The sequence below is a fragment of the Heterodontus francisci genome, chromosome 38, assembly GCF_036365525.1.
Source record: "Heterodontus francisci isolate sHetFra1 chromosome 38, sHetFra1.hap1, whole genome shotgun sequence".
In the NCBI taxonomy this organism is placed as follows: Eukaryota; Metazoa; Chordata; class Chondrichthyes; order Heterodontiformes; family Heterodontidae; genus Heterodontus; species Heterodontus francisci.
In genome coordinates, this window is record NC_090408.1 from 10,351,866 (window position 1) to 10,423,954 (window position 72,089).

Below are 72,089 nucleotides of genomic sequence, written 5' to 3' on the forward strand. Positions count from 1 at the left end.
CTTTGAGGTCCTGCTTGCTAATCTCTTTCCTAACTCCCTAAACTCAGCCTGCAGGACCTCATCCCTCTTCCTATATCGTTGGTACCAATGTGAACCATGACCTCTGGCTGTGCACCCTTGCCCTCCAGAATGCTCTGTAGCCGCTCGGTGATGTTCATGATCCTTGCACCAGAGAGGCAACATACCATCCTGGAATCACGTCTGCAACCACAGAAACGCCTGTCTGTTCCCCTAACTATAGAATCCCCTACTTCTATTGCTCTCTTGTCTTTTCTCTTCCTTCTGACTCAAAGTTGAGAATACTACCAACAGCATTGGCTGAAGACTGGCATCTGTGATAGAGTCATAGAGTCGTACAACTTAGAAACGGGCCCTTTGGCCCACTGCGTCCATGCCCACCATAATGCCTATCTATACTAATCCCACCTGCCTGCATTAATTCCATATCCCTCTATGCCTTGCTCATTCAAGTACCTGTCCAGATGCCTCTTAAGTGTCACTACTGTTCCTGCCTCCACCACCTCCTCAGGCAGCTCATTCCAGATACCCACTATTCTTTGTGTGATGCTGGGGACCTTCGGAGGAGGACGAGATGGATCATCCACTTGGCACTTCTGGCTGAAGATGGATGCAAATGCTTCAGCCTTATCTTTTGCACTGACAAGCGGGCTCCCCCATCGTTGAGGATGAGGATGTTTGTGGAGCCACCTCCTCTGGTTATTTGTTTAATTATCCATCACCATTCACGACTGGTGTTTGGACTGCAGAGCTTGGATCTGATCCATTGATTCCGGGATCGCTTAGCTCTGTCTACTAGCATGCTGCTTCTGCTGTTTAGTATGCATGTGTTGTAGCTTCACCATGTTGGCACCTGATTTTTAGGTATGCCTGGTACTGCACCAGGCATACGCCCCTATACTCCTCATTAACCAGGAATGGTCCCTTGGCTTGATAGTGATAATGGAATTTTTTTTCTTTATTCTTTCTTGGGATGTGGGCGTTGCTAGCAGGCCAGCATTTGTTGCCCATCTCTAATTGTCCTTGAAATGCATAGCTTGCTAGGCCATTGCAGAAGGCTGTTAAGAGTAAACCACATTGCTATGGGTCTGGAGTCACATGTAGGCCAGACCAGGTAAGGACAGCAGATTTCCTTCCCTAAAGGACATTAGTGAACCGGATGGGTTTTTACAACAATCAGTGCTAGTTTCATGGCACCATTAGTGAGACTAGCTTTCAATTCCAGATTTGAATTAATTGAATTTAAATTCCACCCACTGTCGAGGTGATATGTGAGGGATATGCTAAGTCATGATTGTCATACATTTTGTTGCTGTTGATGGTCCATCTTATGGATGCCCAGTTTTGAGCTGCTATATCTGTTCTACATCTATGTCGTTTGACATGGTGGTAGTGCTACACAACACAATGGAGGGTATGCCCACTGTGAAGACGAGACTTCATCTCCACAAGGACTGTGCGGTGGATAGGTGCATCTGTGACAGGTAGACTGGTGAGGATGAGATAAGTAAGTTTTTCCCTCTTGGTTCTCTCAACACCTGCCACAGGCCTTGTCTGGCAAATATGTTCTTCAGGGCTTAGCCAAATCCGTCAGTACAGGTGCTATCGTGCCACTCTTGGTGAAGTCCCTCACCCAGAGTACATTCTGTGCCTTTGCTACTCTAAGTGCTTCTTCCAAGTGATGTTCAACATGGAGGAGTACTGACTCATCAGTTGGGGGAGGGCGGTAGGTGGTGATCAGCAGGGGATTGTTTATTCAGTTCATTACAGATGATGCGTTTTGTTTTCTTTTCCAACGGTGTCCTTGCTACATGGAGCAGATGACTAACAACGTAGTTCAGGTTGACTGATGGGCGATCTAGTACAAGTGATTTTTGGGCTGCTCCAAGGCGGCGAATCAGGCTCCAGCACTTCCAACCAGAATGAGTGAAATTGAGACCTGCTGTCATTTCTTCCCATCTGGCACGGCGTACAGCATTGAGAGACTCAATGAGGTGCTTTGCTATATCAGGGTCACCAGATGATTCATGTTCCTTTAGGAGTGCTTGCACTCCCTGTGTCAAAACATGGGACATAGATGGGTTGGTAGCCATGAGGGATAGCTGTGCAAGCATCTTTGTGAATTGCATCACAAAAGCACTTATATAATTCTTCCACAGATATATTATAGAGAGAGACAATGATGCGGTCCATGGTCTCGCTGTATTTTCACCAATCTGCTTTACAGAAGTTCCATTGCATCTTCCTTGCACCATTTCACTCTAAAACCAGAGCTCCATTTTTAATAATGAACCTCAAGGCATATTTGGGTGGAGAGGTTATCACATTAGGGAGTGTTTGGGGATAAGGTGACTTGTAGTCATGTTTGTTACATCAATCAGCTCAGAAACATTCAAGTTTGTACTTGGAAGTGGCTGTTGATGTTTCAGTTAAGAGCAGAATCATTTTTAAGTTTACCTCAGTGAATTGGGAGGAGATGAAATCTCTATCAAGCACATTTTGAACTAGTTCTTGTTCTTAATGAATTATTTCAGAAATAAATGGACTACGTGGTTCAATTAAGCTCTGTCAGTGCCACAGACTTCTGAAAGGAGAGGCAGGTTATTGGTGAGTGTTTGGTGTTTATAAATAAATGTTTGGTTGTGTTGTTGACACTATTCATTATTTAAAGAACCCTGACCTCCTCACTCCCAATACGATTGCAGGTGACAATCATTATAGATCTTTCAGTCTACCATCCTGTTAGACACCTCCTCCACACTGCATCATGATGGTGCACAGAATCAGCTCTGCATCTGTTCCCAGGCCTTGTGATGATCTTAATAAATCTCAGCCTACGATGGACCAAGAGGAGGAATGACAGTGTAAATCAGATAGTGTGCTGCAGGATCTGGACCTCCCTGTGTGTGCTGATTTCCCAGGACTGGAATGTTATGGTAAGAAAGTGCCTTTAGAAATAGAGAGGGAAATGACTTAAGTATCAAATTTGGTTACTCCTGGACAGCTTTGAACAAGATCAAGCCTGAGCCAGGGTATCAGCCTCATGTCTGTTCAAGCCCCACTCCAGAGATTTGAGCAGGTAATCTAAGCTGATACACCATGGCATACCGAGGGAGTGCTGCACTGTGGGAGGTACCATCTTTCAGATGGATGTTAAACTGCCCTCTCAGGCCGAGGTAAAAGATCCCGTGGTACTATTGGATGAACAGTGGCATTCTGTTGGCCAATATTTTTCTCTCAACAAATATCTGGAAACAAATTATCTGGTCATGATCACATTGCTATTGCAGGAACTTGCAGTCATGAAAAGTACGATATAAATAAAGTTCTTGCCACCTTTAACGTGACACACACTATGAGACAGGAGATGGATTATTAAAACTAGTTCTGTTTATCACCTCAGTGATATATGGAAAGACTGATCAAAGCACCTAATTTGACACCAGAGTGAAGGCAATGTTTCAGTAGATGTTTCAGTAAGAACAGAGAAGATGGTAAAAGAGGGGGGGTGTGGCATTGTTAATCAAGGAGAGTATTACAGCGACAGAAAGGACATTTGAGGACTCGTCTACTGAGGTAGTATGGGCAGAGGTTAGAAACAGGAGAGGTGAGGTCACCCTGTTGGGAGTCTTTTATAGACCTCCAAATAGTTCCAGAGATGTAGAGGAAAGGATAGCGAAGATGATTCTTGACAGGGGCGAGAGTAACAGGGTAGTTGTTATGGGGGACTTTAACTTTCCAAATATCGACTGGAAATACTATAGTTCGAGTACTTTAGATGGGTCAGTTTTTGTCCAGTGTGTGCAGGAGGGTTTTCTGACACAGTATGTAGACAGGCCAACCAGGGGCGATGCCACATTAGATTTGGTACTGGGTAATGAACCCGGCCAGGTGTTAGATTTAGATGTAGGTGAGCACTTTGGTGATAGTGACCACAATTCGGTTAGGTTTACCTTAGCGATGGGCAGGGACAGGTATATACCGCAGGGCAAAAATTATAGCTGGGGGAAAGGAAATTATGATGCGATTAGGCAAGATTTAGGATGCGTAGGATGGGGAAGGAAACTGCAGGGGATGGGAACAATCGAAATGTGGAGCTTATTCAAGGAGCAGCTACTGCGTATCCTTGATAAGTATGTACCTGTGAGGCAGGGAGGAAGTTGTCAAGCGAGGGAGCCGTGGTTTACTAAAGAGGTTGAAGCGCTTGTCAAGAGGAAGAAGAAGGCTTATGTTAGGATGAGACGTGAAGGCTCAGTTAGGGCGCTTGAGAGTTACAAGCTAGCCAGGAAGGATCTAAAGGGAGAGCTAAGAAGAGCAAGGAGAGGACACGAGAAGTCATTGGCGGATAGGATCAGGGAAAACCCTAAGGCTTTCTATAGGTATATCAGGAATAAAAGAATGACAAGAGTTAGATTAGGGCCAGTCAAGGATAGTAGTGGGAAGTTGTGTGTGGAATCAGAGGAGGTAGGGGAAGTGTTAAATGAATATTTTGCGTCAGCATTTACAGTAGAGAAAGAAAATGTTGTCGGGGAGAATACTGAGATTCAGGCTACTAGGCTAGATGGGATTGAGGTTCACAAGGAGGAGGTGTTATCAATTTTGGAAAGTGTGAAAATAGATAAGTCCGCTGGGCCAGATGGGATTTATCCTAGGATTCTCTGGGAAGCTAGGGAGGAGATTGCAGAGCCTTTGTCCTTGATCTTTATGTCGTCATTGTCGACAGGAATAGTGCCGGAAGACTGGAGGATAGCAAATGTTGTCCCCTTGTTCAAGAAGGGGAGTAGAGACAGCCCTGGTAATTATAGACCTGTGAGCCTTACTTCGGTTGTGGGTAAAATGTTGGAAAAGGTTATAAGAGACAGGATTTTTAATCATCTTGAAAAGAATAAGTTCATTAGCGATAGTCAGCACGGTTTTGTGACGGGTAGGTCGTGCCTCACAAACCTTATTGAGTTTTTCGAGAAGGTGACCAAACAGGTGGATGAGGGTAAAGCAGTGGATGTGGTGTATATGGATTTCAGTAAGGCGTTTGATAAGGTTCTCCATGGTAGGCTATTGCAGAAAATACGGAAGTATGGGGTTGAAGGTGATTTAGAGCTGTGGATCAGAAATTGGCTAGCTGAAAGAAGACAGAGGGTGGTGGTTGATGGCAAATGTTCATCCTGGAGTTTAGTTACTAGTGGTGTACTGCAAGGATCTGTTTTGGGGCCACTGCTGTTTGTCATTTTTATAAATGACCTGGAAGAGGGTGTAGAAGGGTGGGTTAGTAAATTTGCGGATGACACGAAGGTAGGTAGAGTTGTGGATAGTGCCGAAGGATGTTGTAGGTTACAGAGGGACATAGATAGGCTGCAGAGCTGGGCTGAGAGATGGCAAATGGAGTTTAATGCGGAAAAGTGCAAGGTGATTCACTTTGGAAGGAGTAACAGGAATGCAGAGTACTGGGCTAATGGGAAGATTCTTGGTAGTGTAGATGAACAGAGAGATCTTGGTGTCCAGGTGCATAAATCCCTGAAGGTTGCTACCCAGGTTAACAGGGCTGTTAAGAAGGCATATGGTGTGTTAGCTTTTATTAGTAGGGGGATCGAGTTTCGGAGCCACGAGGTCATGCTGCAGCTGTACAAAACTATGGTGAGACTGCACCTGGAGTATTGCGTGCAGTTCTGGTCACCGCATTATAGGAAGGATGTGGAAGCTATGGAAAGGGTGCAGAGGAGATTTACTCGGATGTTGCCTGGTATGGAGGGAAGGTCTTACGAGGAAAGGCTGAGGGACTTGAGGTTGTTTTCGTTGGCGAGAAGGAGGAGGAGAGGTGACTTAATAGAGACATATAAGATAATCAGAGGGTTGGATAGGGTGGATAGTGAGAGTCTTTTTCCTCGGATGGTGATGGCAAACACGAGGGGACATAGCTTTAAGTTGAGGGGTGATAGATATAGGACAGATGTGAGAGGTAGTTTCTTTACTCAGAGAGTAGTAGGGGCGTGGAACGCCCTGCCTGCAACAGTAGTAGACTCGCCAACTTTAAGGGCATTTAAGTGGTCATTGGATAGACATATGGATGAAAATGGAATAGTGTAGGTCAGATGGTTTCACAGGTTGGCGCAACATCGAGGGCCGAAAGGCCTGTACTGCGCTGTAATGTTCTAATTCTAATTCTAATTCTAATTCTAATGTAGCACCAATTGTCTGACCTACACTCCCTTTGAGTACAGGTCCTTGCTAGGAGCCTAGCATCAGTGAATTTACTGTTTTACATCAAAGATTGAGCATTGCACTGAATGATTAAATGTGAGATGGAAAATCAATCTAGTTTATCAAAAAGGGACTTTAATTTATGTAGCACCTTTCACGTTGTCCTAAAGCGCTTTACTGCCAATGAAGTGCTTTTGAAGTGTAGTCACTGTTGTAATAGGGGAAACACAGCAGCCAATTTGCACACAGTAACTCCTATAAACAGCAACGAGATAATGACTATATAATCTGTTTCTTGTTGGTTGAAGGATAAATATTGGGGCCAGGACCCTGGGATAACTCCCCTGCTCTTTTTCAAAATAGCGCCATGAGATTTTTCACATCCACCTGAAAGGATGGACAGGACCCTGGTTTAATATCTCATCTGAAAGACTGTAACTCCAACAGTGCAGCACTGGAGCATCAGTCCAGATTTTTGTGCTCCTGGGGTGGGACATGAACCCACAACCTTCTGACTCAAAGTTGAGAATACTACCAACAGAATCATAGCTGGCATTTGGTCAACTGTGTCATCTGGTTCAGGTCATTTGGCCAACTCTTTACTAATTGTCCTCGTGTCTGATACAAATTTAAACGCGTTTCATTGACAGGTTTGTGTTACTTATGAGCTCAGGCATATTTAGACTCGTTGGGGGATTTGTGCTATTGTTTTTTTCACAATTTTTATTATGAGCTTTGTTTTCCTGTTTTATATTTCAAACTCTGTAATTTTAATGTGTTTAATGTCTCAAGCACAGAATTGCCTGTTTAAGATGACTGGGGAGTAATTATTGGATTGAAATTCCTATTAAATTGTATCCTTACCCAGGCACTGCAATCACATAAAATCCCATCGGGTGTGAAACTGCACTGATTAAATAAACCTCAAAAAGAACCACAACCGGAAATAGCTGCTGGACAAAATCAAAATCCTGCAGATGCTGGAAATTTGAAACAAAGATAATGAAAACGCTAGAAACATCAGCTTAGACAACATCTGGGAGAGAACAGAGGCATCAGCCTTTGTCAAAACTGGCAGACATTAATGATGAAGAGTGTTTAAAAAAAGTATAGAATGAGGCAATTGAAGAAGGAAAAACACGTGCGCACAGCCACAAAAATTAATAAAATGATCTGTAATGTGCTGAAATGGTTGGCCTTTTTCTCCTAACAGGCTCTTATCAGCTGCAGCCAGCTCCATTTTGCCAGGTTATTTACCCTCTCTACCTGCTTCAACCTCCATCCTTTTAGCTATTCACACACCGCGGACTGAATTTTTAGGTCGCGCTGGCGGTGGGCAGAGGATGAAAACATCCCGGTGCCAGCGAGTTTCACCAGGTCAGGGGGGCAGGACAGACCTCAAGAACCCACCTGATCCATTAATAACTGCAGATAAGGAAGTTAAAGAGTTCATTGAGAACCCAAAGCAAGCCATGTTCAGATTTTGGTGAGTCTAAGTACAGCTTCCTTTCCTATGATTCCCGAGGCTCTGCATCTATGCTCAGCTGAGCAGGGCTGTGTCTGCCCTCCATCCTCCGAGGGGGACTGATCTTGCCTCTGCCACCTTCTCCTGAAAATTTGTGACATGCTGATCACTCAGTGTCACCTGATCTATGTGCGCACAAGGACACATCAAGGTGACTGTATCTGTGCTGGTGGAGGGTGCACTTGTAAAGTGTGATGGTGCTTGTTCTGAGCTCTGCTGTGGCAGCACTTGGCCCAGTGATGGTGCGAGAATTGGTCTTTGCGCCTCGACGTCAGCACCTGTGGGAGACACAAGAAGAGATCATGAGAATTAGCCTTGACATGCAGAAGCCTCAGCAGTGCTGAGCAAATAACGTCATTTAGCCTCTTCCTGTGGGCCACACCCTGTCTGCTCACTGTCTCTGCCACCTCGATCCAGACCTGCGTGGTCTGGGAGAGCGGACTCCTCTTGTCACCCTCTGGGAAGCGGACCTCCCTCCTCTCCCTCATTGCCTCGAGGAGATTCTCCAGGTCAGCCTCCACAAAGTGAGGGGTAGCCCTGCCTCAGGTCCCGGCCCCCCTGCCTTTCCTGCTCCATCTGTATTACAGCAAGTAAATCTTTGAAACAGCAGCCCTGGTGAGTTTAAATCGGGCCCACTCTCTTTCAGTCCTATCTCCGTTTCCACTCCAGTTGCTAATTGGCCGCCTAACCCTCCCTCCGGCAAATTAACAGTCCGCCCTTGTGAAAATCGGGAGTGTGCCTGCATTCCCCCGGGGCAGTATCGGGATACAGAAACAGTCCCAACGTCCGTTTCCCAACCCTCGAAGGAAAATCAGGCCCTCTCTTTTTTGATTTCTCGCATTTGATTTGCTATTGCCACATGTAAATAACCATCTCCTGTTCTCTACTTCAGCACTTTTCAGGTTATTCTATTTCTTTTCATGTGTGAGGCTTTCCTTCCCTCCCATTTCCCTTTCTTCTGTTCTTTTTAAGTGCTGTTGGTTGGTGATACCTTCAATAAATAGCTGGAAAATAAATGTTCAACTGGTCTGTGGCAGTGAGAGAGGTTAAATTGCATTATGTTAGTTTATTTCCATCTTAAACAATATTTGAAAATTAAAAATAAATTTGGTCCAATTGAAAGAAATACTGGGGGACATTTCCGTTTGCTGAGATTAATGTTAATCCCATTCAGAACTTGTGTGCATGGTATAGTTTGGAGAGCTGAGAGAGCATTTGATGTACTTGTCAGCTGTGGCTCAGTGGAAGTATTTTTGTCTTTAAGTCAGGAGGCTGTGGGTTCAACTCTTACTCCAGGGAATTGAATATCTGCAAGCAGCTGCTCCAGTGCAGCACTGAGGGAGTGTTGTGATGGTGCTGCCTTTCAAGTGAGATGTTAAACCTAGGTTCTGTCTGCCCTCTCACATGGTTATGAAAACAGATTATCTTATTGTTACCACATTGCAGTTTGTGGGATCTTGCTGTGTACAAATTGACTGATGTGTTTCCTACATTACAACAGTGACTATACTTCATTAGCTGTAAATCACTTTGGGAAATCCTGAGGTCATGAAAGGCACGATATAAATGCAAGACTTTCTTTCCTTGGCCAATGAGAACACCCGACTCTCAGCCACAGGACCGGTCAGGATAAATCTTATTTTGTTGTCTCATTAAAAATTCTCATTTGGAGGAGTTGTTTAATACACAACATGAGGCAACAAGAAATTACAGCATCAATGACTGGAAGTTTTAAACTAATAAACTGTTTCTGCATCTTAAGATCAATTGATTTGCTGATTGCCTCGTATATGCTGGTCAGGCAGAAGCCAACAAAACGCAATTAACAGTGACGGAATCTAAAAAAACTTGCTGACATAAGCCTCTGATTTCAACATTCCTGATTGTAACCTTCACAGCACCAAAAGCTTCTCTTTTTTATAAATAATGGAATGCATAAATTTAATTTAAGAAAGAACTCGCATTTATGCAGGAACAGGAGGAGGCCATTCAGCCCCTCGAGCCTGTTCCACGATTCAATGAGATCATGTTTGATCTGCAAACTAACCTTTGCCGCATATCCCTTAATAAATTTGATTAACAAAAATCTATCAATCTCAGAATTAAAATTAACAATTAATCTAGCATCAATTCCCATTTGTGGAAGAGTGCCAAACTTCTTCTACCCTTTGTTTGTCGAAGTGCTAACTACTTTCATGCTCTGATTCTAATTTTTAGACTATGCCCCCAGTCCTACAGTCCCCAACCAGCAGAAATCATTTCTCTCTATCTACTACAATTTTGCCCCTTACTATCTTAATATCTTGAAAAATTTGATGAAATCGCCCTTCAACCATCTAAATTCCAGGAACTACAATCCTAGCTTGTGTAATCTCTCCTTGTAATTTTAACCCTTACAGTCCAGGTATTGTTGTGGTAAATCTACACTGCACACCCACTAAGGCCAATATGTCCTTCTTGAGATATGGGCTGCATTTTAAGACTCCACCACACGTAAATAAAATGTGGCCCGTGCGCAAGGGGACTCGCCGCGATTTCAAACGTGGCGGCTCATTTGTATGGCCGTGACGCCCAGCCCCACAATAACATGGGGCTGGCGCCAATTTTAAAGGGTTTACAGCCCTCAATGTGCATTTAAAATTTAAAGGGCCAGTTAATGTGATGTTTTGGAAAAATGAATGAGATGACCTTTCCATGCATTCTCCCACCCCCACCCCCAATGGCATATCACAACATTCCTGTCCTTCCACCCCCCCCCCACCCCCCCACTCCCCTACCCACACCCCGGAATTCCTATATTGAAAATTTGACCTTCCCCCAACCCCCACCAAAGTTCAGAACCTTTGTCCTTTACCCCTTCCCTTAACCCCGCCCCCGACCACTGCGAGGTGTTCTAATCCTGCTCCACCCCCCCTCCCACACAGAGAATAGAACCTCCTCCCTCCTCCCCACAGGTGTCGTGCCACCTTTCCCTGAATGGGGATTCGAAGGCACGGCATTGCCTTTGAGAATTCAGTCTGTTGCTACCTAATGCCCTGGGGTAATGGCGTACCATTGCTTTTGTATCAATGGAAGTCTGGTGACATTTACATTCTATTGAGTGAAGGGTTTTGTGCAGATCCCACTGAGCATAATTATTCTGGACAGCCAGCGAGTATAGAACATGCCGGAAACACTCAGCAAGTGTTGGAAAGGGTTGGCCCACTCAAGGACAGAGAAGGGAATCTATGTGTGGAGCCAGAGGAAATGGGCGAGGTGCTAAATGATTACTTTGCATCAGTATTCACCAAACAGAAGGACTTGGTGGATGATGAGCCTAGGGAAGGGAGTGCAGATAGTCTCAGTCATCTCATTATCAAAAAGAAGGAGGTGTTGGGTGTCCTGCAAAGCATTAAGGTAGATAAGTCCCCAGGGTCTGATGGCATCTACCCTAGAATACTGAGGGAGGCAAGGGAGGAAATTGCTGGGGCCTTGACAGAAATCTTTGCATCCTCATTGGCTACAGGTGAGGTCCCAGAGGACTGGAGAATAGCCAATGTTGTTCCTTTGTTTAAGAAGGGTAGCAAGGATAATCCAGGAAATTATAGGCCGGTGAGCCTTACGTCAGTGGTAGGGAAACTATTACAGAGGATTATTCGGGACAGGATTTACTCCCATTTGGAAACAAACAAACTTATTAGCAAGAGACAGCATGGTTTTGTGAAGGGGAGGTCGTGTCTTACTAATTTGATTGAGTTTTTTGAGGAAGTGACGAAGATGATTGATGAAGGAAGGCAGTGGATGTTATCTATATGGACTTCAGTAAAGCCTTTGACAAGGTCCCTCATGGCAGACTGGTACAAAAGGTGAAGTCACACGGGATCAGAGGTGAGCTGACAAGATGGATACAGAACTGGCTCAGTCATAGAAGACAGAGGGTATCAGTGGATGGGTGTTTTTCTAAATGGAGGGATGTGACTAGTGGTGTTCCACAGGGATCAGTGCTGGGACCTTTGCTGTTTGTAGTATATATAAATGATTTGGAGGAAAATGTAGCTGGTCTGATTAGTAAGTTTGCGGATGACACAAAGGTTGGTGGAGTTGCGGATAATGATGAGGATTGTCAGAGGATACAGCAGGACATAGATCGGTTGGAGACTTGGGCGGAGAAATGGCAGATGGAGTTTAATCCAGACAAATGTGAGGTAATGCATTTTGGAAGGTGTAATGCAGGTGGGAGGTATACAGTAAATGGCAGAACCCTTAGGAGTATTGACAGGCAGAGAGATCTGGGCGTACAGGTCCACAGGTCACTGAAAGTGGCAACGCAGGTGGATAAGGTAGTCAAGAAGGCATATGGCATGCTTGCCTTCATCGGTTGGGGCGTAGAGTATAAAAATTGGCAAGTCATGTTGCAGCTGTACAGAACCTTAGTTAGGCCACACTTAGAATATTGGTCGCCACACTACCAGAAGGACGTGGAGGCTTTGGAGAGGGTACAGAGGTTTACCAGGATGTTGCCTGGTCTTGAGGGCATTAGCTTTGAGGAGAGGTTGGAAAAACTCGGATTGTTTTCACTGGAACGATGGAGGTGGAGGGGCAACATAGCAGAGGTTTACAAAGTTATGAGCGGCATGGACAGAGTGGATAGTCAGAAGCTTTTTCCCAGGGTGGAAGAGTCAGTTACTAGGGGACATAGGTTTAAGGTGCGAGGGGCAAAGTTTAGAGGGGATGTGTGAGGCAAGTTTTTTACACAGAAGGTGGTGAGTGCCTGGAACCTGCTGCCAGGGGAGGTGGTGGAAGCAGATACGATAGCGACGTTTAAGAGACATCTTGACAAATACATGAATAGGAAGGGAATAGAGGGTTATGGGCCCCGGAAGTGCAGAAGGTGTTAGTTTAGGCAGGCATCAAGATCAGAGCAGGCTTAGAGGGCCGAATGGCCTGTTCCTGTGCTGTACTGTTCTTTGTTCTTTGTTCAAGTGAGGCACCGAATCTGTGGAGAGAAGCAACAAATTAACATTAAAGGTGTAAAAACCTTCCTCACAACTAAAAGATATTCCAGATGAAGGAGCCGGCTTTGCTCATTCTGTTCCTTCTGAATCTGAGGGCATTGAGATGATAAAGGAAGGTTGACAAAGTAGAAATACATTCAAGGGACCTCTTCGTGTTCTAAGATTTTTAACAATTAAAATATACCCAAAATTTCAGAAGTGACACCACAATCATTTTGAAAGTTACAGAAGATATTGTGTGTTAAAGTTATAAGTATACGAAGCATTGACCCCTTCATGACTGCCCATCTCCACACCACCTGTGACAACGTGCAGGGGGGTTTAACTCGGAGCAGGTTTCCAGTGCTGACCCGCTCTGGCAGCCTAATTTCCCGCCTGCCCTGTTTGTTTTAGGCAGGCAGTGGTGAACTGATGTCTGCTGGACACGTAAGGTTAAAACTGTCCCCTTAATGTTTGATTGTTGGTGGAATTTCATTACTGTCACTTCAAGATTAAACCAGGTTCACTTGAAGAAATAACCTTGTGTGGGAGCTGCATATCTCATTATGTCAGCATGTCAGATCCCAGAAACAGACCTATTCAGATGTGGCCAATTGACTTTGGTCTGTTAATAATCAATTCCAAAGCCATTAGCATTGTTCTTTCCCCATTCCCCCTCAACTCCCACTTGTCAGAACATTGCGACTGTGTAATCTCCACCCTTGGTGTCAGCCTATTTCATTTTGCCACCAAACACCCGGCCCACTAAAACCTGCTCTGATTTGCTACCATTTCAGCTTTCCCTTTCCCCCTGAGCTGTATCACATGAGCTCTTCCCACACTCTCTGTGTCTCACATGTGTCTTTGATTTCTCTCATTTTGCTTCTTGCTGTCTCACACTATTCACCTTGCTATTTCACTATCTTCCTGTTCTCCACTTTTCCTGGGTGTGTGGTCATTGTGCCACTTTTTTCTCCATCCCCTGTGCCTTGACCTGTTGCTTCTTAAATGTTGTTCATCTGTAATATCTACCAGCGCGAAGGAAAGGTCTGAACACTTGGAAACGTTGACTCTAGTTCTCTCCGTAGATGCTGCCTGATCTGCAAGGTTTTGTGTTGGTATCTGTTTGGTTTCGGCATTCCCTGATACCTGTCAGTGTCAAACTATGTAATCTGATTTGCATTTCAATTGGGTAGACATTAGCTGTGGAATCAGTCTGAAGCTCTTGAACCTTCCTATGAGTTTGTTGGTGTCAATATTTTGATTCCTTTTCTCCTGGGAACAAATAGAAAACTTGAACTCAAGAAATCCAGAGGAAATGGTCACGCAAGATAAAGGCCTGCTCGGGTATGCTATTAAAACCCAACCCGAGCCCAACAGCTAGTGAACCCGAACCTGACCTGGCCCGAGTCCTTTGATTTTTTTCCCGCGCTGACCTGACCTGATCACTGGAATGAAGTTGATTGTATCAAAGAGGCTGTGTTCTACCTTGGATGGAATCGCTCACTGCAGACTAATGCGAGTCTGGATGCAAGTTTCCCGCCTTGACATCCTGGCTGTTCAAATTTTGAGCTTTTCCCTCCCTGACCAAAAGGCAGCACTGTGTCCAAACTGGCCCAACCCGACCCGAGCCCGAATGCCGAACCTGGAAGAGAGACCTGACCTGACCCAAACCCAACACATGTCATTGGGTCTGGTCGTGTTTGGGTCGGGTAACCAGGCTTTAACGCAAGCTGTCTTTGAAAGGGAGGTTGGTGATTGACAGCTCCATTGCCAGGCAGAAGGATATCTTGGGGCAGCCCCCCCAACTCACCACCCCCGCCACTACCCACCCACCCACTCCCATCTCACTAGCTTTTCTCACAGCGCTGTCTGATCTATGGTATGTTGAAACTCTCTGGGCCTCAGGTAAATAGTTGTTGCATGGATGCCAATCCAGGTTTAGTCACATTTGATTATTATTTTCTATAGGTGAAGGACTGTCAGTTCTGGATCAAAGGAGGGAGGTGAGTTCATCATTTTGTAAAATAGTACAATTTGTAGTATTGCCATTCCCACTATTTATGTGTTACTATTAACAATCTAGAGCTGTGGTCTGGTAAAGGGTTTACTCAGTGCCCAGCCTAGGAGATCAAGAGGCTCCTGACCCATCAAGTCAACCAAATGCAGTGATAAGAGTTTCTCATTGCCTGTTCCAGTCACAGGAAGATCCTTGAGTCAAGTTTCATAGAAATATTCGGAACAGGAGTAGCCATTGAGTCCCTCTGGTTTTGTCCGCCATTCAATTACATCATGGCTGATCTGTACCTGCATGGTTTTCCCATTGCTTTTGGGTCAGTTGGTAACATGATTGCCTCTGAGTCAAGAAAGTTATAGGTTCACGTCCTACTCCTGTGCAGTGCTAGAGGAGTGCTACACTGCTGGAGGTGCCATCTTTTGGATGAAATCTTAAATCGTTCGCTCTCTCAGCTGGATGATTTTGAAGAAGAGCGCCACGATGTCCTGGCCAATGTTTATCCCTCAACCAACATGTGAAGCAGATTATCTCATTGCTGCTTGTGGGACCTTGCTGTGTATAAATTGGCTGCTGCATTTCCTATATTACAACAGTGAGTGTACACTGTTGGCTGTAAATCACTTTGGGACATCCTCTGATTGTGAAAGGCACTATATAAACGCAAGTTCTTTCTTTTGCTTGTCCATTTTGACCACATCAGCAAGAAACTGTAGCAATAAAACAAGCGTCTCAATGTCAACTTTTAAACAACTGCTGTTCCTGAATTGCTTCGAGTCAGTTCCGCTGTGTAAATGTGGCAGAGACCAGAGCTACAAGGGTGAGAGGGTTTACGTTATAATGAGCAGTAGGTTGGCAGTGTGAATTGCTGACTGACAGCCATCAAGAGAGGAAAGCCAGGCGGTCGCTATATATTGTTTTAATCTTGTTACTGACATTTTTCTGACTTTAGAAGGCAGTAGCGGAAAAACACATGGTTTTGATGAACTACCCATTTGTCTGTGGTGTTGGGCCCTTGCAAAACACAGGAGCAAAGCCAAGGAGGGACCTCACACATTCTCACAGCTCCTGAATGTTTCTGATTATCTATAAGCACCACAAAGATCCTCCCCATGAGAAATATTTGTCAGGTTGGGTTCTTTGATATAGCTACTGAACAATTGACTAACAAGAGCTGACTCCTCCACTTCTGGCCTTTGATGCTGTAATAAGGGAGGTAAATACTGACACAATCCAGGTTAAGGTCTGAACCTTTGGGCAACAGTTTATCCCCTGTGCCATTGAGGTTAGTGGCAAGAAGAGAAATCAACACAAATACTGTTGCGCACCTATTAAATACATTACAGGAACATAGGAACAGGACTGAGTCATTAACCTGTCAAACCTGTGATCATACAGCACAGAATTTGGTCCATTGTGCCTGTGCTAGCTTCGTGATTGATCTGTGTAATTAATCTCACACCAACCCTCTTTCCCCATCGCCTTGCAAATTCTTCCTTCTCAAGTATCTATCCAATTCTCTTTTGAAAGTTACTATTGAATCTGATTCCACCACCCTTTCAGGCAGTGCACTCCAGCTCACAACAACTTACTAAGTAAAAAAAATTCTCCTCATCTCGCCTCTGGGTTCTTTTGCAAATTATCCTAAATCTGTGTCCTCTGGTAAGTGACCATTCTGCCCTCATCCCTGGGATCATTCTTGTAAATCTTCTCTACACCTTTTCCAAGGCCTTGACATTCTTCCTAAAGTGCGGTTCCCAGAATTGGACACAGTACTGCAGCAGAGGTTGAACTAGTGATTTGTAAAGATTTAGCATAACTTCCTCACTTTGAGACTGTATGCCTCTATGCATTAACAGCCTGTTTTGTCCGCCTTTCAATTAGGTTATGGCTGTTATACACCTTAATTCCATTTACCCAGCTTTACTCCAAATGTTTTAATATCCTTAACTAACAAAAATGTGTCGATCTTAGTTTTGAATTTTTCAGTTGACCCCAACATCTGTAGCCTTTTGGGGAGAGAGTTCCAGATTTCCTTTATGTGAACATTGCTTCCTGATTTTACTTCTAAGTGACCTAGCTCTAGTTTTGAGATTGGACTCCCCATAAGAGGAAATAGTTTCTCTGTATCTATTCTATTGAGCAGGTGACTATCGATGATGCCTACATTGTATGGGACCTCAGCTGTTCACTATATATATATAAATGGCTTCAATGAAGGAATAGAGAATTGTATATCCAGATTTGCAAATGACAGTAAGCTGGGAGGCACAGTAAGTAGTGCAGATGGGAACAGTAAGTTACAAGGGGCATAGACAGGTGAAGTGAGAGGGAAATCTGTAACCAATGGAGTTCAAAGTGGGAAATGTGAGATCATCCACTTTGGATCTAAGAAAGACAAGTTGGATTATTTTCCAAATGGTGAGAAACTAGGAACTGTGAAGAATCAAAGAGATGTGAATATCCAGGTACATAAATCATGAAAACATTGTGGGCAGGTATTTAAAAATCAGAAATGTTGGCTTTTTTTTCATGGGCGCTGGAATACAAAGGAAGGAAGTTATGTTACACTTGTACAGAACCTTGGTCAGATCCCATCTGGAGAACTGTTTTCAGTTCAGGGCATTGTACCTCAACAACAATAACTTGTATTTATATAGCACCTTTAACACCATGGCATTTCACAAGATTTGTCACCAAGTCACATAAGGAGATATTAGGGCAGATGACCAAAAGTTTGGTTGAATAGGTATGTTTTAAACAGTGTCCTAAAGGAGTGCTCTCAAAGACAGAGCTCCCAAGTATGTTCGCATTAATCAAACAGAGGTGGCTTTGGTGGATCAGACAGTCTCATACCCAAGGACCTTCTATATGGTGAGGTAGCCGAGGCCAGGTGACCAGTGGGACACCCAAAGCTCCGCTTCAAGGATGCTTGCAAGCGTGACATGAAGGTCCTAAATGTCGACTATCATTAGCTGGTGAAAGAGGGAAATGGCGACACATCCTATGGACTGGTTGCACTACCATGACGACCAGTTGCTACAGCAGCTTGACAGCAGGCGCCAACGTCAAAAACAACAACTCACAGTGTCACTTGGCAGCTTCAAGTGCAGCATTTGTGGCAGAACCTGCCTCTCAAGGATTGACCTTCACAGCCATCAGTAAAGGTGCACCAAAAGAAGACACCCCACCTAAATGGAATGTTTGCTGCATGTCCATCATCTTCGTAGATGGAAGAATGTCAACCAACCTAAAGGAGGAAAGAGAAGTAGAGAGGCGGAGAGGTTTAGAGAGGGAATTCTTAGAGCCCAGGTAGATGAAGGCACAGCTACCAATGATATCTGGGATGCTCAAGAGTCCAGAAGTAGAGGAGTGCAGAGATCTCAGAGGGTTGTAGGGTTGGAGGATATTACAAAAATAGGGAGGGGTGAGGCCATGAAAGGATTTGAAAACAAGGATGAGAATTTTAAAATTGAGCATTGTTTAACTGGGAGCCAATTTAGGTCAGCAAGCACAGGGGTGATAGGTGATCGGAAACTGATGTGAGTTAGGATAGGAGCAGCATAAAATTATAGAATGGTTACAGCATAGAAGGAGGCCATTTGGTCCATCCTGTCTGTACTGACTTTCTGCAAGAGCAACTCACCTAGTCCCACTCCCCCATCTTTTCCCCATAGCCCTGCAATTTATGAGTTATAAAATTCTCTTTTAAAGGACTCAATTGAATCTGCCTCCACCACACTCTCAGGCAGTCCATTCCAGATCCTAACCATTCATTGCATAAAAAAAGTTATTCCTCATGTCGCCATTAGCAAAAGAAGCAATCCCCTTAATACAGTGTCCTCTGGTTCTGGATCCTTCAGCCAATGGGAATCGTATCTCTATCTACTCTGTCCAGATCCCTCATGATTTTGAATACTTCTGACAAACCTTATCTTAATCTTCTCTTCTCCAGAGTCCAACCCCAGCTTCTTCAACCTATCCATGGAACTGAAGTTCCTCATCCTTGGAACTATTCTCGTGAATCTTTTCTGCACCCTCTCTAATGCCGTCACATCCTTCTGTAAGTGTGGTGCCCAGAACTGGACATAATACTCCAGTTGAAGACAAACCATTGTTTTATATAAGTTTATCACAACTTCCTTGTTCTTGTACTCTATACCCCTATTTATAAAGACCAGGATCCCATATGTTTTATTAACCGTTTTCTCAACCTGCCCTGCCACCATCAATGACTTGTGCAGATATACCCCCATGTCCCTCTGCTCCTGCACCACTTTAGAATTGCATCCTTTAATTTATATTGCCTCTCCTCATTCTTTCTATCAAAATGAATCACTGCACACTTCTCTGCACTAAATGTTATCTGCCACTTGCCTGCTCATTCCACCAGCCTATCTATGTACCTTTGAAGTTTATCACAATCCTCCTCAACAGTTCACAATATTTCCAAATTTTGTCTCATTTGCACATTTTGAAATTGTATCCTGTACACCCAAGTCTAGGTCATAAATATATATCAAGAAAAGCAGGGCTTCCAACACCAACTCTTTGGAAACCCCACTATATACATTCCTCCGGCCGAAAAACAACCTTTCACAACTTCCGGCCCATTTCCCGCACCTCTACCCTCACCCCTTCGCCTCCCTCCCAGAACTGCAACAGGGTTTCCCTTGTCCTCACTTTCCACCCCACCAGCCTTCAGATCCATCTCTGAGGATAGGCTGTCTACTAATATTCATTATAAGCCCACCAACTCCCACAGCTACCTCGATTACACTTCTTCACACCCTACCTCCTGTGAGGACTCCATCCCATTCTCCCAGTTTCTCCGTCTCCGATGAATTTGCTCTGATGATGCAACCTTCCATGACTGTGCTTCTGATATGTCTTCCTTTTTCCTCAACCGAGGATTCCTCCCCACTGTGGTTGACAGGGCCCTCAACCGTGTCTGGCCCAATTCCCGCACCTCTACCCTCACCTCTTCCCCTCCCTCCCAGAACCGCGACAGGGTTCCCCTTGTCCTCACTTTCCACCCCACCATCCTCCAGATCCAAAATAATTCACTTTCACAACTACTCCCTGTTTTCTGTCACTCAGACAATTTCATATCCATGCAGTCACTGTGCCTTTTATTCTATGGTGTCACGGCCAGGTGAGGAGAGGGTCTCAGGCTCTCCTCTTGCCCCGTCCTCTTATTTGATCGCAACAGGGTTCATTCCTTTTAAACAGTTGTTGTGCTTACCACCTCTGTGAGTGTTTTACCTTTTACCTTTACTGTGATTGCGAAAGAACCAATCAGACAGGTTTTCTTGCGTTTACACAAGAAAGAAGTACATTTATTATACTTAACACTCTAACCTGATTTTAAAAACTAAAAAATATGCTGTACATTCACGTACACATTCACATGAGAATCCCACATGCACACAAATAGATCACAGGAGGAAAATAGATTTGGTGATTGGTTTAAAGTCCAGAATAAATGGAACTTAAATACAGTCTGTTAAGTGGATGATCCAGTAGTCCCCGGCTGAAGCTGTATTCTTGAAGTTCTTGGTTGGCCAAAGTGTATTTTGGCTGGCTTGCTGTGCTTTGGGTTTTCCTGAAGGCAGAATTTATAATTGGTTCTCTTCCCCTGGTTGTTGGCTGTAGTGGTCTGTAGGCTTTAAGGGTCCCCCAGTCATTTTCACTTGATATTTTCTGGAGAGCTTGAAAGAAGAGAGAGACTGCAAAGCAACAGCCTTTTCCAATGCTGTACACTCAGTTACTGCTTGTCTTCTTGTCTGTGTAACATCTCCCAGTTTCTTCCGAGATGGACAGTCACATGGTTTTCTCAATCCCCTTTGTTTTTAATGAGATACAAGGTTCAGAATTGGCTCCATAGGTTCCAGGATTCCAATTCACACTTGGAGGGGTTGGCTTTTTCAAAATAAGTGTGTAAGGTTGGCCTTGACTGCCATGCTAATGAAGCCATTTTAGGCAATTCAATCACCAAGAGAAAACCATTGTCCTGGCTGGGCTTCTTGTTCGACTTTTTGTCTCCAATTCAATCTCCTGGTATTTCAGATGTAAATGGCAGTGGCCAGCTTGGCTGCTAGTTTTTTAAATGTTACTGTGGGGTTTCCAAACAATGAAATTAATATTTCCCAGTTGGCATATAGGGTTTTCCTGACACATGGGTTCTAACTTTGTTGACAAGCCTGTTATGTGGCACTTAATCAAATGCCTTTAGGAAGTCCATGTATGCCACAGTAACTGCATGACCCTCATCAACCCTCCTGTTATCTCATCAAATATTCAGTCTGGTTCTCAATTGTATTATCCACCTGACATCTGCCATATGCACCCATATTCTGCTTCATCTTTTACTCTCTATCTTCTTCATCATTCAGGGAGCTCTGCATTTGTTTGCCCTACCTTTGCCCCTCGTGGGAATGTATCTTGACTGCACCCGAACTATCTTCTCTTTAAAGGCAAATCATTGTTCAGTGACAGTTTTGCTTTGTTTCCAATATACCTGGGCCAGATCTGTTCTCACCCCACTGAAGTCAGCCCTCCCTCAATTAATTAATTTTGCTCTGGATTGTTCCTTGTCCTTTTCCATAGCTGACCTAAAACTTGTGATACTATGATCACTGTCCCCTAAATGTTCCCTGACTGACACTTGTACCACTTTGACCCACCTTATTCCCCAGAACCAGATCCATCAAAGCCCCCTTGTTGGACTGGAAACATACTGATGCAGAAAATTCTCCAGAAACTCTTGCTCATCTCTGTCCTTTACACTATTACTATCCTAGTCTATTTTAAGATAAAGTCCCCCCCGTTACAACTGCTGTTCTATATAATTCTTGTGCCTCCCTGTAATTTCCTTGCAAATTTGTTCCTCTATATCTTTCGAGGTTGGTGACCTATAGAATATACCCAGCAATGTAATGGTATGTCTATTTTTTCTTAGCTCTAACCAACTAGATTCTGTCCATGACCCCTCTCGGACATCCTCTCTCTCCAGCACTGTAATCTTCCCCTTAATCAATACTGCTATCCCTCCTCCTTTCCTTCCTTCCCTATCTTTCCTGAACACCTTGCATCCAGGAACATTTAATACCCAGTCTTGACCTCTTTTGCATAGGTCTCCATTATTGCCACATCATCATATTCACACATGGCTATCCGCACCTGCAGCTCACCAACCTTATTTACCACACTCCATGCATTCATTTAGTAAAACTAATTTAGACCTCATTACATTCCCTCTTATTCTGACCCCACCTAATACCTTACTATTTCCTACTTTATTGCTATCTGTCTCTCCCAATTCTCTTTGCACCTTGTTTTTCCTCTCTAATATTCCCTCCTGGTTCCTACGCCTCTCCCTAGTTAGTTAAAACCCTCCTCAATAGCACCAGCAAATCACCCCACAAGGACATTGGTCCCTGCTCGGTTCAGGTCCCCCGAATCGGTCCCAATGTCCCAGGAATCTAAAGCCCTCCTTCCGGAACCATCTCTCCAGCTACATGTTCATCTGCTCTACCTTCCTATTTCTATACTCACTTAGGCATGGTACTAGGAGTAATCCAGAAATCACTACTTTTGAGGTCCTGCTTGCTAGTTTCTTTCCCAGCTCCCTAAACCCTGTCTGCAGGACCTCAATCCTCTTTCTACCTCTGTACAGATATGGATCACAATTGTTGGCAGTTCACCCTCCCCCCTCAGAATGCTCTGCAGATGCTCAGTGACATCCTTGACCTTGGCACCAGGAAGGCAACATACCATCCTGGATTCATGTCTGCGGCCACAGGAATGTCTGTCTTTCCCCCTAACTGTAGAATCCCCTATCACTTGCTTTTCCAATCTTCTTCCTGCCCCACTGTACAGCTGTACCAGCTGTTGTGCCATGGACTTGGGTCTGGCTGCACAACCCAGGTGAACCATCACTCTCACCAGTATTCAGAACAGTATACTGGTTGGAGAGTGAGATGCACTCAAGGGACTCCTGCACTACCTGCCTGGTGCTTCTTGACTGCCGAGCAGTCACTTACTTATTCCCTCTCTGCCTGCATAGTCTTAAGCTGCTGGGTGAACACATCTATAAACATGCTATCCACAAAACTGTCAACCTCACAGATGCACGCAGCTCCTCCAACTGACAACACTTTCTGCACACGTGCTTGTCCAGGACACGAACAGCATCCTGGAGTTCCCACATGCAACAGGATGCGTAGTCCATGGGTCCGAGCTGCCCTGCCATGCCTCTATTTATTAGCCTATTAAACTTACTACTTAAATAAAAAAAGGACTCACCAGCTACTCACCAATCAGCTGCTTCTCCTGTGCTGAGGTCACTTTATCTTATAGGGAGGTTAATTGAAATGTTTTTACTTAACTTATTATCTAAAAAACATTAGGTTTTAATTTACTGAAAAGTTCAGATTTCTTTATTTTTACTATCCCCTATTATTTAAATTTTTAACTTCATCCCCTAAATTTGATTGACTAATTGAGCACTGATTTTAATTATGTGATAAATTATCAAATTAGATTTAGATTTTTAGTTTTTATACTAAATACTCTGAACCAACTCTGAAATTAACGGCCTCTTTTCCCTCTTTTACAATCTAGTTAGTACCTTGTTTAAACTATTAATTTTAATTACTGCCTCCAGACCTGCTCTGCACTAATACACTTTTTAATTTACTTACTGTAATACTTAGCCTGATTGAAATTTTTAATTTTTCAGCTGCTGTAGTTTAGAGAGAGAACCGAAGAGAAATACTCACCAACCAATCACTTAGCTGCTTTCCTGAGACATCACACTTTGATTTTTTCCCCCCATTTCTTTCAAATACAGTGTTCTGCTCTGAACGCCACCCCCACCCCACCCCCCGCCACCCACCAGCTCTTTATATCCACCATCTCACTGTGTTACCACTGCTGGTCTCACTCTGCTCCTTATACCTGCAGTCTCGCTGTGTTTCACTGCTGGTCTTGCACTGCTCTGCCGCCACTCTATATACCCGCTGGTCTCACTGTGTTCCCGTTGCAGAATTTTGGACGTCCTCTAGGTTGCTGAGGGTAGAATGTGGGAGGCCAACCAGGAGTGCATTAGAATAGTTAGATCTTGAGGTAGCAAAGGCATTGATGATGGTTTCAGCAGAAGATGAGCTGAGGCAGGGATGGAGTTGGGCCACGTTACGGAGATGGGAATAGGTAGTTTTAGTGATGGTGTGGATATGTGGTCGGAAGCTCATCTCAGAGTCAAATATGAAAATAAAGATTACAAACAGACTGGTTTAGTCTCAGACAGTTGCCAGGGAGAGGGATGGAATCAGTGACTGGAAAGTGGAGTTTGTGGCAAGGACTGAAGACAATAGCTTTGGTCTTCATAATATTTAGTGAGAGGAAATTTCTGCTCATCCAGGACTGGATGTTAGACAAGCAGTCTGACAATTTGCAGACAGTGGAGGTGTTGAGCGAGATGGTGATGAGGTACAGCTTGGTGTCATCAGTACAAATGTAGAAACTGATGCTGCATTTTTGGATGATGTCGCCAAATGACAGTATGTAGATGTGAAATTGGGGTGGGGCCCAAGCATAGATCCTTAGGGAGCACCAGAAGTAACAGTGTGGGAGCAGGAAGAGAAGCCATTGCAGGTGATTCTCTGGCTGCAACTGGATAGAAAAGAATGGAACCAGGTGAGTGCAGTCCCACCCAGCTGGACGACAGTGGACAGCTGTTGGAGGAGGATGGTGTGGTCCATTATGTTAAAAGGCTGCAGACAGGTTGAGAAGGACAAGGAGGAAAAGTTTACCTTTGTCACAGTCACATAGGATGTCATTTGTGACTTTGATAAGAGCTGTTTTGGTACTGTAGCAGGGGCAGAAACCTGATTGAAGGGGTTCAAACATGGAGTTCCGGGAAAACTGGGCATGAATTTGGCAGGTGTTCAAAGACTTGGGAAGGAAAGAGAGGTTGGAGACTGAGGTAGTAATTTGCAAAGATGGTGGAAACAAGAGTTGTTTTTTTGAGGGGAGGAGTGAATATGGCAGATTTGAAGGAGAGAGGGACATGAGTTGATAGAACTGTTGACAATATCAGCTAAGATGAGAGAGAAAGTTAGGTGATCAGCAGTTTCGTGGGAATAGGGCCAAAGCAGCAGGAGTTTAGTCTCATTGACAAGATGAACTCAGAGAGGGCATGAGGGGGGTTAGGAGAGAAACTAGAGAAAGATGCAATTCCAGGGCTAGAGTACATATATATCATATATAGGGCACATATCAGGAAGGATATAATGATCACAGAGGGATGCAGAATGATGCCAGCACTTCAAGGGTTAAGCTCCTTTTATCACAATTATTAGGGCTAACAGGCACTTAATAGGTGCCCAACAGTGCCGGTGCTGAATGCTGTTCTTGCCACTAACCTTATGAGGACATGTTGTATTCCCTTGAATATAGAGGACTAAGCAATGATTTAATCAAGGGTTTTAAGATGAAAGGGTAGACAAAGAGAAACTATCAAAGTCTATTTCCTCTGATGGTTGAATCCAGCACAAAAGAGCATAAACTTCAAATTAAGAACTTTTCAGGGATGATGTCATGAAGCACTTCTTCACACAAAGGGTTGTGAAAATCTGGAATTCTCTCCCCTAAACGGCTGTGAAAACTAGTAGCATTGGCTGGGACCCAGGTCACAGCCCCTTTCCTGTGCCTTCTGCTGCACTCCCACCAGAGTTAAAGCAGGAGTATGTTGGAAGACCTGCTTATTTTGGGGGCCTCTATAGAACTGTGGTTGAATTAATGGAACTGCTACCAAACTAAGATGGAAAAAAAAGCCTTTATTTACGCCACATCATGTTAAAGGAGGGGGAGAAATAAAAACAAAGAACAGGATGCAAACTGGCAGCAGAGATGGCCTGAATGAGCCTTAAATAGGCCCACCATATCTACACAACTACCTGCCAGTAATGGAGGAGCATTACCTGTGCAGGCTTAGGCTCAACATGGGTGTGCTGTCAGCTTCCAGGAGATCTGCATGCATCTACCTGTACAGTTAGACCCATTGGCCTTTGCTTGCTGATATCAGCCATCTACTGCCAGGCTTACAGTGGCTCTGCAGATGGCTCCCATTGCTACTAAACATGAAAGGCCTCCTTTCGCTCGCTGACTGGAGCACGGCGTTGACTGGTTTGCTGATGGAGAAGCCTCTATGTCCCTAAATTTTGGAAACCCCTTCCCTTGTGTTGCAGGTGAGAATGAAGCAGCTTAAATAGCAGCTGGAGCTGCACCTTTTATCCTTGTGCAAATGCTGAGTGAGGAGCAGAGGAAATCTCACACTGACCAGTCAAAATGTACTAACCTGGAATATTGGAAGTAAATGCCTTGTGAGTGTCCTCACAGAAATAATCACAATGCACTGTTTATCTCTAGTTTTCCCACAAACATAAACTTTCAGGCCCTCCAAGTCACACAAACCAACTTGACTTGGAAATATGTCGTCGATCCTTCATTGTCGCACGTCAAAGTTCTAGAACTCCCCACCTAGCAGCACTGTGAGAGGACCATAGCACTGTGAGAGGACCATAGCACTGTGAGAGGACCATAGCACTGTGAGAGGACCATAACACTGTGAGAGGACCATAGCACTGTGAGAGGACCATAGCACTGTGAGAGGACCATAGCACTGTGAGAGGACCATAACACTGTGAGAGGACCATAGCACTGTGAGAGGACCATAACACTGTGAGAGGACCATAACACTGTGAGAGGACCATAACACTGTGAGAGGACCATAGCACTGTGAGAGGACCATAGCACTGTGAGAGGACCATAGCACTGTGAGAGGACCATAACACTGCGAGAGGACCATAGCACTGTGAGAGGACCATAACACTGTGAGAGGACCATAACACTGTGAGAGGACCATAGCACTGTGAGAGGACCATAACACTGTGAGAGGACCATAGCACTGTGAGAGGACCATAACACTGTGAGAGGACCATAACACTGTGAGAGGACCATAACACTGTGAGAGGACCATAACACTGTGAGAGGACCATAGCACTGTGAGAGGACCATAACACTGTGAGAGGACCATAGCACTGTGAGAGGACCATAACACTGTGAGAGGACCATAGCACTGTGAGAGGACCATAACACTGTGAGAGGACCATAACACTGTGAGAGGACCATAGCACTGTGAGAGGACCATAACACTGTGAGAGGACCATAGCACTGTGAGAGGACCATAACACTGTGAGAGGACCATAACACTGTGAGAGGACCATAGCACTGTGAGAGGACCATAACACTGTGAGAGGACCATAACACTGTGAGAGGACCATAGCACTGTGAGAGGACCATAACACTGTGAGAGGACCATAGCACTGTGAGAGGACCATAACACTGTGAGAGGACCATAACACTGTGAGAGGACCATAGCACTGTGAGAGGACCATAACACTGTGAGAGGACCATAGCACTGCGAGAGGACCATAGCACTGCGAGAGGACCATAACACTGCGAGAGGACCATAACACTGTGAGAGGACCATAACACTGTGAGAGGACCATAGCACTGTGAGAGGACCATAGCACTGTGAGAGGACCATAGCACTGTGAGAGGACCATAACACTGTGAGAGGACCATAACACTGTGAGAGGACCATAACACTGTGAGAGGACCATAGCACTGTGAGAGGACCATAGCACTGTGAGAGGACCATAACACTGTGAGAGGACCATAGCACTGTGAGAGGACCATAGCACTGTGAGAGGACCATAGCACTGTGAGAGGACCATAACACTGTGAGAGGACCATAACACTGTGAGAGGACCATAGCACTGTGAGAGGACCATAGCACTGTGAGAGGACCATAGCACTGTGAGAGGACCATAGCACTGTGAGAGGACCATAACACTGTGAGAGGACCATAGCACTGTGAGAGGACCATAACTACACAGACTGCAGTGGTTCAAAAGGTGGCTCAACACCACCTTCTCAAGGGCAACTGGAGAGGGGTAATAAATGTCAGGTTTCCCGGTAATGGCCATGTCCCAAGAACCTACTTTTAATTATAAAATGGTTTATGCTGAAGTCTAATTTCCTGCCCATTTCTTGCTCAGGTACAAGGAGTTGATAGTGTTTCTTTAGAAGAATCTGTTAAAAGGAAAGTCCTTTTCTGGTAATGTTAAAGTGATATTCACAGAAGGAATATCCGATCACTCTGCATCAATAGTCAAATCTCTTGCCATTTTTTCATAAAGCTGTGATTTAATTGTATCATTAACCTAGAAATAATATGCTGGGACCTAAGCATTACATTTACAGAGACAGGTTGTTCTGTATCCTCAGAGTTAACTGATCATTAGATTGTGGTTCTTATAGAAGAGAGAAGGGTTACATGTGCAAGTTAGTCAGAAACAGAAAACAGAAAATGGAAAACTGGAATCATCTGACTGGGAACTGACTGTGTAAATATTCAGGCATGTAATCCCAGAAAAATTGCAATGGCCGCAAACAAGTGAAAGTAAAAACATATTTTGACAGAAAGTCTGAAGAATTCGCAAAGTTCAGAGAAATTGAACCTTAGAGGTAAATTGAACCCTGTGCAGGTTTTAAACATTGGAGACCAAAACAAAGAGAGGGAAAAAGGGTGTAAAACAGTGAGCTCCTGCCAAAGATGGAAAAAGTGAAAATATTGCACCATGTGTGGTCTAGGAATGAGAGTGTGTCACGGAAACTGGCTGAGAAAGGATGGAACAAATTGTGGATCCACATGCAAAAAATATGGTTTTCGACAAATAGATGTTTGGTGAGTGTTGAATGGAAGAAAATTCCACCTCATGCTGCAGGATTGTCGGCATCCTTCCATCTGCGTGAGACGATGGACATGCAGTAAATCCATTGGTGATGGAATAGTTTGACATAGTGCACTTTTGCTGAAGGCTGAAAACACCAATCTGAGAGAGACAGGTGCCATATATGAGGTGGTTATCAGGTGTCATTGTGGGGTTTTTGACATTGTTGCCTGCTGTCAAGCTGTTGTAGCCCCTGATCCTCATGATGGCACACACCAGCCCACAGGTAATGTCACCATTTCCCTCTGTTATAGAGTGATACAGCACTGAAACAGGCCCTTCAGCCCACTGAGTCTGTGCCAACCAACAACCACCCATTTATACTAATCCTACATTTAATCCCATATTCCCTACCACATCCCCACCATTCTCCTACCACCTACCTACACCAGGGGCACTTTACAATGGCCAATTTACCTATCAACCTGCAAGTCTTTGGCTGTGGGAGGAAACCGGAGCACCCAGCGGAAATCCACACGGTCACAGGGAGAACTTGCAAACTCCGTATAGGCAGTACCCAGAACTGAACCCAGGTCGCTGGAGTTGTGAGGCTGCGGTGCTAACCACTGCGCCACTGTGCCGCCCCTGTTGGCTAGTTTCTCCCACGTGTGAAAAATTGATGTCTAGGGCCTTCATGTCACGTTTGCAAACATTCTTGAATTGGATCTTTGGGTGTCTGAGTGGTCTTCTGGCTCCAGCTACCTCCCCATATAGAATATCCATGGGAATGCGTCCGTCTTCCCTTCTGTTAACGTGTCTGAGCCAGCAAAGTCACCTCTGCTTATGAGCGCTAGCATACTCGGGAGATTTGCCTTTGAGAGGACTGTCGTATTCTGATTTTGACCTTCCATGAGAGGCCGAGAATGTGCAGTAGACATTGAAGATGAAAATTGTTGAGCTTCGTTTCTTAAATAAAAACAAAATACTGCGGATGCTGGAAATCTGAAATAAAAACAAGAAATGCTGGAACCACTCAGCAGGTCTGGCAGCATCTGTGGAAAGAGAAGCAGAGTTAACGTTTCAGGTCAGTGACCCTTCATCGGAACTGACAAATATTAGAAAAGTCACAGGTTATAAGCAGGTTGAGCTTCGTTTCTTGATAGTTCTAAGTCCCCATGCTTCGCAGCCATACAACAAGGTGCTGAGAACACAGGCCTCATAAACCAGCATCTCAGTACTTTCCCAATGCATGTGTCAAATTCTGCATAAAGAGTCAGATTGCTGCAGGAACGATGGCAGTGAACTGCACTGAAGCTGGATTGCTCACACATTGCGGTCACAGCCCGTGTGAGGGGCTGTACGTACTGTGCTGGAAATGTACCTGTTCCTGGACTGTGCTGAGCACTCTGAGGGGTGGTATTGTCGTACTCAACAACTTTCTGATGGGTTTGAATCTTGGAGCCCTCGGTCCATGACGTTTTCTCACTACGTTTGTCAAGCAGTCAGTGGCGCAGTGAGAAGATTAGCAATTTGATTTTTAAAAATGTTACTTGTAACTTGACTCAGTCAGTGACATGACAGCATCTATCCAGCAATCCCACTGCTGAACCCTCCCCTGTACACAAAGTAAGTTACTTTGCAAAATTATTTTTTGCGTGGAGTATTCCTCCTCCTTCTCCACTTCAGCCCAGTGTGCTTTTCACACATGATCGATCGACCATTTCTATACCTAGTACGTGTCTGGGTTCAGTTAACTGGTACCAGTTGACCAGAATCGGACAGGTTTACTGCCGGGGGATTGGCACTAGTTCCAAATCTGACAGAGATGTGTACGGCTACAAGGCCTGAACAGCCTGTTAAAAGAAAGAACAGACTTGCATTTATATAGCACCTTTTGCAACCTCAGAATGTTCCAAAGTACTTTACACTCAATTAATTGAAGCGTAAGCACTGTTGCAATGAAGGAATTGGCAGCATTTGGACATAGCAAGGTCTCATAAACAGCAATAGAATAACAGATCTAAACATCTTTTAGTAATGTTGGTTGGGGATAAGGGGAGAATTACAGGTGGGAGGTATACAGTAAATGGCAGAACCCTTAGGAGTATTGACAGGCAGAGAGATCTGGGCATACAGGTCCACAGGTCACTGAAAGTGGCAACGCAGGTGGATAAGGTAGTCAAGAAGGCATATGGCATGCTTGCCTTCATCAGTCGGGGCATCGAGTATAAAAATTGGCAAGTCATGCTGCAGCTGTACAGAACCTTAGTTAGGCCACACTTGGAATATTGTGTACAATTCTGGTCGCCACACTACCAGAAGGACGTGGAGACTTTGGAGAGGGTACAGAAGAGGTTTACCAAGATGTTGCCTGGTCTGGCGGGTATTAGCTATGAGGAGAGGTTGGATAAACTCGGATTGTTTTCACTGGAACGTCGGAGGTGGAGGGGCAACATGATAGAGGTTTACAAAGTTATGAGTGGCATGGACAGAGTGGATAGTCAGAAGCTTTTTCCCAGGGTGGTAGAGTCAGTTACTAGGTTTAAGGTGCGAGGGGCAAAGTTTAGAGGGGATGTGCGAGACAAGTTTTTTACACAGAGGGTGGTGAGTGCCTGGAACTTGCTGCCGGGGGAGGTGGTGGAAGCAGGTACGATAGCGACGTTTAAGAGGCATCTTGACAAATACATGAATAGGATGGGAATAGAGGGATACGGACCCCAGAATTGCAGAAGGTTTTAGTTTGGACAGGCATCAAGATCGGCGCAGGCTTGGAGGGCCGAATGACCTGTTCCTGTGCTGTACTGTTCTTTGTTCTTTTAATTCCCTGACTGTTCCTCAAGATTCAGGAGAAGTTTTTAAATGAAGAGTTTTGATAGGGTGAAAGGGATAGAACTGTCCCTTTTGTTCATGCAATCAGTGAAGAAGAGTCAACAATTTAAAACTATCCCTAAGAGAGTGAGGAGGTAGGGATTAGGAGAATTTATTTTACGCCGAGGGTTTTTTGGAGCATGGATTGCTTTGCCACAGGGAGTAGTTGAGGCAGACACCAGTTCATCTTTTATGGGAAAAAATGGATAAATATTTGAAACAAAGGAAATGACCTTTATGGAAAGAGCAGGAATTAGTTTTGCATTACTCTAGCAAAGAGTCAGCATAGAAATTGGAAAAGGATTGAAATTGAAAAGTGAGAAAGTGATACTTTAGTTGTACAGAGCCTCAGTCAAAATCATCTGACGCAGTGCATTGAGTTACGGCCACTGAACATCAGGGAAGGTGTACAGAGCAGTCTCAGAATTATACTAGGGTTTAAAGGGTTAAATTATGAGGATGGTTTGCGTAACCTTGGTTTCTATTCCCTTCAGTTTAGCTGGTTGAGGGGTGATCGAATTAAAGTGATAAAGGGATTTGGCAGGGTAGGTACAGAGAAACTATTTCCTTTGGTGGGAGAATCTAGAACAAGGGGCACAATTTAAAAATAGATCTAGATTGTTAAAGAAGGAAATTGGGAAGCACTTTATCACACAAAGGGCTGTGGAAATCTGGATCTCTTCCCCCCCTCCCCCCCCCCCAACCAAAAGAGCCAATAGTTGCTGGAGGTCAGTTGAAATTTTCAAGATTGAGATGAATAGATTCTTTGTTGGGTAAGGGTATCAAGGGATATGAGCAGTGGTGGATAAGTAGAGTTGATGTGTAGATCAGCCCCGACTAATTCAATGGAGGGAAGGCTGGAGGAACAGAATGACCTCCTCCGGTTCCAATGAAACATTGGGCTGAATAGCCGCTTTTTGTGTTAAAATTGCTATGGCTGTAAATTCAGAACGCATTTACTTGGTGGCGAGACTGGCAGCTGAAAATAAACTGGATTTGGCAGTGCAGCAAGTGGAGAAGTTAACAAGACAGCAAAGGAGGACATGGCTTCTGTGCACCAGTTAGAACTGCTGAGACTGGAGGCTGAGAAGGAGCAACAAAAGCTCAAAGAGCAGTAGGCCAGGTTCAGAGTGGAAGCAAAGGAGAAACAGAATCAAGTAATTGAGAGAGGGAGCCACATTGGCCCCAAGTCAGGCAAACAAGGGGTCAGCGGATCAGCTCATCACTTGATGTACAATCATTTAATTAAATCCAAAGATGTACAAAATTTAAAAGAAAGGATGACGGAGCCTTCAGGGCTTTAGAATCGTGAGAAAACCACCATATTCAGGACAAAGGAGTTTGGGTGGAGAGGCTGATCTTATCACTCAGTGTTGAAGTGCTCACTAAACATTCATGATGTAAGGTAATTGGCAAAAGACCCAGAAGTGAGATGAGAGAATCACAGCAAGTTAAGACCTGGAATGTACTGCCTGAAAGGCCTGTGGAAGCAGGTTTCATAACAACTTTCGAAAGAAAATTGGATGTATACTTGAAGGAGAAAACTTTGCGGGACTGTGGGGAGAAAAGGAGGGGAGCGGGAGTAATTTGATAGCTCTTTCTAAAAGCCAGCGCAGGCACGATGGGCTGAATGGCCTCCTTCTGTCATATATCATTCTAGGGTTCTATATGCGGATCTAATGTAATGTACTCCTCTTGCTAATGATGACTTTAACCTGGAACCACACAAGCAGAAGGGTGAAAGATTTTGCAGCACTCCATGTGGTATTAATAAAGAATTTGCCATACAATTTGGGCATTATTCGAAAACTGTGGTCAGAAGGGGATAATGGAACAGATTGCAAGGAACTCAGTCAATTAATATTAAGTGTTCACTTTCTGAAAGCAGTTTCAGAAGATTTAAAATATGGTTGCTTGAAATGCCAAACACCAGTGTTTTCAGATGACAATCAGTTCCTCAATTGTGTCAATTTGTCAACGTCTTACATGAAGAAATGTCAAAATGAACCGATCAAAATAGTTGGAAAGTACAGCTGGAGACGGTCAGAACCAATCGGATCAGCGGGGGATAAAACTGAAGGCTGGTGGAACCAATTATTTCTCCTGCTGTTGGTTGTGAAAGATCTATCATTAGAATGATACAGCACACAGAAAGAGGCCATTTGGCCCATGCTGTTTCTTTGGTAGAGTTATCCAGTTAGTCCCACTTCCCTGCTCTTGCCCCTTAGCCCTACAACTTTTTCCCTTCAACTATTTATTTTTTCAGATTGAGAGATACAGCACTGAAACAGGCCCTTCGGCCCACTGAGGCCACCCATTTATACTAATCCTATATTAATCCCATATTCCTACAACATCCCCACCTTTCCTATATTCCCCTACCTATACTAGGGGCAATTTTATAATGGCCAATTTACTTATCAACTTGCAAGTCTTTGGCTGTGGGAGGAAACCAGAGCACCCGGCAAAAACCCACACAGTCACAGGGAGAACTTGCAAACTCCGCACAGGCAGTACCCAGAATTGAACCCGGGTTGCTGGAGCTGTGAGGCTGCGGTGCTAACCACTGCGCCACCCAATTCAATTCCCTTCTGAAAATTATTATCGAATATGTTTCCACCGCCCTCTCAGTTAGTGCATTCCAGATCATAACAACTCACTGTGTAAAGAAACTGTTTCCAAACATCACCAATCACTTAAACTTGTGTAATAAAAACAAGAAATGCTGGAACCACTCAGCAGGTCTGGCAGCATCTGTGGAAAGAGAAGCAGAGTTAACGTTTCGGGTCAGTGACCCTTCTTCGGAACTAGCAAATATTAGAAATGTCAAAGGTTATAAGTAAGTGAGGCGGGGGTGGGGCAAGAGATAACAAAGGAGAAGGTGTAGATTGGACAAGGCCACATAGCTGACAAAGAGGTCATGGAGCAAAGACAAACAATATGTTAATGGTGTGTTGAAAGACAAAACATTAGTACAGATAGGGTGTTAACGAACTGAAGATTGAACAGCAGCAAATACAAACATGAAAAAAAGTGGGGAAGCAAACTGAACAAACTACGATGAAATGAAATAAACAAAAGAAAAAAAATGTAAAAAATGTAAAAAAAAAGAACTAAAAATAAAAGTCATGCTCTGAAATTATTGAACTCAATGTTCAGTCCAGCAGGCTGTAGTGTGCCTAATCGGAAAATGAGATGCTGTTCCTCGAACTTGCGTTGATGTTCAGTGGAACACTGCAGCAGGCCCAGGATAGAGATGTGAGCGGGGGGCAGTGTTGAAATGGCAAGCAGCCGGAAGCTCAGGGTCCTGCTTGCGGACTGAGCGGAGGTGTTCCGCAAAGCGGTCACCCAGTCTGCGTTTGGTCTCCCCAATGTAGAGGAGACCACATTGTGAGCAGCGAATACAGTATACTACATTGAAAGAAGTACAAGTAAATCGCTGCTTCACCTGAAAGGAGTGTTAGGGGCTTGGGATAGTGAGGACAGAGGAGGTAAATGGGCAGGTATTACACCTCCTACGATTGCAGGGGAAGGTGCCATGGGAAGGTGCCATGGGACGGGGACGAGGTGGTGGGGGTAATGGAAGAGTGGACCCGGGTGTCGCGGAGGGAATGATCCCTTCAGAATGCTGACAGGAGAAGGGAGGGGAAGATACGTTTGGTAGTGGCATCACGCTGGAGGTGGCGGAAATGGCGGAGGATGATCCTTTGGATATGGAGGCTGATGGGGTGGAAAGTGAGGACAAGGGGAACCCTATCACGGTTCTGTGAGGGAGGGGAAGGAGTGAGGGTAGAAATGCGGGAAATGGGCCGGACACGGTTGAGGGCCCTGTCAACAACGGTGGGGGGGGAATCCTCGGTTGAGGAAAAAGGAGGTCATACCAGAAGCACCGTCATGGAAGGTAGCATCATCAGAGCAGATGCGTCGAAGACGGAGAAACTGGGAGAATGGAATGGAGTCCTTACAGGAGGTAGGGTGTGAAGAAGTGTAGTCGAGGTAGCTGTGGGAGTCGGTGGGTTTATAATGGATATTAGTAGACAACCTATTCCCAGTGATGGAGACAGAGAAGTCGAGGAAGGGAAGGGAAGTGTCAGAGATGGACCATGTAAAGGTGAGAGAAGGGTGGAAATTGGAAGCAAAGTTGATAAAGTTTTCCAGTTCAGGGCGGGAGCAGGAAACGGCACCGATACAGTCATCAATGTACCGGAAAAAGAGTTGGGGGAGGGGGCCTGAGTCGGACTGGAACAAAGAATGCTCGACATATCCGACAAAAAGACAGGCATAACTAGGACCCATGCGGGTACCCAAAGCAACACCTTTTACTTGAAGGAAGTGAGTGGAGTTGAAGGAGAAGTTGTTCAATGTGAGAACAAGTTCAGCCAGGCGGAGGAGGGTGGTGGTGGATGGGGACTTGTTGGGCCTCTATTCAAGGAAGAAGCGGAGAGCCCTTAAACCATCCTGGTGGGGGATGGAGGTGTAGAGCGATTGGACGTCCATAGTGAAGAGGAGGCGGTTAGGACCAGGAAACTGGAAATTGTCAAAATGACGTTGGGCGTCAGAAGATGTAGGTGGGAAGAGACTGGACCAGCAGAGAAAAGATAGAGTCAAGATAGGAAGAAGTAAATTCAGTGGGGCAGGAGCAGGCTGACACAATAGGTCTGCCGGGACAGTCCTGTTTGTGGATTTTGGGAAGGAGGTAGAAGCAGGCTCTCCGGGGTTGCGGGACTATGAGGTTGGAAGCTGTAGATGGAAGATTTCCAGAGGAGATTAAAAAAAACAAAGAAAATTACAGCACAGGAACAGGCCCTTCGGCCCTCCAAGCCTGCGCCGATCCAGATCCTCTATCTAAACCTGTCGCCTATTTTCTAAGGGTCTGTATCTCTTTACTTCCTGCCCATTCATGTATCTGTCTAGATACATCTTCAAAGACGCTATCGTGCCCGCGTCTACCACCTCCGCTGGCAACGCGTTCCAGGCACCCACCACCCTCTGCGTAAAGAACTTTCCACGCATATCCCCCCTTCAACTTTTCCCCTTTCACTTTGAACTCGTGTCCCCTAGTAATTGAATCCCCCACTCTGGGAAAAAGCTTCTTGCTATCCAACCTGTCTATACCTCTCATGAGGTCAGTGACAGTCCCTTGGACACTGGCTAGATGTTCGGTGGTGGGGTCATGGTCCAGAGGGAGGTAGGAAGAAGTGTCTGTGAGTTGGCGTTGAGCTTCTGCAAGGTAGAGGTCGGTACGCCATACAACAATAGCACCACCCTTGTCTGCAGGTTTGATGACCATGTTGGGGTTAGACCTGAGAGAATGGAGTGCCTCAAGTTCAGAGGGGGACAGGTTAGAGTGAGTGATGGGGGCAGAGAAATTGAGATGACCAATGTCTCGCCGACAGTTTTCAGTGAAAAGATCAAGAGCGGGTAAGAGGCCAGGGGGAGGGGTCCAGGTAGAGGGAGAATGCTGGAGGCGGGTGAATGGGTCTGCTGGTCGGGGGGGAGGACTCCTGCTTCTCTTTCCACAGATGCTGCCAGACCTGCTGAGTGGTTCCAGCATTTCTTGTTTTTATTTCAGATTTCCAGCATCCGCAGTATTTTGCTTTTATTTACTTAAATTTGTGTCCTCTGCTTACTGACCTTTCTGTCACTGAAAACAGTTGCTCCATATTTACTCCATTAAAACTTGTGCAGAAAGGTTTTGGGATGAAAACAGAGATGTTTTCATTTATTTACTTCTCAAAGAAGTGGTAGATAACACATAACGGACTGAAGTTTATCAGATTAAGAACTTTTAACTTTTTATTATTTGTTCACAGCATGTGGGAATCATAGACCGGGCAGCATTTATTGCCCATCCCTAATTACCCTTGAGAAGGTGGTGGTGAGCTGCCTTCTTGAATCACTGCAGTCTGTGTGGTGTAGGTGCGTTCACAATGCTGTTAGGGAGTTCCATGATTTTGACCCATTGACAATGAAGGAGCAATGATATAGTTCCAGGTCAGGATGTTGTGAGATTTGGAGGGGAATTTGGAAGTGATGGTGTTCCCATGCATCTGCTGCACTCGTCCTTTTAAGGGTAGAATCACGGGCTTGGAGATGGTACACGCTGCTTCTGTGCGCTGATGGTGTAGGCAGTGAATGTTTAAGGTGGTGGATGGGGTGCCAATCAGGCAGACTGCTTTTTCCTGGATGGTGCTGAGCTTCTTGAGTGTTGTTGGAGCTGCAGTCATCCAGGAAAGTGGGAGGATTTCATCACAATCCTGATTTGCGCCTTGTAGATGGTGAACAGACCTTGGGCACTCAGGAGGTGAGTTACTCACTGCAAAATTCCCAGCCTCTAGCCTGCTCTTACCTTGAGTCCACTTGAGTTTCTGGTGAATGGTGACGCCTAGGATGTTGATAGTGGGGGATTCAGTGATGGTAATGCCATTGAATGTCAAGGGGAGGTGGCTATGTTCTCTCTTGTTGGAGATGGTCATTTCCTGGCACTTGTATGATATGAATGTCACTTCTCAGCTCAAACCTGAATGCTGTCCTGGTCTTGTTGCACTCGGCCACAGACTGCTTCAGGATCTGAAGAGTTGTGATTGGAATCTGGGGCGCATTGACTGCTATCTTAATATGTAGGTTTATTTTCCTCAGGACTAGGGGCATCCATTCTTTTGAATTAGAGAGGACCTTCCCTCTTGTGAATGTATTAACCAAATTTTCTGAGCATTTGTCATTGAATTTCTATAGTTATAGGGCTGGATTGAATGGATCCACCTGAGATTTTTTTTTAGAGATACAGCACTGAAACAGGCCCTTCGGCCCACCGAGTCTGTGCCAACCATCAACCACCCATAGGCTAAGAAGCAGGGACGTGGGTTGGCCATAGAAATGCTATGGAAGGTGGTGGGGCTGGAGGGCCTGTCACCCTCCTGTCGCAACGTGATTAAGTCAGGGGCAGAAAAAGCTGAAAATGGCTTTCCAGCCCAGAGGTCAATTGAGGCCCTTAAGTGGCCTATTATTTATTTTATTTAGAGATACAGCACTGAAACAGACCCTTCGGCCCACCGAGTCTGTGCCAACCATCAACCACCCATAGGCTAAGAAGCAGGGACGTGGGTTGGCCATAGAAATGCTATGGAAGGTGGTGGGGCTGGAGGGCCTGTCACCCTCCTGTCGCAACGTGATTAAGTCAGGGGCAGAAAAAGCTGAAAATGGCTTTCCAGCCCAGAGGTCAATTGAGGCCCTTAAGTGGCCTATTATTTATTTTATTTAGAGATACAGCACTGAAACAGACCCTTCGGCCCACCGAGTCTGTGCCGACCAACAACCACCCATTTATATAGTAATCCCATATTCCCTACACGAGGGGCAATTTACAATGGCCAATTTACCTACCACCTGTGGGCGGCACAGTGGCGCAGTGGTTAGCACCACAGCCTCACAGCTCCAGCGACCTGGGTTCAATGCTGGATACTGCCTGTGTGGAGTTTGCAAGTTCTCCCTGTGTCTGCGTGGGTTTTCTCCGGGTGCTCCGGTTTCCTCCCACAAGCCAAAAGACTTGCAGGTTGGTAGGTAAATTGGCCATTATAAATTGCCCCTAGTATAGGTAGGTGGTAGGGAAATATAGGGACAGATGGGGATGTGGTAGGAATGTGGGATTAGAGTAGGATTAGTATAAATGGGTGGTTGATGGTCGGCACAGACTCGGTGGGCCGAAGGGCCTGTTTCAGTGCTGTATCTCTAAACTAAACTAAAAAACCTGCAAGTCTTTGGTGGTGGGAGGAAACCGGAGCACCCGGTGAAAACCCACGCGGTCACAGGGAGAACTTGCAAACTCCGCACAGGCAGTACCCAGAATCGAACCCAGGTCCCTGAAGCTGTGAGGCTGCGGTGCTAACCACTGTGCCATTGTGCCGCCCTATTATTAGCCACTTAAGGGCCTCTCCCTGCTGCCGATGGAATTAAGCCAGCAGTGGGGTGGGGGATGTGGGGTGACGCCTTCACCACGCGGAGAGGGTGACCCGTAAAACGAGGCAAACTCCCTGTGGGCTTGGAGGGGAGCGGACCTCCTCCGTGTGCAATCTAGGGCCTTCAGAGTGCCCCCAGTGGCAACAAAACCACCTCCCGTAATAGCCCACCCCTGCACTCCTCCCCCACCCTCTTTCCCCAACCCCCCATGCCCATTGCCTAGACCTGCCGGACTGGCCCCAGCGACCCCACCTCACTCACCTCTAGTCTGGTTCTCCAGCACTGGGCCTGCTCCTAGGCCTCCTGCAGTACTGGCAATGGCCAACGCTCCCGCTGGCACTGCTGATACTACTGAGCTGTCGGCCGTCTGATTGACCAGCAGCTCTTGGAGGAGGGATCTCCATCTGTAAAGGGATGGGGATCCCGGCACCAGGCACTCAAGTGCTGTTAAATCGTGACAGGGGGCTCAGGAAGGCTAAGGCGAGGTTCCCACTGCCTTTTCACCCGGTGCCAGGAGCCCCACTGGCGCAACTAAATCCAGCCTATAGTCATAGAGACTTTACGGCAACGAAAGAGGCCATTCAGCCCATTGAGTCCATGCCAGATTTCTGTAGCGCAGTCAGTCAATTTCATTCCCCCCGTCCTATCCCTATAGCCCTGCATGTTTATTGCCCTCAAGTGCCCACCCAATTTCCTTTTGAAATCATTTTTTGTCTCCACTTCCACCACTTTCGTAGGCTGTGAGTTCCAGGTCAATACCACTCACTATGTAAAAATGTTCATCCTCACATCCCCCCTGTATTCCCATGCCAAAAACCTGAAATCTGTGTCCCCTAGTCCTTGTACCATCAGCTAATGGAAACAACTTTCCTTTGTCTGCTTTATTTAAACCTGTCAAAATCTTCTACATCTCTTTCAAATCTCACCTCAATTTCCTTTGTTTCAAGGAGAACAACTCCAGCTTCTCCAGCCTAGCCTTGTAGCTAAATTCCCTGATCCCTGGAACCATACTGGTAAATCTCCTCTACACCCTCTCAAGGACCATCACATCCTTCTTAAAGTGTATTGAGCAGAACTGGATGGAACACGCGAGTGTTCTACTAGTTCTGTTCTCAACAGAACTTTATAAAGGTTCAGCATAACTTCCCTGCATTTCTACTCAATATCTCTACTTAGGAAGCCCAAGATGTCACATGCTTTGCTAACTACTCTCTCAATATGTCCTGCTACCTTCAAAGATCTATGCACATGAACCACCAGGTCCCTCTGTTCATGCACCCTCTTTAGAATTGTACAATTAAGTCTATATTGCCTCTCCTTTATCTTTCTGCCAAAATGCATCACCTCACACTTCTCTGTTTTAAATTCCATCTGCCACTTGTCTGCCCATTCTGCTGGCCTATCTATGTCCTGTTGCAGTCGATTGGTATCCACCTCAGTATCAACCGTACTGTTTGCTTCACCTCCAAGTCTGGTATCATTGGCAAATTTAGAAATTTTACTCTGTATTCCAATATCCAAGTCATTCATATATATTAAAAAAGCAGTGGTCCTAACACTCACCCTTGGATATCACCACTGTTTACCCTCCTCCAGTCTGAATAACACCCATTTACCATGACTCACTGTTTTCTGTCCTTAAGCCAAATTTTTTATCCAAGCTATCACTGACCCTCCTATTCCATGAGCGCCAATTTTGTTAACCAGGCATTTATGTGACACTTTGTCAAACACTTTCATAAAACCCATGTCGACAACATTCTCTTCATCAACTTTCTCTGTTATTATCATTTAAAAAAATCAATTTGATTAGTCAAATATGATCTGACTTTTACAAATCCATGCTGGCTCTCCTTAATTGACTCAAACCTCTCCAAGTGCCTGTTATTTTTTTTCCTTGATTGTTGCTTCTAAAACATTAAACACCATTAATGTTAAAGTGACTGGCCTATACTTACTAGAAATGTCCTTCTTCCCTTTCTTGAACAAGGCTGTCATATTTGCCACTTACCAATACTCTGGCACTTCCCCAAATCTAGGGAAGATTAGAAGATTCCGGCAAGCCCGTCTGTGATTCTGCTATCTCCAGTCCTACTTCTTCTGGCATCCTGAGATGCATGCCATTCGGACCAGGTGACCTATCCACTCTAAGCATAGCCAGCCTTTCCAGTACATCCTGCCTATCAATTTTTTACCACATCCATTACTTCTACCATCTGCAGATATCTTGTTGGCATCCTCTTCCTTAGTAAGCACTGATGCAAAGCACTCATTACATATTCTGGCCTTGCCCTGTGCCTCTTAGCATATATCACCTTCTTAGTCCCTAATAGGCCCCACCCCACCTCTTACTAGCATTTACTGTTTACATGCCAGTTGAAGATTTTTGGGTTCCCTTTTATTCTATTCTATTCTCATATTCTCTCTTTGGCAATTTTATTTTCCTCTTCACTTCCCCTCTTCACTTATTGTATTTGGCCTGGTTCTCATTTGAAGAATTCACCTGACATGCATCATACACCCTGTTTTTTGTTTCATCATATTCTCCATCTCCTCTATCATCCAACCAGCCCTGGCTTTGGTTCTCTTACCTTTCTCCCTTTTGGAATGTACCTAGATTGTACCTAAAATATCTTCTCAAAGATCGCCCATTGTTCCATTGCAGTTTTTCCTGTTAATCTTTGGTTCCATTTTGCCCTGGCTGTATCCCCTCTCATTCCATTGAGTTAGCCCTCTTCCAATTTAGAAGTTCTACTTTAGATTGTTCCTTGCTCTTCTCCATTACTAATCTAAACTCTATGATACGATGATCACTCTTGGTCAAGGAAGTTCTCCCGATTACATTTTAGAAATTCCTCCCCTTTCTTTCCCTTTACTCTAACATTATCCCCTAATATCACCACTCTATATTTCTTGCATATCTCTGTCATTTCCCTGCAGATTTGTTGTTCCATCTCTCTCTCTCACTTCTTGGAGTCATAGAATCATTACGGCACAGAAGGAGGTCATTCGGCCCATTGAGTCCATGCCAGCTCTCCGTGGATCAATTCAATCAGCCCATTGCCCTGCTCTACTCCAGTAGCCCTTCAAGTTTATTTCCCTCAAGTGCCCATTCAATTTCCTTTTAAAATTTTTCATCGTCTCTGCTTCCAGCGCCCTCGTGGGCAGTGAGTTCCGGGTCATTAACACGTGTTGTATAAAACAGTTCTTCGCCACATCCCCCCCCTCCCCCCCACCCGTATCTGTTGCCCAAAACCTTTGAGGTCTATAGAATACCCAGTAGCATGATCATCCCCTTTTTTGCTTCTCAACTTTAACCAGGTTAAATGGGTTCTGTCCTTGCCTCCTGAAGACATCCTCTCTTTCCAACACTACAATGTCTTCGCTAATCAGTACTGCCACCCCAACTCCCTTTTTTAACTTCACTATCTTATCTGAATACTTTTTATCCGTGAACATTAACCACCCAGTCCTCGCCATTTTTAAGCAATGTTTCCATTATTACCACTACATCATATTCCCACACAGCTATTTGTGCTTGTAGTTCACAACCTTATTCACCACACTTTGTGTGTTTACGTACATGCATTCTAAACCTGCCTTTGTATTCCTCATCTGCTCCTATTTAATATGGTACTACTTCCTTCTCTAGTACTATCCAACACTCTCCTTTATGTATCTTATTCCTCTTTTCTATATGTTACTGCCCATCCTCCTTATAACTTAGTTTAAACCCTCCTCAACCACACTAGTGAACCTCCCTGTGAGGACATTGGTCCCAGTCCTGTTGAGATTCAACCTGTGCCTATTGAATAGGTGCCTCCTGCCCCAGAACTGGTTCCAATGCCCTGAGAATCTACTCTTGCTGGTGCGTGGCTCTGGGAATAATTTAGGGATTACTACCTTCCAGGCCCTACTTTTTAACTTTCTTCCTAGCTCTTTAAAGTCTGACCGTAGGACCTCAATACCTGCCCTCTCTATTTCATGGTACTGACGTGTACCACAACCTCTGACTCACTCCCTTCCCCCCACAGAATATTCTGCACCCTCTACCTGGTGTCCTTTACTCTGGCACCAGGGAGGCAACACACCATGCAGGACTCATGATGATGGTTACAGAAATCCTTGCATGTCCCCCTAACTATGGAATCACCGAGAACAACTGCATTTCTATGCTTTGCTGTTTCTGACACCATGCAGTCCCTTACCCATTGATGCCATGGTCTGGACTTCACTCCTTCAAAGTATTGCCACTGCAAGCAGTCTCCAGAGCTGGGTACAAGTTTGAGAGTGGCACACATCCTGAAGACTCCTGCACTTCCTGCCTCTTCCTACTCTTGCGGATGGCCAGCCATATAATATCCTAATCTCTCACTGCCTGTGGGATGGCCACCTCCTGGAATGTGTGATCCAGGAAACTCTCTGCCTCCCTGATGCTGTGCACTGACTCCAGCTGCCCCTCAAGCTCAGAAACCCTGAAATCAATTTAGTTGCATTTGTTTCCTAACACTTTCTGCCTTTTTGCTCACACATATTCTCCCTCTAGCTAATCATGAATAAATGTGTCTGAAATCAACAATTCTAAAAGGCCTGTGACCTTCTGTTGCATAAATTCTCCTGGGGCATGAATGAACTGTATATTAATTGTGTTTGCATTGGAGGGGGTGCAGAGGCGATTCACCAGGATGTTGCCTGGGATGGAACATTTAAGCTATGAAGAGAGGTTGAATAGGCTTGGGTTGTTTTCGCTGGAGCAGAGAAGACTGAGGGGTGACCTGATCAAGGTGTACAAGATTATGAGGGGCATGGACAGGGTGGATAGGGAGCAGCTGTTCCCCTTAGTTGAAGGGGCAGTTACGAGGGGTCACAAGTTTAAGGTGAGGGGCAGGAGGTTTAAGGGGGATTTGAGGAAGAACGTTTTTACCCAGAGGGTGGTGACGGTCTGGAATGCACTGCCTGGGAGGGTGGTAGAGGCGGGTTGCCTCACATCCTTTAAAAAGTACCTGGATGAGCACTTGGCATGTCATAACATTCAAGGCTATGGGCCAAGTGCTGGCAAATGGGATTAGGTAGACAGGTCAGGTGTCTTTAATGTATCAGTGCAGACTCGACGGGCCGAAGGGCCTCTTCTGCACTGTATTATTCTGTGATTCTGATTAATCTCATCTCTGTGATTGCTACACACATGGCCCCCCCCGAAGACACATGAAGTGTCCTGAAGTTCCCATATGGCACAGGAATTGCAAGCAACAGGTCTCAGCTGCCTAAACATGATCTAAAACAATCTCTATTCCCTCTTTTAGAATCCAGTTAGTGCCTTGCTTACACTATTAATTAATGCCTCTAGACCTCAGCTGTCAGGTCTCACTGTCTCTCGTTTCCTCTCTTGGTAAACTCCTTGTTTTTTAAAATACCACAACAGCAGTTCTTCTCTCATTCACCAAATTCCCCAAATGTAGTATTCTGTGGAAGCAGTACTCTGTAGAACTGGGCTCTGTGCTACTTACTCCTTTGTTTGAAGTGCTGATGAGTCCTACTCAATTTAAGCAAATGATATTGAAATTCCCTTGGCTGGATGGTACCCTGTATACTGGTGTGACATATGGTGTGGACCATTGGCTTGTTTGCATGTGAGTGGCAGCGTCTGGAGACTCTCAGTAACTTATCCGTTTCAGTTTGTTTATGCTTCTCTGCTTGAGGTCCCTTTGAGTTCCTGAAGTAACTGGTGAGGCAACCTACAGCATCTAAAGTACAGCAGTCAACATCCATAGGGAAATATGATGAGTTACTCAGGTTCATCTGAGAGCATAATATACAGCATGTTTCTGTGCCATTTATTTTTCCAATCCTTGTAGTGTGTCACAACATATATTCCCAGCATAAGAAAATAAACATTTTTGACAGTTTAAAAGAACAAGTCAGGTTGGAAATGACTGTTGTTGATTTAAGCAGATGAACAGTCAATGGGTTTATTTGATATTTGTCTTTCTGTTATTTTAGCAAGATGGTGTTAACCCATTTATTTCATGTTCACCTATAAAGTTCTATTCCATTCTGTACAAGTGTTTTTATCTTCATATTTAAAACATCCCTTCAAAAAGGAATGAGTTATGATTGGAAGGGCTGGAAAGTGCTTCAAATATCCTCCAATTGATGGATTAGTGGTGGATGGGACTCCCTCCCTAACCTGCTCAGGTTTCTTAGACTATCCACGTTATTGATGTGTGCAGGAATGGCAATGGTTAACTCCTCTGTCTATTGGTTTACCACTGCTAGGAGAGAGGGAGAATCAGTGTTGAAGAGTGTTTAAAAGACTGGAGCTGGGTGGCACCACCTCAACTGAGGAATTTACAAAGGAAAGAGAGTTATGTTAGGGGAGTAGTTGGAGAGGAGGGAAGAATCCAAGGTGAGCTTTCTTAGCTGTGAATATTAATGGTACTTTTGAAGAGTAAGGAGCAAGACTTGACAGAGAGACATTGACAATGCCAATAAGCTGAGGAGGTGTTATTGTGCAATGAGGTGGGTTACAGTGGGGGAAATCGGGCAGGCATCCTGCTACTGACCATTATCCTGCAATTCCTGGACTGACCGTGAGTTAGCACTGTGTAAGAACAGGCACAGGCATGTCTAAGCCACCATTATAAGCCTATATCGCCTGATAAAACCCCCTGCTGAATCTCACTTGTAACGAATGGTCATTGGTGCTGGAGGATGGCCAGAACCCAGCAAGGATCCAGAACCCTCAGAAAGACACTGAGAAATATAATTTAAAATGTGAATAAAGAAACTCCATCCCTGGCATAACAGAGAAAGTTTAATCTGATCTTAATGCAGCAGGTCGAACACACTCCCAGCTTTATCCTGAAGAGAATCACAGCATGGTCAGGTCTGCTTACTGGGACCTGAAATCAGGGCAGAGTGACTGAGCACTTGGACCAGTATGAGATGATCGAGGAGAGTCAGCAAGGATTTATGAAGGGAAGATCATGTTTGTTTTATTGTTGGATTTTTTTTTTTGGGAGGGGGTTCACTCACATAGACAATGAACTTTCAGGTGGTATTTGAAAAGGTTCTGCACAAAACTTTCTTAGCAAAAATGAAAACACACAGAATTGGAACCAATCTTGCAACATAGGTTAGTAGCTAGTTGGGATGTAGGAGACTGAGAGTAGGGGGTAAAGGGATTATGGATGTGATGAATAGTGTTCTCGAGGGATCTGTACAGCTTTTGACCATCTATACTAATGACTTGGATGAAGAATTAGAGTTGTATAACGTTAAGCCATTCAGTAATGAAATCAGGAAGCACATTTTCACACAAAGGGCAGTGGACATCTGTAACACTCTCCTCAAAAAGCTGTGGATGTTGGAACTCAATTGAAATTTTCAGGACTGAGATCAATGGCCCAGATTTTGTAGTTGGGGTTGCCCACAGACTTATCCTATGCCTTTGAGCATCAATTTATGGTTCAGAGAGATTATACAGTACAGCACTCTCTACAGGGAATTTGTGGCATGTTTGAGTATGGCAAACAAAAGTGTGTCTCTTCAACCAATCAGATTGCAGAATCCTCCCTGAGTCATGCAGAGTCTAAACCAGGAAGAATAAATCAGAATTAATTGTAAAATTGTGTACAGTAAGCAAAATAAACAGAGGGAAAGAAAGATGGGGTTAATAGAGAGAGATAAAAGAGACAAAAAGAAAAAGTAATTTTAAAAAAATCTAACAAATAGTTAAATTCTGAACGAATGAGGCCCCAAACAAGCAAAATTAAATTTTCAGGGCCAGGAATTTGTTTTTCAGTAATTAAGACTGATCGAGCCATTAACAGTTCACTTATACCTGAATTCACTAACCCTAACTTTTTCTGGCGTGTTTAGTGGGAACTGGTGAGTAATTACAGCAACTTCATGCTATTACTTGTATTTTATTGCTGAATCTATCAACGAGGTAGCGAAGCTTGTGGAGGAACAGAGCAAATCAAACAGCAACTTCCAGGTTCCCACCTTTAACTGCGCAAGTGCATACTCCAAAGTGTGATTTGTCTCACCACTCATCTTCAGGCAAAATCAGACCAATATGTTTTTGTTAAGAAAGGGTATCAAACTATACAGAGAAAAATTGGGAAAATGGAGTTGAGGTGCATATCAGCCATGATCTGATAGATCCAATGATCTAATAAAATGGTGGAATAAGCTCAAGGGGCTGAATGACCTCCTCCTGTTCCTATGTTTTTTGTACTAAATAGGGAAGTGAGAACTAGGGAGTATAAATATAAAGTATGAAAACAAAGAGTTAGATTTGGCACCACGAAGTATTTCTTTTTGCAGAGACCCATTGGGTGTGAGATAAGTGCACTATTGTAAAAGGGAACTGGGTGAGTTCCTGAGAGAGGAATTAATTTTGTGCAATCAGTGGGGGATTATGGATATCCCGAGTTGCTGCTCTCTCCTGGAATTGGCTTGATTACCTTCAGTGGCTGAAGAGTTTCTACTAAATTGCCTAAAAGCTTTTTTTGCCTCTCAATTGAGATTGCTTGAATGGTGACTGGGCTGATAGCGAACATGGCTACATTATGTTTGGGTGGGATAGGGTTAATAGATGAAGTGATCTTATGTTGTCCTTTTACATATGTTCTTATGTCAGCCTAGATGAGTTAATCAAGTCCTGGAGTGAGGCTTCAATCCAAAACCTCCTGATTCACAGAGGCCAGACTCTGGCTCAACCACCCCCTGTGGCTAAAGCTGACTGGCAGATTCAAAGATGCTAACACAGCTCAAGCAAAGCTGACAGCGCTAAAACTGCTCTAAATATAGTCTTTCTGACACATTGGACCACATATTTACAGGGAGGCGGAAAGGGTCCAAAGGAGGGTGGAAATGGCTGGGGGATCACATCGACGATGGAGGACGTCAAGGCTGAGATGCAGAAGCCCTACCGAGCTTAACAGCAGAACCACATTATTTTTCTTCTGTTTCCTGCCTGGTAGCGACCAGATTGACAGGCTGGCTGCTGGTGGCAGGAGGCCCTCGGGGATGGTTCCCAGCAATCAGGAGAGGGGAAGGTCAGGGATCAGGCTTGGGAGTGGCAATAGGAAGAAAAGAGAGGAGGACTGGTGGAGAAGAGAGAAGAGAGAGAAAGCAAGGGAGGAGGGGGAGGATTGGTGATCAACGTTGAGTTTGGAGGGATGTTGGCCAATATTGTGGCATGCAGGAGACAGAAGGCATGGTCACAGAGAGAAGGCCAAAGGTTTTCTTAAGGGGCTGGAAGGAGCACTCTTGCTCCTTCTCACCCACAGCAAGTGCTGTAATAGGCACTGAGCTTCTTCAGCTGGTATCTCTCACCTCATAGAGAGATACAGCACCGAAACAGGCCCTTCAGCCCAACAAGTCCATGCTGAGCATCAATCACCCATTTATACTAATCCTATTTCCCTCTCACATCCCCACCTTCCCTCAATTATCATACCACCTGCCTACACGAGGGGCAATTTACAATGGCCAATTTACTGATTAACCTGCAAGTCTTTGGCATGTGGGAGGAAACCAGATCACCCAGAGGAAACCCACACAGTCACAGGGAGAGCTTGCAAACTCCGCACAGGCAGTACCCGGAACCAAACCCAGGTCATTGGAGCTGTGAAGCTGCAGTGCTAACCACTGTGCCACTGTACCTCCTTTATGTTGCTTGGTTTCCTGAGCCCTGGGAAACCCATATGGTAACTGTTATATTGCACTGAGAGCTTGATTTAAATGTGCTAATGAAGTGTCCTACCTTGATGATGGAACACTCGCATGACATGAAACCCACCACCATAAAACACTGCGTGAAAAGCATATCTAAGGACCTAGGGGAAGCACAATGTTAAGGAAGAGTAAGTTAGATGACGTACAAAATTTGTACATCTTTCAGGTGAGACATTAAACTGAGGCCCTATCTGCCCGCTGAGGTGGATGTAAAAGATCACATGGCATTAGTTTGAAAAAGAGCAGGGGAGTTCTCAAAGAAGAGAAAATTACAGCATAGGAACAGGCCCTTCGGCCCTCCAAGCCTATGCCGATCCCTGGTGCCCTGGCCAATATTTATCCTTCAATCAATATCACAAAGGCAATCGATCTGGTCATTATCACATTGCTTTTTGTGGGAATTTGCTAGCTCCCGTGTTTCCTACAATGACTATACTTCAAAAGTACTACATTGGCTGTAAAGCGCTTTGGCACTTCCTGTGGTTATGAAAGGCACCATATAAATGCAAGCACTTTCTTTTCTCTTTATAGAGTTGGAAAATATTTAGGGTTCCATGTACACAAATCATTTAAAGCTAGTAGAAAGTTACAAAAACCAATCAAGAAGGCTAATGGAATGTTGGCTTTTATTTCAAGGGGGCAGAATTACAAAGGGGAGGATGTTATGCTCCACTTGTACGGAGCCTCGGTCAGACCCCGTCTGGAGTAACCGTGTTCAGTTTCAGGAACCACACCTCAGGAAGGATGTATTGACCTAGGGGAGGGTGCAGCGCAAATTTACTAGAGTGATACCGGTGCTAAAATGAGGACAGGCTGCATAAACTTGCCCTGTATTCTCTTGAATATAGGAGATTGGGTGATGATCTGATGGAGAATTAAAATGTTGAAAGGATTTGATAGGGTAGAAACAGAGAAACATTTCCTCTGGTGGGAGAATTAAGAACAAGAGGACAGAATCCTAAAACCTGAGCTAGTCCATTCACGCGTGAAATCAAAAATCACAATTTAGAACTGTCACCCCCAAAAGGTTGTGAACACTAGGGGTCAAGTGGTGCTTTCAAGATTGAATAGATAGAATTCCATTCATAGAATCATTGAATAATACAGCACAGCAGGAGGCCATTCAGCCTATCATGCCTGTGCCAGCTCTTTGCTGGAACTATCAAATCAATCCCACTTTCCTGCTCTTTTCCCATAGTCTTGTAATTTTTTTCTGCTTCAAGTATTTATCCAATTTCCTTCTGAATGTTGTCATTAAATCTTCGTCACTACCCTTTCAGGCAAAGCATTCCAGATCACAACAACTTGCTGTGTAAAAGAATGTTTCCTCATGTGGCCTCTGATTCTTTTGTCAATCACCTTAAATCTGTGTCCACTGGTTACCGACTCCTCTGTCACTGGAAACAATTTCTCCTTACTTACCCCATCAAAACATTCAAGATTTTGAACACCTCTATTAATTTTGTTTTTATTCATTTCATGGGGATGGGCGCGTCACTGGCAAGAACAGCATTTGTTGCCTATCCCTAATTGCCCTTGAGAAGGTAGTGGTGACCCACCTTCTTAAACCGCTGCAGTCCATGTGGTGTAGGTGCACCTACAGTGCTGTTAGGGAGGGAGTTGTTCCAGGATTTTGATCCAGTGACAGTGAAGGAATGGCGATATATTTCCAAGTCAGGATGATGTGTGGCTTGAAGGGGAACTTGCAGATGTTGGTGTTCCCACGTGTCTGCTGCCCTTGTCCTTCTAGGTGGAAGAGGTTATGGATTTGGAAGGTGCTGTCTAAGGAGCCTTGGCGACTTGCTGTTGTACATCTTGTAGATGGTACACACTGCTGCCACTGTGTGCCAGTGGTGGAGGGGGTGAATGTTGAAGATGGTGGATGGGATGCTAATCAGGTGGGCTGCTCTGTCCTGGATGGTGTCGAGCTTCCTGAGTGTTGTTGGAGCTGCTCCCATCTGGACAAGTGGAGAGTATTCCATCCACTCCTGACTTGTGCCTTGTAGATGGTGGACAGGCATTGGGGAGTTAGAAAGAGGGTTACTCCCTGCAGAATTCCCAGTCTCTGACCTGCTGTTGTAGCCACAGTATTTATGTGGCTTGTCCAGTTCAGTTTCTGGTCAATGTTAACCCCCAGGATGTTGATAGTGGGAGATTCAGCAATGGTAATACCATTGAATGTCAAGGGAGAATGGTTGGATTTTCTGTTGTTCGAGACGGTCATTGCCTGGCACTTCTGTGGTGCGACTGTTACTTGCCACTTATCAGCCCAAGCCTGAACGTTGTCCAAGTTTTCTGCATACAGACACGGACTGCTTCAGTATCTGAGGAGTCACAAATGGAACTGAACATCGTTCAATCATCAGTGAACATCCCCACTTCTGACCTTATGATGGAGGGAAGGTCATTGATGAAGCAGCTGTAGATGGTTGAGCCTAGGACACTACCTTGAGGAACTCCTGCAGCGATGTCCTAGGGCTAAAAGGATTGGCCTCCAACAACTACAGCTATATTCTTTTGTGCTAGGTATGACTCCAACCAGTGGAGAGTTTTCCCCCTGATTCCCATTGACTTCAATTTTGCTTGGGCTACTTGATACATACTGTCAAATGCTGCCTTGATGTCAAGGGCAATCACTCTCACCTCTCTTCTGGAATTCAGCTCTTTTGTCCATGTTTGGACCAGGCTGTATGAAGTCAGGAACTGAGTGGCCCTGGCAGATCCCAAACTGAGCACCAGTGAGCAGGTTGTTGCTGTTTAAGTGGCACTTGATAGCACTGTCAACGGCACCTTCTATCACTTTGCTGATGATCAAGAGTAGACTGATGGGGGCGGTAATTGGCCAATTAGATTTGTCCTGCTTTTTCGTGGACAGGACATACCTGGACACTTTTCCACATTGTGGGGTAAATGCCAGTGTTGTAGCTCCTCTTACCCTTCTCTGCTCTAAGGTGAAAAAGCCCAGGTTATCTATGAGATATATTTTGGTTGAAGAGTTATATACCAAACTCAGTCAACCATAATTAATCTGTCATAATTAATCTGACATTCCGGCAATAGTACTGAAAACTTGTGCTTCAGAACTAGCCACACCCCTACCAAAGCTGTTCCAATACAGCTACAACACTAGCATCTACCCGGCAATGTGGAAAATTGCCTAAGTATGTCCTGTACACAAAAAGCAGGGCAAATCCAACCCTGCCAATTACTGCATCATCAGTCTACTCTCGATCATCAGCAAAGTGATAGAAGGGGTCATCGGCAGTGCTATCAAGCGGCACATGCTCAGCAATAACCTGCTCAGTGATGCTGAGTTTGGGTTCCGCCAGGGCAACTCAGCTCCTGACATCATTACAGCCTTTGTCCAAACATGGGTAAAAGATGGGAGGTGAGAGTGACTGCCCTTGACATCAAGGCATCCAGGAGCCATAGCAAAACTGGAGTCAATGGGAATCAGAGGGAAAACACTCCACTGTTTGGAGTCATACTAGCACAAAGGAAGATGGTTGTGGTTGTTGGAGGCCAATCATCTCAGTCCCAGGGCATTCACTGCAGGAGTTCCTCAGGGCGGTGTCCAAGGTCCAACCATCTTCAGCTGCTTCATCAATGACCTTTCCTCCATCATAAGGTCAAAAGTGGGGATGTTTGCTGATGATTTCACAATGTTCAGCACCATTCGTGACTCCTCAGATACTGAAGCAACCTGCGTCCAGATGCATCAAGACCTGAACAACATCCAGGCTTGGGCGTTTAAGTGGCAAGCAACATTCACGCCACACAAGTGCCAGGCAATGACCATCTCAAACAAGAGAGAAAAAAACCGTCTCCCCTTGATGTTCAATGGCATTATGATCGCCGAGTCCTCCACTATCAAAATCCTGGGGGTTACCGTTGACCAGAAACTGAACTGGACCAGCCATATAAATGCTGTGGCTACAAGAGCAGGTCAGAGGTGGGAATCCTGCAGCGAGTAACTCACCTCCTGTCTCCCCAACATCTGTCCAATATCTACAAGGCACAACTCAGGAGCGTGATGGAATACTCTCCACATGCCTGGACGGGTACAGCTCCAACAACACTCAAGAAGCTCTACACCATCCAGGACAAAGCAGGCCGCTTGATTGGCACCCCGTCCACCATCTTCAATATTCACTCCAATCACCACTGACGCAGTGGCAGCAGTGTGTACCATCTACAAGATGCACTACAGCAACTCACCAAGGCTCCTTCGACAGTACCTTCCAAACCCGCGACCTCTACCAACTAGAAGGACAAGGGCAGCAAATGCATGGGAACACCACCACTTGCAAGTTCCCCTCCAAGCCACACACCATCATGACTTGGAACTATATTACCGTTCCTTCACTGTCACTGGGTCAAAATCCTGGAACTCCCTTCCTAACAGCACTGTGGGTGTACCTAGCCCACATGGACTGCAGCGGTATAAGATGGCAGCTCACTACCTCCTTCTCAAGGGCAATTAGGGATGGGTAATAAATAATAACAACCTTGAACGAATTTAAAAATCTGTGCCCTTTTGTTGAGCATAAAACTTGGTTCTCACTCATTAAAGAATAAAACCGGTTCTCACTCATTTGAATCTGGTTCTTTCCAATTTAGGTATTTACTGCTCATTTTGTTTGCAACATATTGCGGGCGATGCCAAGTTTTTGATATGCAGTCTAAACAGGTTAGGCTCCCACTGGAAGTTTCAGAAAATCACATTCACTGCAGATAATTATTTTATGGTTTGTTTTCTGAAGCCAGTTTTGCATTACTGGCAATTGCATGTCTATCATACCTCATATTTACATAATTATTTCCAGCATTTTGATAGCCAGCTTGCTCTCTCATCGCTGTCTCGTTTCTGAGTGAGAAGGTTGTGATGTTCAGGCTCCACTTCAGGCATTGCGCTAGTAGTCCAGGGTGACACTTCAGGGCGGTACTGAGTTTCTGCATTGACAATGTGCTGTCTTTGGAATGCAACATTAAACCAAGGCCATCCCTGCTGGTTCACATGGATGCAAAAGATCCCATGGCACTTTCTCAAAGAGGAGGGAGATCTTCCAGTATCCTGGCCAATATCCCTCCAACAACCAACACCAAGCTGTGCACAAACTGGCTGCTGCAACAATGACTACACTTTGAAAATAATTCACGATTGTGAAGCACTTGGGACGTACTGAGGACATGAAAGGTGCTATATAAATCCAAATTAATTCTTTCTTGCCTTTCTTTCTCTCATTCCGACCATGACTTTAAACTGAGTAACCAAGTAAAAGTAGATGTTACAGATATCACAGAGCATTGATTGGCATTCCAGTCCCAGATTCAGTGGTAAGTCACTCATTAAAAATAACTGTAGGAAATGTGTGTCTGATAATCAGACGGTAGCAGTGATTTCTAGCATCTTTGCTGGAGGCGTGTGGTAAGCCTACCACTGGAAGTGAGATTGCGGCAAGCTGCAAGAGGCCCCCTTACAGTTCAAACCATATTATTCAAAGCGGACTGAGCCACTTCTCTAAGGTTGAGTAAATAAGTGTAATTGGAGGCAGACGTTTGTTAAGTCAGACTTATTTTGGGAACTGTGTTGAGCTAAAAGAAAATAATTGAGTCTCGCAATTTTAAAAACCCACTGTTTTTGCTGGAAAACTCAACATTTTTGCTCTTTAGGGGGTCAGCAGAGAATATTGTTGAGTAATTAATGATTTTTTTTGAATCTGGACTAAAGAAAATAAACCTTAACTCCTTGAAAATACCATTTTAAATTTGGGCACAGGGTAAAACAGGATGCCAATTTGCTGTTATCTATTTGATGAAGTCGGTGAAGATCAATTCTACCCATCACGTTTCAACGGAAGGTTAAATGCTGATCAGAAACCTCCAGAAACTTTCCCTTTTCCACTAATGTATGAATTTAAACCATAAGTCCAGGCGAACAGAGGTATGACGATTATTTCAAAATCCTCACCATCATAAACTAATCCTTCCATGGCCTCACTATGTTCACTAGATTGGTCCCTGGAATGAGAGGGTTGTCCTATGATGAGAAGATGAGTAAATTGAGCCTATATTCACTGGAGTTCAGAAGAATGAGAGGTGATCTCATTGAAACATTCAAGATTATGAAGGGGCTTGACAGGGTAGATACTGAGAGGTTGTTTCATCTGGCTGGGGAATCTAGAACAAGAGGGCACAGTCTCAGGATAAGGGGCCAATCATTTAGGACTGAAATGAGGAGAAATTTCTTCAGTCAAAGGGTTATGAATCTTTGGAATTCTCTACCCCAGAGGGTTGTGGATGTGCGATCTCAAATATTTAAGGCTAAGATAGACATATCTTTGATCTCAGGGATCAAGGGATATGGGGAGTGGGCAGGAAAGTGGAATTGAAGCCATGACCATATTGAATGGCGGAGCAGCCTCGATGGGCCATACAACCTACCCCTGCTCCTATTTCTTATGTTCTTATGTTCTTGATACACCCCCTCCTGCCAACATAAATGAGGAGACATTATTTCACACAAAGGGTTATGATGATCTGGAAAGCATTACCTGAAAGGTGAAATTAGATTCCATAGGAACTTTCATAGGACAAATAGACATGTACTTGAAGAGCAGTAATTTGCAGAGTTAGGGGAAAAAACTGGGTGTGAGACTAAATTGGACAGCTCTTTCAAAGAGCTGGCACTAGCACGATGGGCCAAACGTCCTCCTTCTGTGCTGTAAGATTCTATCACAATGCTTCCAGCCCTAAGTCCCAGCTTCCATCCTCTACTGTACTGTACATCCACCCTCTCTTGGATGCACTGTCAGCAACAAAGCCTTCAGACATCATGCCCCATTACTGGAGGATTCCCTTTCTAAATCCATCTGCCCTGCTATATCTCCTCCATTAAAAAGCCTATTTAAAGCAATCTGTTTGACCAAACTAATCATCCCCAAACCTCTTTCTCACTTCCTGCTTCATGTCCAATTCTTCCTTACAATTCTCTTCCCACAGTCCAATATATAGTACCTTGGGATGTTTCCCTAATGATAAGAGCACTATGTAGGTACAAGTTAATATTGTAGTTCATTGGTGAATTAAATGGAACAACAGATTCATTGCAGCACTACAGACGAACATTGACGAGAAGGAAACATCATTGATCAGTTCAGTCCTTCCCATGAAAGGTCATTTGCTAATTCTCATTCCCAAAATTAGACATATCCCTTTATAACCCAACTTTCAGGCCATGGCTCATTGTGCACTTAGAGTAAGCTCCCAGTGCAACTGAAACTTTCTGCTGGGAGTTTGCACTGTTAGAGCAGACACTATATCCAAGCAGCTGCAGCAATTTAAAGGACTACACATGTATTTAAAGGTAAATGTACTTTCTAATTAAAGGGGGTACTTTAAAAAGTGAAGCAGTGTTGGAGCTCATTAAGGCTTCAGAACAAGTTACTTCCACAAGAGATACACCACAGGAGTACAGAATGCTTGAGAGGAAGTGATAGGGCTGTGATTACCATCAATGTCACACCATGTACAGGAAGGCAGATGTAAAACACATTTCCTTTAAATCAAAAACTTTCCTAAAGTAAGGTCACTCAATATCCCTACATCAAGCAGCTGGTGAAACCATGCATCTTAAAAGGGATTTACAGCATTGTTGCTGTATCAAGCGCCTACCAGGATGGTAGATGGTGAGCTAGATGGACCTTTTGACTTTGATTTGTCTCACATTTCCACTGTTCTTATGTACACTAAGGCTTTACACAGGTCTTAAGCTTTAGTTACAACATCTCACAAAAGAAACAAGGACAGGCAAGTAAAGGCCTGCTCAGGTATGAAATTGAAACCCGACCCGACTACATCCAACCCGAACCCGACCCGGGTCCGAGTCCTTTGATTTTTTCCTGCGCCCAACCCGACCCGACCCGACTACCATAATAAAGTTAATTATACCAAACATACCTCGTCCAAATATTGTGATCCTCCATTCCAGCAGCAGGCTATTCCTGCAGAATCGTGCAGAAGTTCCCTCCCTGAGCAAGGCACCACTGTGTCCGTGTCCAGCCCAACCCGACCCGACCCGAGCCCGAATGCCGGACCCGGAAGAGAGACACGACCCGACCTGACCCGAACCTGACACGTGTCGGGTCTGGTCGGGTTCGGGTCAGGTAGCCATGTTTTACAGGCAAGGGTACAGAGAAGAATACCAGTCACAAGTGTAATTGTAATGAGCTATGATGAGAGAAGCTTAAGTTTTACAGTGTAGAAGTTGGATATGAGAGCATCACAACCCAATAATAAGTGGTGTGGTGAAGGTGAATCCAGATTATTACTTCAAAGTAGGGATGGAGCAAATCAATGGAAGTTGGTGAAAATATCAGGAAGATGGATTGAAATCACACTTCGTGATTTTAGTAACAAATGTGTTAATGTGTCTGTTGGGTATACTATATTATTAATGGCCCTAACCCAGGGCGGGCAGGAGCTGAGGAAAGCAGGAAATCCCCTACCTTAGCAGCAAGGACTCATGTACATGCCTCCCGTCAGTATTTGTCGAAACTGGTGGGAAGCGTCAGCTGGGAGAAGTTGTGAGCAGGATGTTGAGCAACAGAAGACCTCTGGTTGGACTGAAGTAACGGCCCACGGCTCTCAGTTATGTAATGGGGAGGGGTTTTGGGAAGGCCTTGTAATCAGGAAAGGAGGGGGAGCCTGAGGCACAAAAGGCCTAAATTTTTCTTGTGGGACCCAGAGAAATTAAGAAAACTTACCTGTTTGGGCCTTTTCTGGCCCTGACTCCTCTTCCTGCTGGCTTCACCTGGAGGGAAAACCATAATAGCTTCTTTACTTAGACTGCTGGTTAAAATCGCAGCCCTGCTCCTGTGATGCCATCAGAGCCCCACCTGCATGTTTACAGAAGAATCCCGCCAATTTCCTTGTCACTTCATAAAATAGGAGTTTAAAATCAAAGACGATGGAAAGGGAGTGGGCCGTTTTAATTGCCTGTCCATCTGGATTCTGCTCCTTATGTTTGGCGGGTAGATTAATGTATGTATCACCATGTTATACTGTTCAATGTACATCCATTTCTTTCGGGAATAAACCCAATTGTTGATTTGTGGCATGAGTCTTGATCTAGTAAGAGGGCAGTTTCAGCTTGCCTTCAAAGAGAGAATCATGTTGTAGAATGAAATACATTCCAATAGCTGGTGTACAAAGTAACTATTTTGAACTCTATCATTTACCTGGACACTAGACAGAAATGATACACTCAGATCATAGAGACCATGAGGTCTGATTATTGGAAGGGCCAGTGATCATCGGAAAATGTCTAGTGTGCAAACCTAAAAACCATACAATCATGCAATAATAAACAATATAAAACAGCAATTAATAACATACAATGAAGACTCAGCAATCAATAATGAGACATTAATAAATATTATGCAACAATAAATAATAAGTGCACACTGCAATATCAACCCAAAAGAGCAATAAATAGTTGGAATAGTCTGGCGGATGGAGTGGGAATGGTGCTATGTTAATAATCTAGAACCCAAGCTAATGCTTTGGGGCTATGGGTTCAAATCCCACCATGGGAGATGGTTAAATTTGAATTCACTTAATAAATCTGGAATTAAAAAGCTAGTCTAATGACCATGAAACCATTGTTGATTGTTGTAAAAACCCATCTGGTTCACTAATGTCCTTTAGGAAAGCAATCTGCTGTCCTTACCTGATCTGGCCTATATATGACTCCAGATTCACAGCAATGTGGTTGACTCTTAAAATGGCCTAGCAAGCCACTCAGTTCAAGGGCAATTAGGAATGGGCAATAAATGCTGGCCTAGCGAGTGATGCCCACATCCAACAAAAAAAAAGTTCAAATTACAATTGACTGTTATTATGGGAGTACTGGAGGATAACATTTTATGCTTTAAATGGCCCATTCTCATCCTTGACTTCTTTTATGTTGTTTCACTAGTGCCAGAATAAAGGGTGCAGTAATGCATTAGTTATGTTATTGGAGTAGTAATCCAGTAGGACTGAACTAAATTGAGCTCACATCTCATTTTACATTTAAGAATTTGAATGCAATTTTTAAAAAAAGTGATCATCAACTTTCAGATTGTCGGAAAAGCTCAACGGTTCACGAATGTTCTTTAGAGAAGGTGACTTGCTGTCCTTACCTGGTCTGGTCAATATGTGACTCCAACTCCACAACAATGTGGTTACTCTTAAGTTTCCTCTGAAATGGCCTATTCAGTTGTATCACCACTGTCTGAGGACAACTAGGCACGCGTAATAAATGTCAACTTTGCTAGTGATGGCCACATCTCCAGAATGATTTTTTTTTAAATGGTTTTATGAAAGAGAGGTTGTGTCTCACCAACTTGATCGAGTTTTTTGAGGAAGTGACGAAGATGATTGATGAAGGAAGGGCAGTGGATGTTGTCTACATGGACTTCAGTAAAGCCTTTGACAAGGTCCCTCATGGCAGACTGGTACAAAAGGTGAAGTCACACGGGATCACAGATGAGCTGGCAAGATGGATACAGAACTGGCTCGGTCATAGAAGACAGAGGATAGCAGTGGAAGGGTGCTTTTCTGAATGGAGGGCTGTGACTAGTGGTGTTCCGCAGGGATCAGTGCTGGGACCTTTGCTGTTTGTAGTATATATAAATGATTTGGAGGAAAATGTAGCTGGTCTGATTTGTAAGTTTGCGGACGACACAAAGGTTGGTGGAGTTGCGGATAGTGATGAGGATTGTCAGAGGATACAGCAGGATATAGATCGGTTGGAGACTTGGGCGGCGAAATGGCAGATGGAGTTTAATCCGGACAAATGTGAGGTAATGCATTTTGGAAGGTCTAATACAGGTGGGAAGTATACAGTAAACGGCAGAACCCTTAGGAGTATTGACAGGCAGAGAGATCTGGGCGTACAGGTCCACAGATCACTGAAGGTGGCAACACAGGTGGATAAGGTGATCAAGAAGGCATACGGCATGCTTGCTTTCATTGGTTGGGGCATAGAGTATAAAAATTGGTAAGTCATGCTGCAGCTGTACATAACCTTAGTTAGGCCACACTTGGAATATTGCGTACAATTCTGGTCGCCACACTACCAGAAGGATGTGGAGGCTTTGGAGAGGGTACAGAAGAGGTTTACCAGGATGTTGCTCGGTCTGGAGGGTATTAGCTATGAGGAGAGCTTGGATAAGCTCGGATTGTTTTCACTGCAACGACGGAGGTGGAGGGGCGACCTGATTGAGGTTTACAAAGTTATGAGTGGCATGGACAGAGTGGATAGTCAGAAGTTTTTTTCCCAGGGTGGAAGAGTCAGTTACTAGGGGACATAGGTTTAAGGTGCGAGGGGCAAAGTTTAGAGGGGATGTGCGAGGCAAGGTTTTTATACAGAGGGTAGTGAGTGCCTGGAACCTGCTGCTGGGGGAGATGGTGGAAGCAGGTACGATAGCGACGTTTAAGAGGCATCTTGACAAATACATGAATAGGATGGGAATAGAGGGATATGGACCCCGGAAGTGCAGAAGGTTTTAGTTTAGACAGGCATCATGATCGGCGCAGGCTTGGAGGGCCGAATGGCCTGTTCCTGTGCTGTACTTTTCTTTTGTTCTTTATTCTTTTGTCTGTTTTGTATAATTTTGGCTTTTAAATCATGTGTGTTAATTGGGTGTTTTTGCTGCACTGCATCCAAGCACCTACAAATGCGACACAACTAATTAGTTGAAGAATGTCATAGTGGGGAGCAGCTGGCACAGGGAGGGCATCTCCAGATGTAATAGGCAACTAAGATTTTCCATTTATTTATTTCTGAACTGCACTTCCTGTGAACCTCATTCCCCACTGGAAGTGTCAGACTGTGGAATCACCAGGAAAAATTGCATAGGATATGCAGCACAGAAACAGGCCATTCAGCCCAACTGGCCCATGCTGGTGTTTATGCTCCACATGAGCCTCCTTTAGTTTCCCCAACGTGTATTTATTCTATTTGCCTCAACTACTCAATGAGGTAGGGAGTTCCACATTATGAAAGGGTTATAGACTTATAAATACAAACTTCCATTTATATAGCACCTTTTATGATCTCAGGACATTCCAAAATGCTTTACAGCCAGTGAAGTAGTTTTGAAGTATAGTCACTATTGTAATGTAGGAAACACAGCAGCCCATTTGCACGCAAGGTTTCACAAACAGCAATGAGATAAAGGCCCAGGTAATCTATTTTTAGCCATGTTGATTCAGAGATAAATATTGGTCTGGACACCAGGGAGAATTCCTCTGTTCTTCAAAATGGTGGCATTGGTTCTTTGATGTCCACTTGAGAGGGCAGACAGAGCCTTAATTTAATAAAATCTCATCTGAAAGATGGCACCTCCAACATTGAAGTATTAGCCTGGATTATGTGCATAACTCTCTGGAGTGAAACTTGAAGCTACAATCTTCTTTCTCAGAAGAAAGAGTATTACCCACTGAACCATGGATAAAAGCTAGAGAGGAGTGAACCACTGGAATTTATTGTGCAATGCCATATTGAAAAAGGGGGTGATGAATGTTTGAGTTGCTGGGGTGCTTTTGCTTGTAGCTCTGCTGTATTCCTGAATCTGGCCATGGAGCAGATATCTCGAGGCAATGAGAAATGTTGGCAAAGATAACATTTCTGCTACAGATTTTGTTTTCTAAAATAGAGAAACTAAACCTCTAAAGAATGCAGAAAAAAACAGTCTCTGTAATCTAATCCTGCCAGAGGCTGTTATTTCATTCTCTGACGCTAATGCTGAATTTAACCAAGAAAAGGTTAGCTTATACATTGCTGGAATGGTATCAAAGTTATTGAGTTTTGTAATAGGGACAACAGATAGATTAGGCAAATCTCTTTGCCTCCATGCAGAGGAATTCCAATTGCTGGCATTTCACATTCATGGGACTGTAACAATTCATTGACATTAGTATTTGACACAAACTTCAGTGGAATCACTATGGATACCACTGCAAATGAAAGTTGCCATGGTTATTTCATGCAGAAGTATAACCATGTTGTGTAAATTACTCCTCACTGCAGGGCATCTCTGTTATACAACATCAGCCTGTGCAACAAGATGAAGCAATATCAAAAACCACTTACATCAAAACCACTTCTTCAACATGTCAGCTTGGCTCAGTTGGAAACCAGCAGAAATAGTTTCTCCCTATCTACTCGATCAGTTCTCCTTAATATCTTGAAAACTTCGATCAAAACACCCCTTAGCCTTATAAATTGCAGTTTTTATAATCTCACCTCGTAATTTAACCCTTGGAATCCAGGTATCATTCTGATAAATCCACACTGCAGTTATAAGCTGACATAGAGATGCCCTTATTCACTACTTATTCACACACCTTTTCAAAAAATTCAATCAGGTTCATCGGGCATGACTCAAGTATTTTTTTAACAACTGACATTAGGTTAACCGTACCATAATTTCCTGGTTTCCCTCTGTCACCTTTCTTAAATTGCAGAGTGACATGTGCAATTCTCCAATCTAAAGGAACGACTCCTGAATCGAGAGAATTTTGGAAGATTATAGTTACGGCATCTGCAATGGTCTCACCCACTTTAAACCTGGGATGGAAATCATCTGCTCCTGGGGATTTGGCATTCTTTAGTGCCTTTATTTTCCTCATTACTGTTATTTTACTTACATTAGTCTGGGTGAGTCCCCATCCCTGATTCAATATTAGTTTCCTTGGGATGTCCAGCATGCTGACCTCTGACCTCTTCCTTTACTATAAATACTGATGCAAAGAAATTATTCAACATGTCTGCCATTTCCTTATTTTTATCTATAATACAACGGTGATCCATTTTAAAGAGGGACACATTGTTTCTGACCACACTCTTTTTTGCTACTATAACTAGCCAGCGACGCCCACATCCCATGAACAAATAAAAAAATTGTAAACATTTTTGTGTTGATTTTATTATCCCTCACAAGTTCCTTTTCATACTCCCTTTCTGTAGTTCTTACTGTCACCCTTTGCTGTTCTTTGGCCGGAATTTTACATTGCAGTGGAGGCCCCGCCCATCAGCTGAAAAGTTAGGGGAAAGCCTCCCTCCGCCAGGCCTGGAAGGCCCTTAATTGGCCTTGATCAGGGCTTCCGCTCTTCTGATGGAAGAAGTTCCACCTCCAGGAGCTGCCAGCTAATCAGAGGGCCGACAGTTCCTCAGTCCCAGCAACACCACCAGGATTGGTGGCCACTGCTGGGACATCACCTAGCCAGAAGAGCAAGAGGGATTCCAGCACTGAAAGGCGAGTGGGATTTCGGACCTCGCCGGAGAAAATTGGCTGGGCCGCGATGATGTGGCAGTGGGGGTTGATTAGGAGGGCATTGGGAAGTGCTCCAGCAGGGGTGGCTTGCACCACGGCAGGGGGGCCCCCATGGGGCACAGGGTGCCTGATCAGGAAAGCCCCTCCCCAGCTCCCCAGGTGGCGAAGTGTTCTGGCTGCTGCTGTTAAGGTACCAGTGGAGGTGGGGAGGAGGCCCTTAAGTGGCTATTAATTGACCATTTAAGGGCTCCAATTGGTCTGGGGCTGGCGAGCCATTTTCAACCTCCCCCATTGCTGGTAAAATGGCAGCGGGGGCGGGTAGGCAATGGGAATGGCAGCAACCCCCCCCACCAACTCCATTTTACGTCCTCCACCCACCACCCCCCACCCCCACCTCCAATCCCATCATGGGGGTGGGAGGAGGCATAAAACACCAGCCTTTGTATCTTTCCCATTTTTCAGGATCTGTGCTATTTTTTGCATTTTGTATGCTTTATCTTTTAACTTTATGTTGGCCCTTACCACTTTCATTTCCACGGCTTTTTTATTTGCCAAGTAGAGCTCTTTCCCGTTATGGGTATAAACTGGTTCTGTATCACATTCAATTATTTTTTTCAATTTCCCACAAACAGATTTGCTCAGTTTAGTGAACAGTCTCTGTTTTATCCCATTGAAATCAGCCTCTCCTATACCTAGCATCTTCGGAGCTGTTTTGCATTTCTCCCGTTCAAACACAACATTGAACTCAATCATATGATGATTGCTATTCGATAAATATTCATGCACCATTAGGCTGTTAACTAAATCTCTTATTATTCATTGTTAAATCTAATATGGCCTGCCCACTTGGTGGTTCTAGAACATATTGTTGCAGAAAACTATTCTGAACACGCTCAAGAAATTCACTATCTTTCTGACAAGAGCTTGTCTGCTTTTCCCAATTGCTATGAAAATTAAAATCCCCCATTAAAAACACTCTTGCTTTGCTACATGCTTGTTTAATCTCTTCATTTACACATTCTGCCGCATCCTAACTGCTAGCAGGGGGCCGATACACAATTCCCGCTACAGCCTTAAATCCTTTTCTATTTCTTAATTCTACCCATAAAGTCTCCACTGCCTGCTTACCTCTCATTTTATCCTCTCTTCTTATTGAATTAATTCCATCCTTAATCACTAAGGCTACTCCCCTCCGCCCCGCCATTACTGCCTTGCCTATTCTTCCTGTACACCTGGTATATTTAGTTCCCAGTCCTGACCGTCTTGCAGTCATGTCTCAGTAATGGCTCCCATGTTGTACTCTCTAAGTTGTATTTGCACCTACAATTCAATCAATTTGTTCCTTATACTCTATGCATTTGTATAAAGAATGCTTATTTGGACCACACACCCTAGCCTGTCCTTTTGCTGTAATGCCTTTCTCACACATTTCTTACTTGTTTCTCCTGATTTAATTATTTTACATCTTTTAGCTTGTTGCCGGAAATGCCATCTTTCAGATGCAATGTTACACTCTCTCCGCTCTCACATGGATATGAAGGATCCTTAGGCATTATTTGGTGAAGAGTAAGGAGTTCTCCTGGTGTCCTGACTGACATTTATCCTCAACCAATACCATCAAAATTCAGGTTAACTAGTCAGGAATCGCATCACTGTTTGTGGGACCATGATGTGTGTAAATTGGCACGCTGGACTTGCCTACATGTCACCAGTGATTACACTGTCAATGTCATTCATTGTTTGTGAAGGGCTTTGGAACAGCCAAAGGATGTGAAAGCTATATAAATGTAAGGTCTTTTTTTTTTCTTTAAACCTTTAAAGAGGGAAACATATAGTGCATTTCTATACAGCACAAAGGGTGGTTCACAGTACTCAATGATCTTGGGGGATGGGTGGGTTGGGAACAGGTGGGGAGTTTGAAAATTTATGATTTCTAGAGCCGGAGCACAACTTGGCTCGAATGCACCCACTTCCTGGTTTAACCTTCCTGGAGGCGTGTTTGGATGCTGGCAAGACATCAGGGATTTGATAATTAGATGTGGGTTCATTGGCCCAAGTAAGGGATGTTAATGAGGTCATTGCACATTGTTTGTAACTTGGCTCCAAACTGAACTTGTGCAGGACGGGTTTCCTGAAGCTCAGGACTGACCAGGGAAACAGACATTTCAGGTGGAAATTTAAACTGGTCATTGTCCCATCTGAATAAAAGCTCGCATTACAGCAGCTGCCTCAGTTCCCTCTGTTAAATTAGGGGGGAGATGGTGGCATAGTGGTAACGTTACTAGACTAGTAATCTAGAAGCTCAGGCTAATGCCCTGGGGGTATGGGTTTGAATCCCAACACTGCAGCTGGTGGAATTTGAATGTAATCAATTAAAAAAATCTAGAACTGAAAGCTAGTCTTAGTAATGGTGCCATGAAATTATCATAGATTGTCGTAAAAACCTAGCTAGTTCACTAATGTCCTTTAGGGAAGGAAATCTGCCAACCCTACGTGTGACTCCAGCAATGTGGTTCACTCTAAACTGCCCTCTGAAATGGCCTTGCAAGCTACTCACTTCAAGGGCAGTTAGGAATGGGCAACAAATGCTGGCAGTCAGTGATGCCCACATCCCACGAAAGAATTAAAAAAAATGTTTGGCAGAGTACTTTGGGAATACAGATTTATTCAACCTTTGAGAATTTTAAACTGACAAGAAGGAATTTTGGATGTGTTTGACAGCACATCAAAAGAGGAAGAACATCACCATTCTGCCAACGACCATATGCTGTGGTGGGATCAGCACAGGCACAGGAGGAAGGTGTATGGGGGATAGCGGGGGAGGTGCACAGGTGAGGGGCCAAGGTTGCAGGAGGGTCTATCTGTTTGGATAAATACATTTGTACACTGTGGCTTGCTGTACACATGTGACCTCTGATGTCATGATATGTAAATAAAGGCTTTTGGCAGTAACAATTTTATGCACCACATGGAAGATGGTGTCAGAAGTGAGTAGCTGTGATTTGAGAGGATTTTGATAGCTGTAAGACAGCCAGCAGATGTGTAAAATATCAGAGTTTAAAACAACCCCTGTCTGCAACTTTGCACAGGACATTGACAGCTGGATAAGTCATTATGGCTTTGAATTTTCCAATACCTGCTCCTATGAACATGAAGGGAGATTTGAGGGGGAATTGGCAATTCCTCCAATCTCATGGACAGAATTTTGAGATTGCCACAGATTTGTACAAGAAACCTGAACAGATAAGAGTAACAACTCTGTTATCATCGACGGGGAAGGAATTTTACAAGCTGTATTACACACTAGATCTCACTGAGGAGAAGAAAAGCAAGATTTGTGAGATTTTGGAGACCTATAAGTCTCACTTTGAACCCTCTACAAATGTCATTTATGAACGCTATGTGTTTAATGCTAGAGCTCAGGAAGAATATTGATCAGTATGTGACTCTACTGCTATGTCTAGCTGAGTCGTGTGAGTTTGAGCAACTGAAGGGTGATGTCATCAGAGATAGGATTGTCTTAGGAACAGGAGATCCTGCTGTGAGAGCATGTCTTCTGACAAAAGCTTACTCTCAAGAAAACTATTGACATGCAGAAGCTCAGAGGTTGCTAATCAACAGCTGAAGATTACTGATTGAAGAACCGACGAGGCTTTGCACTATGCTAAGAGACAGTCCAAGTTGTCCAAGCACAAGTCAATGCAAAAAAGGAAGAACAACTTTCAGAAGGGACAGCAGAAAGATCAAGGCCAGAGTACTGGATATAAATACTGTGGGGGACACCAAAAGATAGAAAAGGAAGCATGTCCAGTGTGGGGAAAGCAGCGCTCTAACTGCAAGAGGCTGAACCACTTTGCACGCACATGTTTTGCTAGAAAGGAAAAGCAAGCCTGTAAAGATGGTTGATGGAGAGATGTCGGACAATGATTCTGACGAATCACTTTACACCCTAGAACATGTTGGCGCCGTCAAGTCTCGATGTAGAAAGTGGTTTGTGACTGTTGGAATGATGACTGCAAAAGGAGAGCATCAAGCTGTTGTAAGATGTCAGATAGACACTGGTTCTACGTGTAACATAGACTTGTGTGAAATTGCATAAGATGGTGACCCAAAGATGGAGCCATCGAAGGTAAAGTTGAGGCTGTATGATGGAACAATGCTCACCCCAAGAGGACAAAACAACCTGAGAGTCCAATGCAATGGGAAGAAAGAAGAAGCTCAGTTCCAGAGAGTGGATGTTCAGCAAACTCCCCTCATCTCGGCTGAAATAAGTCAAAAATTTGGACTGGTAACCCTCCACATACCAGAGGAAATTTGCAGTGTTTCACATGACACCAAGCCATTGACTGCTGAACAAATCCTGACAGATTACAAAAATGTTTTCACAGCTCTTGGATGCCTTCCTGGTGAACATCATCTCAAAGTCGATGAGAGCTTGAGGCCAACACAACATCTTCCGAGGAGAGTTCCAGCTGCCCTCAAGTCCAGCCTGAAAGACAAGGTGGAGGAGCTTGGAAAGATGGGAGTAGTTAAGAAAATGACAACTCCTACAGACTGGATTAGCAGCATGGTAAAAACCTGGAAAGTTGAGAGTGTGTTTAGATCCAAAGGACCTCAATAAAGTTTTGAGGAGATTTCACTATCCTATACCAACCATTGAAGAGATTCTGCCTCAACTTGCTAAGGCAAAAGTTTTTACTACCCTAGATGCTAAGGATGGATACTGGCAAGTGAAGTTGGATGAAAGCAGCAGCTTTCTGACTACTTTCTGGATGCCATTTGGGAGATACAATGGTTGCGCATCCCATTTCGCATTTTTACTGCTCCAGAAGAGTACCAATGCAGACAGCATGAGATAGGCAATGGTCTACCAGGAGTGGAAGCGATCATGGATGATCTTCTAGTCTATGGATGTGGAAATGCGATGGAAGATGCCATCACAGACTATGATCAGAATCTAGTGAGACTGCTAGAGAGAACTCACCAGATGACCTGAAGCTGAACAAGAAAAAGTTACAGCTGAAGATGACTGAAGTCAGGTACATAGAGCATGTACTGACAGCTAAAGGACTTCACCCTGATCATGATAAGGTGAGAGCTGTAGCAGAGATTCAGTATCCAACAAATGTGAAGACAGTTCAATGATTTGTTGGATTTATGAACTACCTAGCCAAGTTCTTGCCCAATCTGTCATCAGAGTGTGAACGTCTACAAAAGCTCACTGCGAAGTGGTGTTGGGGCACAGAACAAGAAGCAGCTTCCAGTCACATCAAAAAACTAGTGACGACAACGTCAGTGCTGTGGTGCTATGATGTCAATGAGTAAGTTACCCTGTGGTGTGAAGCCAGTGAAACAGGACTTTGAGCTGCCCTCATGCAGCAAGGACAACCAGTTGCATTTACATCCAGAGTATTAACGCAAACTGAACGACACTATGTACAGATTGAGAGAGGGACTGGCTATTGCCTTTGCTTGTGAGCATTTCAACCAGTGCCTGTTTGGGAGAGAGAAAGTGATGGTCGAGTCTGACCAAAAGCCACTTCAAAGCATCTTTCTCAAACCACTTCTATCTGCTCCAAAGTGTTTGCAAAGGATGTTCCTTCATTTGCAGAGATATCACTTGGAAGTGAAATACAAACAAGAAAGCAGATGTACAATGCCAACATGCTATCAAGAGCTGCCTTTGAAGGAAGTTGTTGATGTTAGTAAAGAGTGTGAAATCTTCCAGATTCAACAAGAAGCAACAGCACGATAAGTTCGGGAAGCTATCAACCCAGCAGAGACATCGAATCTGATGACAAGCATCTTGGTCAGATCAAGGAAACTACGCAACAAGATGCAATTCTTCAAGTGCTACAGTTGTGATGAAAGCATGACCTGAAACCATCAAGGGCACACCTGTTGCTGTAAGACAGAATTGGGCATGCAGAGATGAAGTGACTGCCCAAGATGACATCTTGTACAAAGGGACTAAGGTCACTATCCCTAAAGAGATGAGAAAAGAGATGCTCTCCATGCAACCCATCAAGGAATCGAGTCTGTTCTGAGAAACGCAAGATAAGTGCTCTGCTGGCCAAACATGAGCAATGAGATTACGAACCACATCAGCCAGTGCAGTGCTTGCAATGAACATCAAGCTGAGCAAGCTAAAGAGCCCCTTATGACTCATGATATCCTAGACAGACCATGGATGAAACTTGGAGTAGACCTCTTCACTCTCACAGTCAACTACTATTCGGACTACTGGGAGTTAGACCAACTGACATCAACAATTGTTAGTCATATCGTAGAATGCTTGAAAGCACACTTCAGTCATCATGGCACACCCGACATTGTGATGAGTGACATTGTCCCTCAGTTCACCAGTAAAGAATTCGATCCAGCACAGATGTGTCTAAGGCAATCTTAGAGTGAAGAAACACACGCACTGAAGGCATGGGAAGTAGTCCAATCCAGCGACTAATGTCACGCCGCACCCAAATGGCTCTTCCAACAGCTAAGAAACGACTGAAACCAGGAGTAGTAACAGGTGTGAGGAACAAGATGATAGTGAAATGACAGAAAGTCAAATGTCACTTTGACAAAACTGTCAAATCGTTGCCAGAGCTGAGGGTTGCAGAGCCGGTCTGAGGGCAAACATTCAATGCACTCAAGAAAAGTTAGCCCACTCGGCAACTTGGGACTTACATAAAGAAGTTGCCACCTCAATAGTACCAGGTGAAGGTGAATGACCAGATCTATCTTTGCAATCGCAGACATCAACGCTCAACTGGAGAAGCTGCTCCTTCACAGCAAACGGCTGATGAGATAGATCTGAGTTCAACAACTCAACAAGGAACTCATCAGTCCCAGAGGTCAACAGTGCAACAGATGAGCAGTAACAATCACCATAGCAGCAACACTCACCACAGCAACAACGTTCTCCAGAAAGGTAATATCACCCAAGGAAGCAGCAGAAACAAAATGAACAGCCAATAGCAACTGGCATGCATACCATAAAATATCCTGAACTATTTAAAAGTTATGTATGAGATATGTGTGTCAGGATGGACAAATTTGAAAAAACAAGAAAGAACAGATATTGTTTTCATGAAAAGGGGAATGTTTGGATGAATACTTCTGTACACTGTGGCTTGTCATACACATGTGACTTCTGATGTCATGATATGTAAATAATGGATTTTGGCAGTAGCCATTTTATATACCAGATTGAACACTTTCCACATCCCAGGGTTTGCAGACAGAGGCTCAGCTTCCTTGACCTCTCAGAAGAACAGTACTTCCACAGGCTGAAGTTGTCATGTCAGGTGATGGGAGACATCTGAAGCCTCCTAGAAGAAGACCTGCTCCCTGCTGGACCTGGTGGCCGCACATTACCAGTGGCTGTGAAAGTGACCAACCCCCTTTTTCACCTCAGGCTCCTTCCAGGGCACAATCGGTGACGCATCCAGGATCGCCCAGTCAGCTGCACATAAATGTGTAAGGGAGGTCACTGATGGCGTGTCTGCCAGGGCCATTAATTATGTACATTTCTCCTATTATAAGGTTAGCCAGAATGAGTGGGCCTAACAGCACAGGTGTAATAACGCCATTCACACTGCAGCGGTTAAAGAAAACAGCTCACCATCAACTTCTCAAGGGCAATTAGGGATGGGCAATAAATTCTGGCCTTGCCAGCAACATCCACATCCCATGAATGAAGAAAAAAGAAACTCAGATTTGTCTCTCTGGCCGGCTTCCCACAGGTACAGGTTGCCATCGATTATACATGGCAATCCGAGCACTGCCATACCAACCAGGAGATTTTATAAATCACAAGGGACAAATGTGGGTTAATTATAGAAAGCCAGCATGGATTTCTTAAGGGAAAATCATGTTTAACTAACTTGCTGGAGTTTTTTGAAGAGTTAACAAGAGGGGGTTGATGAGGGCAATGCTGTTGATGTACATGGACTTCCAAAAGGCATTTGAATCCGTACCACATAACAGACTTGTGAGCAAACCTGTAGCTCATGGAATAAAATGGACGGTAGCAACATAGATATAGAATAGGCTGAGTGACAGGAAACAAAGAGTACTGGTTAATTGTTGTTTTTCGGGCTGGAGAAAGGTTTGTAGTGGAGTTCCCCAGGGGTCAGTGTTGGGATCCTTGCTTTTGCTGATATATATTAATCTATATTAATAGACCTTGGTGTACAGGGCACAATTTCAAAGTAGCAGATGAAATGAAACTTGTAAACATTGTGAACTGTGAGGAGGATAGTGTAGAACTTCAAAAGGACATAGACAAGTTGGTGGAATGGACAGACAAGTGGCAGATGAAGTTCAATGTGAAGTGGTTCATTTTGGTAGGAAGAACATGGAGAGATAGTATAAAATAAAGGGTACAATTCTAAAGAGGGTGCAGGAGCTTAGAGATCTAGGTGTATATGTAAATAAACCATTGAAGGTGGCAGGACAGGTTGAGAGAGCAGTTAATAAAGCATACAGTATCCTGGACTTTATTAATAGGGGCATAGAGTACGAGATCAAAGAGGTTATGTTGAACTTGTATAAGACACTCGTTCGGCCTCAGTTGGAGTATTGTATCATTTCTGGGTGCCGCACTTTAGTAAGAACATGAAAGCACTGGAGAGAGTGCAGAAAAGATTCACAAGAATGGTGCCA